Source organism: Arachis ipaensis, chromosome B1 (assembly GCF_059453495.1).
Source record: "Arachis ipaensis isolate K30076 ecotype BB chromosome B1, ASM5945349v1, whole genome shotgun sequence".
In the NCBI taxonomy this organism is placed as follows: Eukaryota; Viridiplantae; Streptophyta; class Magnoliopsida; order Fabales; family Fabaceae; genus Arachis; species Arachis ipaensis.
The window spans coordinates 92,897,381-92,969,469 of record NC_142436.1 but is presented as its reverse complement, the minus strand read 5'-3'; the positions used below and the strand labels follow the sequence as shown (position 1 = coordinate 92,969,469).

The 72,089-nt window shown below is 38.4% G+C and overlaps 1 protein-coding gene, 3 non-coding genes and 1 pseudogene across 5 annotated transcripts; 2 read left to right on the top strand and 3 right to left on the bottom strand.

Annotated features, from left to right (window-relative positions):
• Positions 1–35,413: 35,413 nt before the first annotated feature.
• LOC107631836 (histone deacetylase 6) lies at positions 35,414–39,853 on the bottom strand. 2 transcript variants are annotated; one of them, XM_016335416.3, is made up of 6 exons: positions 38,914–39,853; positions 37,632–38,072; positions 37,394–37,536; positions 36,298–36,388; positions 36,092–36,213; positions 35,414–35,712 (listed from the first exon to the last, which is right to left on the bottom strand). In XM_016335416.3, the coding sequence occupies exons 1-6, from the start codon at positions 39,454–39,456 to the stop codon at positions 35,652–35,654; spliced, it is 1,401 nt and encodes a 466-aa protein (XP_016190902.1). In that variant the 5' UTR covers positions 39,457–39,853; the 3' UTR covers positions 35,414–35,651. The 2 variants fall into 2 exon arrangements, with proteins under 2 accessions (XP_016190902.1, XP_016190895.1); XM_016335409.3 differs by having other exon boundaries at positions 35,414–35,715; positions 38,914–39,777.
• A 1,502-nt stretch (positions 39,854–41,355) lies between these two features.
• Positions 41,356–42,106, top strand: LOC107631852 (vacuolar protein sorting-associated protein 55 homolog; annotated as a pseudogene).
• A 10,618-nt stretch (positions 42,107–52,724) lies between these two features.
• On the bottom strand, positions 52,725–52,832 carry LOC148577488 (small nucleolar RNA R71). Its single transcript, XR_015903277.1, has one exon. It is a non-coding gene; the product is annotated as a small nucleolar RNA R71 (small nucleolar RNA).
• Positions 52,833–64,562: 11,730 nt separating this feature from the next.
• LOC148577487 (small nucleolar RNA R71) lies at positions 64,563–64,670 on the top strand. Its single transcript, XR_015903914.1, has one exon. It is a non-coding gene; the product is annotated as a small nucleolar RNA R71 (small nucleolar RNA).
• Positions 64,671–70,326: 5,656 nt separating this feature from the next.
• On the bottom strand, positions 70,327–70,434 carry LOC148577486 (small nucleolar RNA R71). The gene has a single exon (XR_015904318.1). It is a non-coding gene; the product is annotated as a small nucleolar RNA R71 (small nucleolar RNA).
• Between the last annotated feature and the right edge of the window lie 1,655 nt (positions 70,435–72,089).

The following is a 72,089-nucleotide window of genomic DNA, read 5'->3' as shown; positions in this document are numbered from 1 at the left end:
ATATTTTCCTTTAAATTTTCGAATTTGTGTCCTTTGTTTTTCCTGGATCTTCAAGTTGTTCTTGTTTAATTTTTTTGTTTGATCTTTAGTTTTTCTTGTTCTGTTTCTTTTCTTGTTTTTCTTGTGCTTTTTCAAAATATTAGCTTTCAAAAAAATTTTATTCTTAGTTATCAAAAATACTTCTTCAAAACAAGTGTTACATTTACAGCTCAATTGGCTAGAGCGTTGGTCTATGTACTTGGTAACTGGGTATCTTCTTTTTAAAATCTTTTTCAAAAACAATTTTTCTTTGATTAAATCCAGTGCCAAACCTTAAGTTTGGTGTCTTCTTGTTGATCTTTCTATAATTTTCGAAAATTTTATTGTGATTTTCTAAAAATTTTAAGTTTGGTGTTCTTTCTTCATGTTCTTGTTATTCTTGTGAGTCTTCAAAGTGTTCTTGAGTCCTCCTTGTGTCTTGATCTTCAAATTTTTAAGTTTGGTGTTCCTTGGTGTTTTCCCTCCAAAATTTTCGAAAACAAGGAGCATTGGATCTAAAAAGTTTTAAATCTTGTGCTATTTTATTGTTTTTCTCTTTCCTCTTTAAATTCAAAAATATCTTTTCTCTCTATTTTAAAGCAAATTTTCGAAAATCAATTTTAAAAATCCATATTTTTGTTTCAAAATTTAAAATCTTTTTCAAAAATCATATCCAAAGTTTTTCAAATCTTCTTAATTAAGTAATTATTTTAGTTTTAAATTTTTGTTCTTAATTTTTGAAATTTATATTTAATTTCAAATTATTTTATTTTATTTTATTTCATTTTTCTTATTTATTTAATTATTCGTTCTTTTTATTCAAAAAAAAAATTTAAAAATATATTTTATTTGCAATTCACATCAATTCCCTTTCCTTAATCATGGACCTACGTGGAATTGAACAGTCCAGAAGGACTCTGGGGTCATACGCTAACCCCACTACTGCTTCAGATGGGAGCAGTATCTGTATACCCTCCATTGGAGTCAGTAGCTTTGAGTTGAATCCTCAGCTCATTATCATGGTGCAGCAAAGTTGCCAATATTCCGGTCTTCCACAGGAAGAACCTACAAAGTTTCTGGCATAGTTTTTACAAATTGCTGACACAGTACATGATAAAGAAGTAGATCAGGATGTCTACAGACTATTACTATTTCCATTTGCTGTAAAAGATTAAGCTAAGAGGTGGTTAAATAACCAACCTAAAGCTAGCATAAAGACATGGAAACAGCAGTCAGAAAAATTCCTGAATCAATACTTCCCTCCCACATAGATGACACAGCTAAGGCTGGACATCCAAGGCTTTAAACAAGGAGATAATGGATCTCTTTATGATGCTTGGGAGAGATACAGAGAGATGCTAAGAAAATGCCCCTCTGAAATGTTTTCAGAATGGGTGCAGTTAGACATCTTCTATTATGGGCTTACAGAGAAAGCTCAAACTTCTCTAGACCACTCAGCTGGTGGATCTATACATATGAGAAAGACAATTGAAGAAGCTCAAGAGCTCAATGATACAGTTGCCAGAAATCAGCATCTGTACCTAAGCAGTGAATCTTCCATGATAGAAGAGGCTAAAACAGTAACTGCTGAACTCACTCTTGCAGAACAACTTACTGAATTCAATCAGCAATTAGATTTTCTAACAAAACAGCTGGCCGAATTCAAGGAGATATTACAAGATATAAGAATGGCTAATATAAATATGGAAGTGCAGTTGAAGCAAACAGAACAGCAGTTATCAAAATAAATAACAGAAGAGTGCCAAGCAGTACAATTAAGAAGTGGGAAAACATTAAATACCTCACTTCAAAGCAGCAGAAAGCCAAGAAATGAACAAACTGCTATTCACAATCCCTCTGAGGACAGTAAGAGCCTATTGAGGAATAATTCTGGAGTTCAAACACCAGAAACAAGCAATGATTTGGCATCAAACGCCCAGTGGAAGCTCAGTTCTGGCGTTCAAATGCCAGGAACAAGTAAGGAGTTGGCGCCCAATGCCACTCCAGCTTCTGACTCTGGCAATCAAATGCCAGTGAGGGATTAGACACACACAAATGCTGATAACAATCCCTCTAAAAAGGCTTCTCCAACCACCTCTGTAGGAAGTAAACCTGCAGGAACTAAGGTTGAGGAATACAAAGCCAAGATGCCTTATCCTCAAAAACTCCATAAAGAGGAGTAGGATAAGCAATTTCCTTGCTTTGCAGACTATCTTCGGACTCTTGAAATAAAGATTCCGTTTGCAGAGGCACTTGAGCAAATACCTTCTTATGCCAAGTTCATGAAAGAGATCTTGAGTCATAAGAAGGATTGGAGAGAAACTAAAAGAGTTCTCCTCACTGAAGAATGTAGTGCAGTCATTCTGAAAAGCTTCCCAGAAAAGCTTAAGGATCCCGGGAGCTTTCTGATACCATACACACTAGAGGGTAATTGCACCAAGACAGCTTTATGTGATCTTGGCGCAAGCATCAATCTAATACCTGCATCCACTATCAGAAAGCTTGGTTTAACTGAAGAAGTCAAACCAACCCGGATATGTCTCCAACTTGCTGATGGCTCCATTAAATACCCATCAGGCGTGATTGAAGACATGATTGTCAGGGTTGGGCCATTCGCCTTTCCCACTGACTTTGTGGTGCTGGAAATGGAAGAGCACAAAAGTGCTACTCTCATTCTAGGAAGACCTTTCCTAGCAACTGGACGAACTCTCATTGATGTCCAAAAGGGGGAAGTAACCATGAGGGTCAATGAGGATGAGTTCAAGTTAAATGCTGTCAAAGCCATGCAGCATCCAGACACACCCAAAGACTGCATGAAAGTTGATTTTATTGACTCTTTGGTAGAGGAGATTAACATGGCTGAGAGTCTCGAATCAGAGCTGGAAGACATCTTTAAAGATGTTCAGCCTGATTTGGAGGATTCAGAAGAATTGAAAGAACTTCTGAAACTTCCTCAGGAAAAGGAAACACCTCCTAAACCTGAGCTCAAGCCATTACCACCATCCCTGAAATATGAATTTCTGGGAGAAGGTGATACTTTTACAGTGATCATAAGCTCTGCTTTAAACCCACTGGAAGAGGAAGCACTAATTCAAGTGCTAAGGACACATAAGGCAGCTCTTGGGTGGTCCATAAATGACCTTAAGGGCATAAGCCCAGCTAGATGCATGCACAAAATCCTATTGGAGGATGATACTAAGCCAGTGGTTCAACCACAGAGGCGGCTAAATCCAGCCATGAAGGAAGTGGTGCAGAAGGAGGTCACCAAATTACTGGAGGCTGGGATTATTTATCCTATTTCTGATAGCCCCTAGGTGAGCCCTGTTCAAGTTGTCCCCAAAAAGGGGGGTATGACAGTGGTTCGTAATGAAAAAAATGAATTGGTTCCTACAAGAACAGTTACAGGGTGGCGCATGTGTATTGACTATAGAAGGCTCAATACAGCCACAAGAAAGGATCATTTTCCTTTACCATTCATAGACCAGATGCTAGAGAGACTAGCAGGTCATGAATACTACTGCTTTTTGGATGGCTATTCAGGTTATAACCAAATTGCAGTAGATCCTCAGGACCAAGAGAAAACAGCATTTACATGTCCTTCTGGAGTGTTTGCTTATAGAAGGATGCCTTTTGGTCTGTGTAATGCACCTGCAACCTTTCAGAGGTGCATGCTCTCTATCTTCTCTAATATGGTAGAGAAATTTCTGGAAGTCTTCATGGATGACTTTTCAGTATTTAGAGACTCATTCAACTCCTGCCTTAACCATTTAGCACTTGTTCTGAAAAGATACCAAGAGACCAACCTAGTTTTAAACTGGGAAAAAATGTCACTTTATGGTAACTGAAGGGATTGTCCTCGGACATAAAATTTCAAGCAAGGGAATAGAGCTGGATCAAGCTAAAGTAGAAGTAATTGAAAAATTACCACCACCTGCTAATGTTAAGGCAATCAGAAGCTTTCTGGGAGATGCAGGATTCTACAGGAGGTTTATAAAGGATTTTTCAAAAATTGCAAAATCCCTGAGTAATCTGCTAGCTGCTGACACGCCATTTGTGATTGACACAGAGTGCCTGCAAGCATTTGAGACTCTGAAAGCTAAGCTAGTCACAGCACCAGTTATTTCTGCACCAGACTGGACATTACCATTTGAACTAATGTGTGATGCCAGTGACCACGCCATTGGTGCAGTACTGGGGCAGAGGCATGACAAGCTTCTGCATATCATTTATTATGCTAGCCGTGTTTTAAATGATGCCCAGAAAATTTACACAACCACAGAAAAAGAATTACTTGCAGTGGTTTATGCCATTGACAAGTTTAGATCATACTTGGTAGGATCAAAAGTGGTTGTGTATACTGACCATGCTGCTCTTAAATATCTACTCACAAAACAGGATTCAAAACCCAGGCTTATAAGATGGGTGTTACTTCTGTAAGAGTTTGATATAGAAATAAGAGACAGAAAAGGGACAGAGAACCAAGTGGCTGATCATCTGTCTCGGATAGAGCCAATAGAAGGGCGTCCCTCCCCTCTTTTGAAATCTCTGAAACCTTTCCGGATGAGCATTTATTCGCCAAAATCACCATGGTTTGTAGACATTGCAAACTATAAAGCTGTAAGGTTCATACCCAAGGAGTACAGCAGGCAACAAAAGAAAAAATTAATTACTGATGCAAAGTACTACTTGTGGGATAAACCCTATCTCTTTAAGAGATATGCAGACGGAATAATCCATAGGTGTGTGCCTAGAGAAGAAGCATAGAAGATCTTATGGCATTGCCATGGATCACAATATGGAGGCCATTTCGGAGGTGAGCGAACAGCCACCAATGTCCTCCAATGTGGCTTCTACTGGCCTACCCTATATAGAGATTCTCGAGAGCTTGTACGTAACTGTGACAGCTGCCAAAGAGCTGGTAATCTGCCTCATGGTTACGCCATGCCTCAACAAAGGATCTTGGAGATCGAGTTGTTTGATGTATGGGGAATTGACTTCATGGGACCTTTCCCACCATCATACTCAAACACTTATATTCTGGTGGCAGTCGATTATGTATCAAAATGGGTAGAGGCCATTGCCACACCCACTAATGATACTAAGACAGTGCTGAAGTTCCTCCAGAAACATATCTTCAGCAGGTTTGGTGTCCTTAGAGTACTAATCAGTGATGGGGGCACTCACTTCTGTAACAAACAGCTTTACTCTGCCATGGTCTGGTATGGGATTAGCCACAAGGTGACCACTCCATATCATCCACAGACAAATAGGCAAGCTGAAGTCTCTAATAGAGAACTAAAGAGAATCCTGGAACAGACTGTAAGTGCCCGTAGAAAGGATTGGGCAAGAAACTTGGATGATGCTCTGTGGGCTTACAGAACAGCATTCAAGACTCCTATAGGGACCTCTCCATACCAGCTTATGTATGGTAAGGCCTGTCATCTGCCCGTGGAACTGGAACATAAGGCCTACTGGGCAACCAGATTCCTTAACTTTGATGCCAAATTAGCCGGAGAAAAAAGATTACTCTAGCTAAATGAGCTAGAGGAATTTAGACTCACTGCTTTCAAAAATGCCAAGCTTTATAAGGAAAAATCAAAAAGGTGGCATGACAGAAAGCTGTCATCAAGAATCTTTGAATCAGGACAAAAGGTTCTATTGTTTAACTCTAGGCTCAGGCTATTCCCTGGGAAACTGAAATCCCGGTGGAGGGGACCATATGTGATTGCAAGTGTATCACCATATGGTTATGTGGAGCTTCAAGACATTGATTCTGATAAGAAGTTCATTGTTAATGGACAGAGAATCAAACACTATCTTGAAGGCAATATTGAGCAAGAGTGCTCAAGGCTAAGGCTAGATTAAAAGCTCAGCTAGGTCCAGCTAAAGACAATAAAAAAGCGCTTGCTGAGAGGTAACCCAGCCATTGGGGAAACTTTTTCTGTTATTTTGCCCTATTCTTGATTTTATTTGTTTATATAAAGTTTACTATTAATAAGGTAAAGAGTCAATTGCATAGGTTCACAGGGTTACAGAAGGATTCAGCACACAAAACAGAGAAAAAGAGCTCACTGGCAAGAAAATGCCAGTAAGAGGCACAACTGGGCGTTAAACGCCCAAAAGGAGCATCTACTAGGCGTTTAACGCCAGTAATGATAGCCATCTGGGCGTTAAACGCCAGAAAGAAGCAGCTTCTGGGCGTTTAACGCCAGATTGACAGCATCCTGGGCGTTCAGAAAAACGCCCAGTGACAAAGGGGTTTCTGGTGTTTAACGCCAGCCAGAAGCAACAGCTGGGCGTTAAACGCCTAGACCAAGTAGCAACTGGGCGTTAAACGCCCAAAACATGCAGCAGTTGGGCGTTTAACGCCAGGAATGTGGGAAGTAGGCAATTTTGTTTTCAATTCAAATTTTTTCCAATTTTTATATTTCAATTCATAATTTCTTGCACAAACATGTCACAAACCCTAATTTCTAAAAACCCTAATTTCAAAAAAATTCAAATGTATCTTAATTCATAAGCCCTTTTTCAAATCATTTTCAAAACAAAGCTATCTCTTTTCACTCTAAAATCTTTTCAAACCATCAATATCTTTTTCAAATCTTCACATCATCTTTTTCAAAATTCATATTTATCTTTTTCAAATATCTTTCATATCTTTTCAATTTTAAATCATATCTTTTTCCTATTATACTTATCTTTTACAAATCATATCTTCTATCATATATCCTTCTAAATTTTCGAACCCACCCACCCTTTTTCCCTTTAAATCCTCATTCGGCCTCCTCCTCTCCTCCACAAGTTGCGCTTGGCTCTCCCTCTTTCCCTCTCCTTTCTTTTCTTTTGTTTGAGGACAAGCAAACCTCTAAGTTTGGTGTGTTTATCTGTGATCACTAAGCCAATACCCACTAAGATCATGGCTCCCAAGGGAAAACAAACCGACTCAAGAGGCAAGAAGGAGAATATTCCAAAACCACTTTGGAATCAAGGGAAGTTCATAACCAAAGAACATTCAGACCATTTTTACAAAATAATGAGTCTAAGATCGGTGATCTCAGAAGTTGAATTCGATCTGAAAGAAGATGAATATCCGGAGATCCAAGAGAAAATTCGAAACAGGAGCTGGAAAGTCCTAGCTAATCCTGAAACAAAGGTGGTAAGAAACATGGTTCAGGAATTCTATGCTAATCTATGGCAGACGGACAGGCAGAGAATTGCTGGAACCGTATTCTATGACTATAGAACTCTGGTCAGAGGGAAGGTTGTTCACGCCCACCCTGACAAAATAAGGGAAATCTTCAAGCTGCCTCAACTGCAAGATGACCCAGATTCCTTTAATAGGAGAATGATGAGATCAAACCTGGGATTGGACAAAATCCTAGAGGACATATGCCTCCCTGGAGCCAAGTGGACAACCAACACAAAGGGTGTCCCGAACCAACTCAAGAGAGGAGATCTCAAACCAGTTGCCAGAGGCTGACTGGATTTCATTGGACACTCTATACTGCTAACTAGCAACCGCTCTGAGGTCACCATCAGAAGACCAGTGATGATTCATTGCATTATGCTAGAAAAAGAAGTGGAAGTTCATCAGTTGATTGCTTGTGAGCTCTACAAAATTGCAAACAAGAACTCCAAAGATGCCAAATTGGCTTATCCAAGCTTAGTCTCTCTGTTATGTAAAGATGCTGGAATAAAAATGGGAGTAGATAAGTATATCTCAGTTGAACAACCAATCACCAAAAAGTCTATGGAAGGACTACAAGTGCAGGATGACCCCATCAAGAGAAAAGCAGAGCTCCTCCCGGAAATCCCTCAAATTGAATACTGGGAGCGCCTAGAAGCATTTGTCACCAAGTTGCAAGAAGTTGTGGATCAACTGAAGGAAGAACAGCAAAATCAAAATAGCATGCTATGCAAACTGCTTAAAGAACAAGAAGAGCAGGGGCGTGACATAAAGGAACTAAAGCGCCAGAAGCTGTCTCTTGAAGGGCCAAGCACTCCACAGGCTAAAGAGGCATCTACCTCCCAAAATAAAGGTTGTTGAGTCCTAACTCTGAGATAACCTTTTATCTATGTTAAAATTATATGAGTATTAGAGTTAGAGTCATTTATTTTTATGTCTTTGATTTCCTGTCTTTTATTATTAAGTATCTTCTTTTATGCCTAATTTATATTATTTCTATTAAATAATAAATAAAAATTAGAGTCTACGCCTTAAAGTCTTGAATATCCTATGAATCCATCACCGTTCTTAAATAAAAAAATGTTTTAATTACAAAAGAACAAGAAGTACATGGTTTCAAATTCATCCTTGAAACTAGTTTAATTATTTTGATGTGGTGACAATACTTTTTGTTTTCTAAATGAATGCTTGAACAGTGCATATGTCTTTTGAAGTTGTTGTTTAAGAATGTTAAATATGTTAGCTCTTGAAAGAATGATGAATAGGAGAAATGTTATTTGATAATCTGAAAAATCATAAAAATGATTCTTGAAGCAAGAAAAAGCAGTGAATACAGAAAGCTTGCAAAAAAAAAAGAGAAAAAGCAAGCAGAAAAAGCCAAAAGCTTTTAAAACCAAGAGGCAAGAGCAAAAAGCCAGTAACCCTTAAAACCAAAAGGAAAGGGTAAATAAAAAGGATCCAAGGCTTTGAGCATCAGTGGATAAGAGGGCCTAAAGGAATAAAATCCTGGCCTAAGCGGCTAAACTAAGCTGTCCTTAACCATGTGCTTGTGGCGTGAAGGTGTCAAGTGAAAACTTGAGACTGAGCGGTTAAAGTCAAGGTCCAAAGCAAAAGAAAAATGTGCTTAAGAACCCTGGACACCTCTAATTGGGGACTTTAGCAAAGCTGAGTCACAATCTGAAAGGGTTCACCCAGTTATGTGTCTGTGGCATTTATGTATCTGGTGGTAATATTGGAAAACAAAGTGCTTAGGGCCACGGCCAAGACTCATAAAGTAGCTGTGTTCAAGAATCAACATACTGAACTAGGAGAATCAATAACACTATCTGAATTCTGAGTTCCTATAGATGCCAATCATTCTGAACCTCAATGGAATAAGCGAGATGCCAAAACTATTCAAGGGGCAAAAAGCTACAAGTCCCGCTCATCTGATTGGAGCTAAGTTACATTGATATTTTGGAATTTATAGTATATTCTCTTCTTTTTATCCTATTTGATTTTTAGTTGCTTGGGGACAAGCAACAATTTAAGTTTGGTGTTGTGATGAGCGGATAATTTATACGCTTTTTGGCATTGTTTTTAGGTAGTTTTTAATATGTTTTAGTCACTTTTTATTATATTTTTATTAGTTTTTAATTAAAAATCACATTTCTGAACTTTACTCTGAGTTTGTGTGTTTTTCTGTGATTTCAGGTATTTTCTGGCTGAAATTGAGGGAGCTGAGCAAAAATCTGATTCAGGCTGAAAAAGGACTGCTAATGCTGTTGGATTCTGACCTCCTTGCACTCAAAGTGGATTTTCTGGAGCTACCAAACTCCGAATGGCGCGCTCATAGATGCGTTGAAAAGTACACATCTGGGGCTTTCCAGCAATATATAATAGTCCATACTTTGCTCAAGGATAAACGATGTAAATTGGCGTTCAACGCCAGTTCCATGTTGCAATCTGGCGTCAAACGCCAGAAACAGGTTACAAATGGGAGTTGAACGCCAGAAACAGGTTACAACCTGGCGTTTAACTCCAGAAACAGCCTAGGCATGTGAGAAGCTTAAGTCTCAGCCCCAGCACACACCAAGTGGGCCCCAGAAGTGGATTTCTGCACCATCTATCATAGTTTAGTCATTTTCTGTAAACCTAGGTTACTAGTTTAGTATTTAAACAACTTTTAGAGGTCTATTTCGCACCTCATGATATTTTAGATCTGAACTTTGTACTCTTTGATGGCATGAGTCTCTGAACTCCATTGTTGGGGGTGAGGAGCTCTGCTGTGTTTCGATGAATTAATGCAACTATTTCTGTTTTCTATTCAAACACGCTTGTTTCTATCTAAGATGTTTATTCGCACTTCAATATGATTGATGTGATGATCCGTGACACTCATCATCATCCTCAACCTATGAACGCGTGCCTGACAACCACCTCCGTTCTACCTTCGATTGAATGAATATCTCTTGGATTCCTTAATCAGAATCTTCGTGGTATAAGCTAGAATCCATTGGCAGTATTCTTGAGAATCCGGAAAGTCTAAACCTTGTCTGTGGTATTCCGAGTAGGATTCAGGGATTGAATAACTGTGACGAGCTTCAAACTCACAAGGCTGGGCGTAGTGACAGACGCAAAATGATCAATGGATCCTATTCCAGCATGAGTGGGAACCGACAGATGATTAGTCGTGCGGTGACAGCGCACCTGGACCCTTTTCACTGAGAGGACGGATGGTAGCCATTGACAATGGTGATCCACCAACACACAGCTTGCCATAGGAGGAACCTTGCGTGCGTGAAAAAGAAGGCAGGGAGAAAGCAGAGATTCAGAAGACAAAGCATCTCCAAAACTCCAACATATTCTCCATTACTGCAGAACAAGTATTTAATTAGTGCTCTTTTATTTTTCATAATTCAAACTGATAATCATAATTGACCTCCTGACTAAGATTTACAAGATAACCATAGATTGCTTCAAACCAACAATCTCCGTGGGATTCGACCCTTACTCACGTAAGGTATTACTTGGACGACCCAGTGCACTTGCTGGTTACTGGTGCGGATTGTGAAAAGTGTGATTCACAATTCGTGCACCTAACACTCAAGAACAAATTTGAAAATTTAAAGAAGAGATGAACACATGAAGGGACACTGACGTGCGGAAAATTGCCGATTAAGAATTTATATTGAAAATAGCGTTGCAATTACAGTTCTTAACCGATGAAAATTCCACTTATCAATTTAGAAAGAGTTGTCACAATTCAAGAATAAAATACTGGGAGTAGAATTCCCAGGTCGTCTCCCAACGAGTTGACAAAAGGGTGCAATTTATTGGTCAGGAATTTTCTGAGAATTTTTAAAGTTGGAGAACGGGAAATTAAAATAATTATTAATTAAAGCAATGAAAATTAATGAGAGGTTTTATATATTTAAAAGTAAAAAGCCTTGACTGGGAGAAGATTAATTGGATGTTCTATCCTTGTTGGACTTTCCCGAGTGTAATGGTAAGAGGTTATTGTTTCTACTTAGTTATTCCTTACCAAATAAAGGAAAGTCAAGTAACTGAACCAGCTCCAATTCACAAGTCCTAATCCTCTTCTATGGAAGGATTAGCGTTAGTAACTAGAGAGCCAGCCAATAATTTCCAATTTTCGATTAACACTTGAGTATTCCAACTCAAGGGTATCCTTTTAATCAACCCCCAAGTCAAGTTGGGAGTCTACTCCATTAACATGAATACCATTTTCATAAACAATAAAAGGGAAAGAAAAGAAGGCACAGAAATTCAAATAAAATAATAACAGAAAATTAATTAAAGGTAAAAATAATTATTTGCATTAATAAATTCCAAAATCATAAACATCCATATCTGAACAGGGTTAATGGGTGATTAAAAAAGTAAGAGAATAAGGAAACAAACTAGAATGATCGAAACTTCAACGGAGGTAGTAACTCTTCTCAAGATCCAAAATCAAAAGCATAAAATTCTAAAACTACGAATATGAAGAACCCTAGAGGAAGTAGTATTTTCTCTTTAAGATTCAAAACTAAAAAAACTAAAACTGTGTAAATGTGAATGTGTGTTGAGTCTCTGCTTGTCCCCCAGCTATAGTCTGTGTTTCTGGGCCGAAAACTAGGTCCAAACTCAGCCCAAAATCGCCCCCAGCGTTTTCTGCGATTTCTGCACGTGGCGCATGTTACGCGTACGCGTCAGTCACGCGTACACGTCGATGGTCTTCTTCGTGTGTCACGTGTACGCATCAGGTACGTGCACGCGTCGCCATGCAATTTCGCTTTTCACGCGTACGCGTCAAGTACCCACACGCGTCGCTGTGGAAAGCTCCAAGTCACGCGCACGCATGAGCCATGCGTGCCCGTCGATCCTCGCTGGTCATCTCCTTTGTTTCTTGTGTTCCTTCCATTTTTGAAAACACTTAACACACAGATCACGGGATCAAATGGTATAAAAGGACATTAAAAATACACAATTTAAAGGTGTAGGAAGCAAGTTTTCAATCATAGAAAAAAATTGGGAAGGATTTGTAAAATCATGCAAATTGTATGAATAAGTGTGCAAATACTTGATAAAAACCACTCAATTTAGCACAAGATAAACCATAAAATAGTGGTTTAGCAATCTCCCCACACTTAAACATTAGCATGTCCTCATGCTAAACTCAAGGAGATAAAAGGAATGAATGGGGGAAAGTAAGACTCATGTAATACAACCTATGTATGTGAATGCAACTAAATGCTAAGATGTTTCTATCTACCTGGTCAAAAGTAACCAAGTTCTCCAAGACAAATATAAATTAGATTCCACTAATTCAAATCATACAATAAAAGACAAGTAAACTTGTAAGAAGATAGCTCATGAAAGCAGGGAACATGGAATCAAGCATTGAACCCTCACTAGTAGTGTATATGCACTCTAATCGCTCAAGTGTCTAGGGTTAATCCACTCTACTCTTCTCTAGTCATGCTTTCTAAAACTTTGTTCTTCATCTAACCAATCAACAAATATTTAGTGTACAAATGCAAACATCATAAGGTCTTTTCAAGGTTGTAATAGGGCTAAGGTAAGGGTGAGGATACATGTATGGCCAAGTGAGCTGTAAATTGAATCTTTGACTAACCTAAGTTCTCACCTAACACATACACACACTCTATATAATTCTAAAATCATGCCTAGTTACCCATAATCTCACTTTTGTGTATTTCACATACTCATATATCAAATTTTCTTTAATTTCACCACATATGCATTGATCTTTTATTAAACTTAATATTGGGGTAATTTTGTCCCCTATTTATTTATTTATTTATTTATTTATTTATTTATTTATTTATTTATTTATTTATTTATTTATTTATTTATTTATTTATTTATTTATTTATTTTGTAATTTTTTTTTTAATTGGTAAACATGAAAGCAAACATAACATATTAATGCATATGGTTTTTCTGGTTTCATATGAGTATGCACCCAAATTTCCAATATTTTTGTTAATAGAATATAATACTTTTTTCATCAACCTAAGTTCCCACAATTCCCCACACTTAGTTGACACACAATCTCTATCTTAAGCTAACCAAAGATTTAAATGGGATAATTAATTGTTTTTCTGCTTAAGGCTAGTGATGTGGTAATATAAAGAACAAATAGGGATTAAAAGGCTCAAAGTGGCAGACAAGGGTAATTGAAATGGTAGGCTATTTGGGGTAAGTGAGCTAATAACAATTGATGGCCTCAATCATATGTATGCATGAATATACACTAAACAATGGACATATAGAATGGAACAGACCATAGATTGCAATCATAGAGGAGAAAACACACAAGAATAAAATATTATAGTTAAATAATATAACCATATAATTAAGCTCAAAATCTCACAGGTTGTGTGTTCTTAGCTATAAACAATGTTCCAAATTACAATCTTTAAACAAGTTTAACAAATTTTCAATTTAAATTAGTGAATTACTATAAAATAGGGTCTTTAAAAGAAACTCAACACTTTAACCAAGCAGAACATACATGCAAGCAATTATTATCATGCAATCTATCCTATCAAACAAAAGAAAAATTAAAATGTTGGTGTTAAAAGAGAGAGATTACCTCCGAAAGTCAAGGACTGACCTCCCCACACTTAAGTCTTGGCACGGTCCTCCTTGCCATCAATAAGGAGCAAGGTAGGGCTGGAAGCATCGCCTCCGCTGTCTGGTTCACCATGGCTCCCTGTGCTACTGGATGAGGGAGAGTCCGGGGTGTCCTTCTGTTCCGGAGGTGGGTGGGTACCAAGTAAGAGTTCCTTCAGATAGTTGTATCGGCGCTTGTTGCGGCGCTCCAATTGCTCCATTTGCTGGTCTTGTCGGTCGAACCTCTCAAGGATCTGAAGGAACATCTGATAGGTAGACGGTGCTTGTGGTGTGTATGATGGTGGAGTAGAAGATGGAGGATCAAAAGATGGGCCTGTAGGCTGGCTCGCAGAGGGAACTGGTGGCCTGATGTACTTCCCATTCGGGACATACTGGTCGGCCCTTGGGATCATGGTCTTGGTATCCCCTGCCCGATAGAAAACACATGCTGTAGAGACTAAATCTGAAACCAATGCGGGGAAAGGTAGGTTACCCGCTATCTGCACATGTCCCATGGCCTGCCAGATGTGTCGGGACAGCTTAAGAGGTTGCTCTGTCAGGATGCACCATATGAGAACAGACATGTCCGCTGTCAAGGTGGACTCATGAGTGCTCGGAAAGATATAGTGGGACATAATCTGTACCCACACACGAGCCTCCAAGGTTAGTGATTGGGCGGAGATGCTCTTGGGTTTTGATCGATGCTGCCCATAGATCCAGGTGCTGCCCTGTTGGGCTATAACTCCAAGGACGCTGGCCCAGTCGAACTAATACATCTGGCGCTTAAGAGAGGCCTCTTGATATGCATCCAGCCCCTCTGGGCAAGGTGGAAGCTACAGGGCTCGCTGTATGGCACTCTCGGAGACAGGGACTTGCTTCTGACGAACAAAGACAGACTGTAGAGTAGGCGAGTGGAAGTTGGAGTAGAACTCAACTACCCAAGATAGGTTAGCCTCTCACGGCTGCCTCCTCAAAAATCCCCACTGTCTCCTCTCGATGCGGGTGATAAATCCCATTTTTAAGGTTTATCTTGTGTTGAATTTAGAGGGTTTTGTCAATTTTTCTCCCATTTATCCAATGAAATAGCATGGTTTGTAAATTCTCCTTTAATTGTGCTTAAGAGCAAAAACATGCTTTTTAGGTCTTAAAATAGCTAAATTTAATTCACCTTGATTCTATTAGGCGCCTTGATATGTTTGTTAAGTGATTTTAGATTTAGGAGGCAAGGATTGGATTGAGGGAATGAAGAAAAAGCATGTAGAAATGGAGAACTCATGAAGAAATGAAGGAATCGCAAAGCTGTCAAGCCTAACCTCTTCGCACTTAATCAACCATAACTTGAGCTACAGATGTCCAAATGATGCGGTTCTAGTTATGATGGAAAGTTAACATCCGGGGCTTTAAAATGTTATAAAATTTGCCATAGTTGCATTGCGTTTAGGGATGCGCGCGCACTGTACATGTACGCACCGATGTTGCACGTGACTCACTAAAGTGCAACTCGTGGCCAGCGATTTCTGAAGCATTTTTGGCCAAATCCAACTCATTTCTGATGCTATTTAACCCAATGATTGAAGAAGGATGAGACATCTAGACACTTAGTTTTAGTTTAAGTTTTGGAGGGAAAGTTAGTTTCTAGAGAGAGAAGCTCTCACTTCTCTCTAGGATTAGGATTAGGTTAGATCTATATTCGGAATTCTTAGATCTAGGTTAATTTCATGCTTTGATTCACTTTTCCCTTTGTAATTATTCTTCTTCTACATCTCTTCTCTCTAGTTTAGAATTTAATTCTTGTAATTCTCTACTTTTATGTTGATGCACTTTTGTTCTTCTATCTCTCTTTAATGCAATGCATGTTTTGATTTCCTTTATTGTTCATTTGATTTGTTGTTGTTTAATTCCTTGCAATTGAGTAGTATAGATTTACTTTTCTTGAAATTTTACTATGCTTTCCTTTTATGCCTTCCAAGTGTTTGATAAAATGCTTGGTTGGATTTTAGAGTAGAATTTTATGCTCTTGGCTTGGGAAGGTAACTTAGGAACTATTGAGTTACTAATGTCCAAGTAATTGATGATTGGGAGCCATTAACTCTAGGTCTCACTAATTGAATTGGTGGAGAGCTAGGACTTATGGACTTGGATTGGTATAGCTCACTTGACTTTCCTTTGCTATTAGTTAGGAGATGACTTAGTGGGATTGATCCTTGCCAATTCTCATGTTGTGGTTAGTGATAAGGATAGAGATCCTTAACCACCAAACCTTGCCAAGACCGTTTTATCATTTACATTTCCATTGCCATTTATTTTTCTTGTTTCTTATCCAAAACCCCAAAACATACCTCGTAACCAATAGCAAGACACTTTATCGCAATTCCTAGGGAAAACGACCCGAGGTTTAAATACTTCGGTTTATAATTTTAGGGGTTTGTTTTAGTGACAAACAATCTTTTGTATGAAAGGATTATTTGTTGGTTTAGAAACTATACTTGCAACGAGACTTCAATTGTGAAATTATACACCATCAATCTTCCAATCATCAAAATGGCGCCGTTGCCGGGGATTTGTAATGGTGTCATGTTATTGGTTATTTTATATATGTGAATACTGTGAATAGCTTGATTTTTGGATTTCTTGTTAGTTTTTGCTAGCTTTAGGACTTTGTTTCATTATTTCTTATTAGCTTTTGTTTCTTATTTTCTCTTTTTATTATGAATTCTCACTTTAGCTGAGTTTGGTTCTAACTATGTTGTAGGAAATGAGGGCTACAATGAAGATGTGTATCAAGGATGGGATAATCAAAGGTGGGAGGAGCGATATGCATATGATCAATCTTTATGGCAACAACCTCCACCAATGCACCATGAACAAGAGCCATTCTATGATGCATACCAATCCAATGGCTATGGTGAATCTCCTTGTGACTTTCAAGAACCACCACCATATGCCTATGAGCCATATCCTCAAGATAACCCTCAACCATACTCACAAGCCCCTTTTCACCAACCACCTTCATATGACCCTAATCCATATCCGCCATTCCAATAACCATTTGAGCCATATGAGCCAAATATTAAACCACCACCCTTCCAACCTCAATACCTCCAAGAACCACCCCCTCCATATTATTATCAAGATGAACCACCTCCAATATATGAAAATTTTCAACCACAAGAAGAACTCTCCTTCCCACCACAACCTCCCATGGACAAATACTCATGTCCATTGATCCAAGAGCCATATGGTCCTAATAATATTATCCAAGAAGAACAAGAGTCAAGGGATCAACTCAAGGAAATATTGGATTAACTTCAAGCAACCATGGAGCGTGTTGTGCAACAAGTGGAAAGAGTGGAAAGTATTGAACCACCACAACTCTACCAAGAGGAACCACCTTCCTACTATGAGTCCTTCCTTCAAAATGATGAACCCTTCCATCCACCCCAACCTCCGATGGATGACATCATTGATGTTCTTGTTCAAGGACAAGAGGAGATGAAAAGGGATGTGGAACAATTCACGGCCGCCTTGGACGAGCTGGTAAACCGGTTAGCATCCCAATGCTTGAACACTCAAGGAACTCCCAGCTACATGTGGAGAAACCAATGAAGAGCATAACATGAAAGAGAGATTGGTGGAGAATGAGGGAAGTTTCTTTATATTGGAACAATTGGAGGAAGATATAATTGTTGAAGACAAGGAAGAAGTAGTTGAAGACTTAGGAGATGCGGAGCCTCCATGGAAACATAGAGTTGAGGAAAACCCCTCCAAGAAGATTGACTTTGATGCTAAGGAGGAATGTGCACAACTTCAAAGGCATATTCCATATGAAAAATTGGACAGGATAGAGCAAGAATTGAGTTCCCTTGGAATTGAAGATCATGCATCAATTCTTAGTGGTGAAGAATCCTTTGAGCATGAAGAACCTTTTCCCGATAAGATAGAAGGTAATGTGGAGGTAAATTGCTCTCATCCTCCCATTTATGATTTGAGTAAGGGAAAAGGCTTAGATAAAATTGTTGAACAAAGTATTACATTTGAGAAAACTTGTGAAGAGGTGGAAGTCCCTAGAAATAGAAGGACGGGAGTTGGTTACGCTTTCTCAAGATCTTTGGAAGCCTCTTTGCATAGGTTGCCATCTACTCCCTCATTTGAGTGGGTGAAATTCATTTCTATTAGCTTTATTATCCCATTTGAATATGGTTTGCTTGAAATGGATGGCCAACTTAGGGAACTTTGTGGGATGAAGCGTAAGCGAAAAAGGTTTTGTGGTTGGCGTTGCAAATCAAGGCTCATTATGGTTGATGCATCAAACATGAGATATAAAGGTTGGAATAGTGCTCAACTAGATGGGTCTAGGAGGACTGTTGGTCACTTTATTGAGAATTCATCTTACTTGCCACCCGGATGGATTAATAATTATCAACTTCAAGACGGGTGTGAAAATAAAGTATAGGATCCTGGATCGCCCAAGGAGAATCAATTTTGGGAGCCCATGGTTTGTGAGGAACTCCACCCAAGCTTGGAGTTATTAATTTTGAAGAATGGTGCTTATTGGAGACTCAAGCATTGGTGGATGTTCCAAGATGAGTTTAAGCACAAGCCACCTTGAGAGGAGCTCCCCATAAGTCCAACTTAAGGACAATAAACAAAAGTGCTAGGTGGGAGACACCCCACCATGGTAAATTCTTTTTATTTTTTTTCCTTTTTGTACATATTGGTAAAGTAGGTTTAATCCCATATTTTGATTAATTTGTTGAGATTATTTGGTAGTTTGGTATGTTAAATAAGGTTTCATGGTGTTCTGGTAACTGTTTGGAGGTTTGGAAGGCTTAGTTTGGTGCAAGAACTTGGAAAACTTTTGAAAAACAGAGCACCAACCCACGCGTGCGCGCACTTGGCGCGTACGCATAACCCAAACATTTTCGACCATCCACGCGCACGCGTGCATGGCATGTATGCGTAAATGCAAAAATTCCATCCCCAGCCAAAAACCCGAGAGTTAGGCCTGCATTGTGTGAACATTGAGCTTAAGGCATAAACTAACCCACGCGTGCGCGCACCTGGCGCGTACGCGTCCTTGATTCTAGTTGCGCAATGCACGCGTACGCATGTTGTACGCGCGCGCGTCGATTGCACCACCTGCATGTTGTGTCAATTCTTATTTGATCTTGATGCTCAATATGCTCTTCATGCTTTGACTTTACTCTTGCATCAAGCATAATGATATGCCTTAGCTTACATTATTTTCTCACTCACATGTTGTAACTACCATGTAGTAGAGAAATTTATTCCTATTTGGCATTAGCCCCCGCCTATGTTCTCTTTACTTTGATATCTTTGTTGTAGGCTTAATTTTCTTTCTTTTTTGCTCTTTTTAGGCTGGCCACCAAGAAAGGAGAAAAAGGAAAAGCTTTTAAATGGGGCAACAAACAAGTCATCCGCACAATCTTTTGACGGAACTCATCAGTTGTAACAACCCATCCACCTTGCTTTTCTTTGCATGCACCGAGGACGGTGCAATCTTCAAGTGTGGGGAGGTCATCCGACCGATCTCCATGGGTAACAATTCCTTTCTCAACACCAATTCTTGATCTTCTTCGTTAGTTAGCTATTGCATTGCATGTTAGGTTGCATGCCAGTTAGAATTTGTACATACTTTGCCACTTCTTTTTATGATTAAGACTACTTGGTTAGGGTGATGATTTCTTTTCCAAGAAAATTATTTTAGGGCACCCTACCAATTTGAAAGAAAAAATTTTGATTGAACTTGCTTGAAAGAATTTATTTTGGAACATGGTTTTTGAGCTAAGAACGCAAACTTGTGAGATTTGAGCCTAATGGTGTGGTTACATCTTATAACCACTTATTTTCCTTCTTGTGTGCATTATTCTCCTTCTATGATTGTGATCTTTGATTTGTTTGATTCTTTATGTCCATTATTTTGTGTATTCATGCATTTATATGATTGAGGCCATCATTTCATTTAGCTCATTTACCCAAATAGCCTACCTTTTACCTACCGTTGTTAGCCAACTTCGAGCCTACGATTAACCCACTTTGTTCTTTAATTTAGCACATTACAAGCCTTAAAGCAAAAAACAATAAATGTCCTTAATTTGGATCTTTGATTAGCATAGGCTAGTGTGACTGTGTATCATTCAAGTGCGGGAAACTTGGGACATTGGTTGGGATAAAAGGGTGTATTGTATTGTTGTTGGTAATATTGGGAATTGGGTACATACTCATGTGTCGATTAAATGTAAAACCATATGCATTTATCAAAAGAAAAAGAAAAAAAATAGAAAGAAAAGAAAAAAAAGAAAAGTAATAAAAAGGGGACAAAATGCCCCAAGTGAAGCTCAATAATAATCAATGCATATGTGTTGTGATCAAGGAAAAAAATGCATGAGTATGTGAAAAAGTGAAGAATTGGTAGTTAGGTTTGTTTAGAATTGTATAGGTCGCTATGTAGGTTAGGTGGGATGTTTAAGGTAATCAAAGATTCAAAATTCAAGTCCACTTGACCAAATATGCATCCTTACCTTGACCCTAGCCCCATTACAACCTATGAAAAGTCCTCATGATAGTTGTATGCATGCATTGAATAAATGTTGATTGTTAGATGAAAAACAAATCTTGGAAAGCATGATTAGGGGTGAATTGAGAGAATGGACCCTATACACTTGAGCGAATAGAGTGCAATCACTTCCGGTGAGGGTTCGATGCTCAATTCCGTGATTCCCGGCTTTCATGAGCTTTCTTCTTGCAAGTCTACTTGAACTTCATCTTGATATTTCAATTGGTAGGATTCATGAATCGTTATAGGATCTTGGCCCTACTTGTGCATGTATGTCTTGGAGATTGATTTACTTTTAACCAAGTTGGTAGAATCATTTTGCATTTAGTTGCATTCATATAGATAGATGCATTTAGGTTATTTGCATTGAATAAATGTCCATACCCCTTCTCTTATCCTTCTTAGTTTAGCATGAGGACATGCTATGGTTTAAGTGTGGGGAGGTTGATAAACCCCATTTTTAGGGTTTATCTTGTGTTGGATTTAGAGGGTTTTGTCAATTTTTCTCTCATTTATCCAATGAAATAGCATGGTTTTGTAAATTCTCCTTTAATTGTGCGTAAGAGTGAAAACATGCTTTTTAGGTCTTAAAATAGCTAAATTTAATTCACCTTGACTCCATTAGGTGCCTTGATATGTTTGTTAAGTGATTTCAGATTTAGGAGGCAAGGATTGGATTGAGGGAATGAAGAAAAAGCATGCAGAAATGGAGAACTCATGAAGAAATGAAGGAATCGCAAAGTTGTCAAGCCTGACCTCTTCGCACTTAATTAACCATAACTTGAGCTACAGAGGTCCAAATGATGCGGTTTTAGTTGTGTTGGAAAGCTAACATCCGGCTTTAAAATGATATAAAATTTGCCATAGTTGCATTGAGCTTAGGGATGCGCGCACGCACTGTACGCGTACGTGCCGATGTTGCACATGACTCACTAAAGTGTAACTTGTGGCCAGCGATTTCTGAAGCATTTTGGGCCCAATCCAACTCATTTCTGATGCTATTTAACCCAATGATTGAAGAAGGATGAGACATCTAGACACTTAGTTAGTTTTAGTTTAAGTTTTGGAGGGAAAGTTAGTTTCTAGAGAGAGAAGCTCTCACTTCTCTCAAGGATTATGATTAGGCTAGATCTAGATTAGGAATCCTTAGATCTAGGTTAATTTCATGCTTTGATTCACTTTTCCCTTTGTAATTATTCTTCTTCTACATCTCTTCTCTCTAGTTTAGCATTTAATTCTTGTAATTCTCTCCTTTTATGTTGATGCACTTTTCTTCTTCCATTTCTCTTTAACACAATGCATGTTTTGATTTCCTTTATTGTTCATTTGATTTGTTGTTGTTTAATTCCTTGCAATTGAGTAGTATAGATTTACCTTTCTTGTAATTTTACTATGCTTTCCTTTTATGCCTTCCAAGTGTTTGATAAAATGCTTGGTTGGATTTTAGAGTAGAATTTTATGCTCTTGGCTTGGGAAGGTAACTTAGGAACTCTTGAGTTACTAATGTCCAAGTAATTGATGATTGGGAGCCATTAACTCTAGGTCTCACTAATTGAATTGGTGGAGAGCTAGGACTTATGGACTTGGATTGGTATAGCTCACTTGACTTTCCTTTACTATTAGTTAGGGGATGACTTAGTGGGATTGATCCTTGCCAATTCTCATGTTGTGGTTAGTGATAAGGATAGAGATCCTTAACCACCAAACCTTGCCAAGACCGTTTTATCATTAACATTTCTATTGCCATTTATTTTTCTTGTCTCTTATCCAAAACCCCAAAACATACCTCGTAACCAATAACAAGACACTTCATCGCAATTCCTAGGGAGAATGACCCAAGGTTTAAATACTTCGGTTTATTATTTTAGGGGTTTGTTTTAGTGACAAACAATCTTTTGTATGAAAGGATTTTTTGTTGGTTTAGAAACTATACTTGCAATGAGACTTCAATTGTGAAATTCTACACCATCAATTTTCCAATCATCAGCGGGGCTCCACAAAATCTACAAAATGTGTTGGGACAATGAGTAGATGCTCATTATTGTAGTTCCTCTCAGCTAGGATGGGGAACATCTGCTCGCAGTAACGGTTAGTGAACCGTGTGGAGTCCCGTGCGGGAAAAGCTTTCTCTGCTTCATCAACTTTAATGATCTGCTTCACCCGCTTTGTTGGCAGCCTGACGCTGGTAGATGGTGGTGCCTTAGCCGGTACTCTCTTGGTTCCTCTCCTTGCTGGTGTCTTGTCAGTGGCCTTCTCTTTTCCTTTCTTGGTACCCATGCCTAAGGAAGAAAGAAAGAGGAAGAGTGTTAAATATATATAATCAAAAACCGGAGGGAGAAAATTCCAAGTGATAATGAATGCCAAAGAAAAGATAATAGCTTAAATACATGGTAGCTACAACATGTAGGTAAGACATCAATTAAGATCAAGAAGGCAATTCATAATAATTAGATGCAAGAGGGTAAAGGCATGCAAGTAATAGGCATGAGAAGCATAACTCAAGCATCAATCAATAAATGTGTCAAATCAAGGAGCACTTGTATGATGACAACTGTGAATGATAATTCCAAATACATGTAGATTACAACTGTTGTGAAAAAGAGGCATTAATATGTAAGAGTAAAATAAAATAGGATTGAAAATGCCATAAGAGCGTTTCCACAAACACTTGGTGTGCAATGTGAAAATAGGAATTAAAAATAATCAATCCAAGTGTATATGAGATCCAAAATTAAATGTCAATTGTCAAATAACTCCTCATAATATCCACAAGATCAAAATAATAAAATAGTACCCAAATAAAGCTCCAACACCAACATAAAAATGCATGAAAAAGAAACATAAATAACTAAAGAAAAAGGAAAATTAAGAAGAAAGGAACAAGGTAATTAAATGCAATAAATAAAAGAAGAAGGAAAGAGTAGAAGGGAAGGAAAAAAAGAACCTGAGTGAGAAGATGGAAGAGGGAAGAAGAAAGTAGTAGATAGTAAGAAGGAATAAGGAAGAAAGAAGGAAAAAGAAAGAAGGAAGAAAGAATTAGGAATGAAAAAGAATTAGGATTGGGAGGGAGAATAATTGAATCTGGGCGGCATACTGGTGTAACCACGCGGCACATGCGACGCGTATGCGTAAGACACGCGTACGCGTGGGTCGCGTAAAATTCAAACCACGCGTAAGCGTCTGGCATGCGTGCGCGTGCCTTTGGTTGTGCGAATCGCGCGAAGGCAACCCCGCGCACGCACAACTCTCGGGTTGAAATGCATGAGAGCCAAAAAGACATACGACGCGTGCGCGTCATGTACGCGCACGCGTGGATAGCCACATAGTGAAAATTACACGCACGCGTCAGGGATGCGTACGCGTGATGAAAATTGTGCTTCTAGCACAGTTCCTGCCCCAAACCATCACAACTCTCTGTTCAGCACGCTATTTACGCCGATTTTCAGGGTCACGCGTACGCGTCAGGGATGCTTACGCGTGGGCTTGCTTGTGCGCAAAGCACGCTTCCAGCGCCACTCCTACCTAACTCTCTGTTCAATTCCTATTGTTCTCGCATTCACATATGACGCGTGCCCGTCCTAGACGCTTGTGCGTCGAACATACTTTTTTTTATTCAAAATGCAGATGATTATGCAGAAATTATGAATGAATACTGGGAAAAACAAAATAAAATAAAACTAGGAATGAAAAGAAATGATCATACCATGGTGGGTTGTCTCCCACCTAGGACTTTGCTTTTACGTCCTTAAGTTGGACGGTCCACAAGCTCAGTCTTCTTCTGTTGGTGGATCCTCCAAGAGGAAGATCTCCAGCTCCTTGTTGTGCTTCATCTTTTCATCATGATACAGCTTTAAGCGATGTCCATTGACCTTGATGAATTTGGAACTTGAAGAATGACTCAGGTGGAAGACTCCGTATGGCTCTGCCTTCTCTACTCTATAGGGACCTTCCCATCTTGATCGCAGCTTGCCTGGCATGAGCCTCAATCTGAAGTTGTAAAGGAGAACCAACTCCCCTGGTCTGAACTCTCTTCTCTTGATATGCTTGTCATGCACAGCTTTCACCTTCTCTTTGTATAGTCTGGAGTTGTCATATGCTTCGAGTCAAAGGTTCTCCATTCTGCTAGTTGCAGCTTCCTTTTAGCACTGGCTTTCTCAAATTCCATATTTCATTCTCTTACAGCCCAGAAAGCCTTGTGTTCTACCTCCACTAGAAGGTGACAAGCCTTTTCGTATACTAGGCGGAAGGGACTCATTCCAATGGGTGTCTTGTATGCTGTCCGATAAGCCCAAAGCGCGTCTACAAGCCTGGTGCTCCAGTCCTTCCTATGAGGCTTGACAATCTTCTCTAGAATGCACTTTATCTCCCTGTTAGACACCTCTGCTTGCCCATTGGTCTGGGGATGGTAAGCTGTTGCTACCTTGTGCACAATGCCACGTTTCTTCAGTAGACCTGTCAATCTCCTGTAACAAAAAAGAGTGCCTTGATCACTCACGGTTGCTCGTGGTGATCCAAAGCGACAGATAGTATGATTTCTAACAAAAGAGACAACAACGTTAGCATCATCAGTATGGGTAGGAATTGCTTTCACCCATTTAGAAACATAATCAACAGCTAACAATGTGTATAAGAAACCACTAGAGTTTGGAAATGGACCCATGAAGTCAATGCCCCAAACATCAAAAATTTCACAGAACAACATAAGTTGTTGGGTCATCTCATCCCTCTTGGATATATTTCCAAACCTTTGGCATAGGGAGCAAGATTTACAGAAGGCAGTAACATCCTTAAAAAGAGTGGGCCACCAGAATCCACAGTCTAAAATTTTTCTAGCTGTTCTTTGAGGACCAAAATGTCCACCACTCTCAGAGGAGTGGCAGGGCTCTAAAATTAACTGGAATTCTTATTGAGGCACACACCTTCTAATTATCTGGTCAGTACCATACCTCCATAAATATGGGTCATCCCATATATAGTATTTGGACTCGCTTTTTAGCTTGTCCCTTTGGTGCTTAGTAAAATTAGGAGGGAAGATATGACTAACTAGATAATTAGCTATAGGTGCATACCAAGGAACTACCTCAGATATTTCAAGCAAGCTATCAAATGGAAAATCATCATTGATAGGAGTGGAGTCACTGTTAATGTGCTCTAGGCAACTCAAGTGGTCCGCCACTAAATTCTGGGAACCACTCCTATCTTTGATTTCTAAATCAAATTGTTGCAGTAATAATATCCAATGTATTAACCTTAGTTTGGACTCTTTTTTAACTAACAAATATTTTAGAGCTGCATGGTCTGAGTATACTACCACCTAAGTACCAAGTAAGTAGGCATGGAATTTATCCAGAGAAAAAACAATAGCCAGAAGCTCTTTTTCAGTGGTAGTATAATTAGACTGAGCAGTGTCTAAGGTATTAGAAGCATAAGCAATTATAAAAGGGTCCTTACCTTCGCGTTGAGCCAGCGCCACTCCTTCTGCATGGTTGGAGGCGTCACACATAATCTGAAAAGGCTGGCTCCTGTCTGGTTCTGTCACAATCGGAGCTTGAGTCAAGGCGATCTTCAGCTTATCAAACGCTTCCATGCAGTCCTCACTCGGCTCGAACTCAACATCCTTCTGCAGCAGTCTGGATAAAGGCAATGCTACCTTACTGAAGTCCTTGATAAATCTCCTGTAGAAACATGCATGACCAAGGAATGAATGGACTTCCCTCACGGAGGAGGGGTAAGAAAAACTAGAAATGACATCTACCTTTGCTAGATCTACTGAAATACCAGTATTAGAAATAACAAGTCCTAGAACGATACCTTGTTTTACCATAAAATGACATTTTTCAAAATTTAATACAAAGTTTGAACTAACACACCTGTCTTATACTCTAGCTAAACTATCCAAGCAAAGGTTAAATGAACTACCATACACACTAAAGTCATCCATGAAAACTTCCATACAGTTCTCAAGAAAATCTGAGAAAATGCTCATCATGCATCTTTGAAACGTAGCCGGTGCATTACATAAGCCAAAAGGCATCCTCTTGTATGCATACGTTCCAAAGGGACATGTAAAAGTAGTCTTTTCCTAATCTTCAGGAGCTATATGAATTTGAAAATAGCCAGTGTAACCATCTAGAAAATAGTGGTGTGATTTACCTAACAAGCGATCAAGAGTCTCATCAATGAAGGGTAGGGGGTAGTGATCCTTGCGAGTAGCCTGCTTGAGGCACCTATAATCAATGCGCACACTCTAGGAATTCTGCACTTTAGTTGCCAGGAGCTCTCCATGCTCATTCTTCACTGTTGTTACTCCAGATTTCTTGGGCACCACTTGTACTAGGGTAACCCATTCGCTATCCGAGATTGGATAGATGATATCAGCTTCAAGCAGTCTGGTCACGTCCTTCTTGACAACTTCTAAGATGGTGGGGTTCAACTGCCTCTGAGGTTGATGAATAGACCTTGCTCCCTCTTCTAAAAATATCCGGTGCTCACAAACTTGAGGGCTGATGCCTACTATATCCGCCAAGCTCCACCCAATTACTTTCTTGTGTCTTCTCAGCACACTAAGCAGTTGCTCCTCTTGTTGGGAAGTGAGTTCCCTTGCAATAATAACTGGGAGCTTCTGATTATCCTCAAGGTAAGCATACTTGAAGTGGGGTAGAAGGGGCTTCAACTCCATTTTCTGCTCATGGCTTGGCACTTGATCTTCTGGAGCCATTGGTGATGGCAAGGTATCTTCAGTAAGCTCAGAGGGTTTCCCCACACTTGCACCTTGCTCCATGTGCATCTCTTCTGCTTCTTCTTGGTGAACTGCAGCTACAGTCTCATCAATGATGTCGCACCGGAAGATGGAATGATCTTCCGGGGGGTGCTTCATAGCTTCATCCAGGTTGAAGCTCACTGCTCTGCCATCTATTTCAAAAGAGTAAGTTCCTGAGAAAGCATCTAATTTGAATCTTGAAGTCTTCAGAAAAGGCCTTCCAAGTAGGATGGATGATCGTCTTCCTGAGTCATTAGGGGGCATCTCCAAGATGTAGAAGTTAATAGGGAATATGAGCCCCTATATGCTCACCAGCATGTCCTCAGCAACTCCAACCACAGAGATTATACTTTTATCTGCCAAAACAAAACGTGATGTCGACCTTTTTAAGGGAGGGAGCCTCAAGGCATCATATAAAGATAATGGCATAATACTCACACACGCACCTAAATCACACATGCAGTCAAAAAATTGTACACCCTCAATAGTAATAGTAACCATGCATGGACCCGGATCACTACATTTTTCCGGTACAGCACCCATTAAAGTAGAAATAGAGCTACCTAGGGGGATAGTTTCTAAATCATGTATTTTATCTTTATTCAGGCATAAAACTTTTAGAAACTTAGCATACTTAGTACCTGGCGAATGGCATCAAAAAGGGGAATCGTTACCTCAACCTTTTTGAAGATCTCCACCATCTTGGGGTCTAGATCCATCTGCTTTCTGGATTTTCTAGCAAGGTGTGGAAATGGAATGGGAATGGCTTCTCTTGTAACTTCATCTTCTTTTGGTACTCCATTCCTTGGTTGAGCCTCTTCTTCTTCAACCATGTCTTGTACTTCATCTTCTTCTTCAGCATCCTCTACCTCAACAATGTCTTCAACTTGAATGTCTTCCTTTAAGCTTGGCTCTGCATGATTCCTCTCTTGCAGTGTGGTTCCGGACCTCAAAGTGATGGCATTGATTCCACCTTTGGGGTTGGGTAAAGGTTGAGAAGGAATTGCACTGGAGCTTGAAGGTTGATTGTTGGGGGTAGATAGTGAATCCATCTGGGAGATGAGACCTTGTAAAGTAGCATTCAGACCGTTTATGGTAGAGTTGAGTGTATTCTAAATGTCTTAGTGTCCTTGCGCAAGAGAGCGAAGCATCTCATCATTAGAAGAGGAAGGTGGGTAAGTGATTTGAGGGGCCTGCTGTTAGTTGTTCTGAGGCGCTTGGGATTGACTTTGGTGAGGTGCTCGGTAAGGCTGGTTTTGGTTTTGCTGTTGGTAAGAAGGGTTCTGCTGATATCGGTCCTGCTGGTTGTTGTTGTTGTTCCACCTCTGATTTCCACTATTGTCTCTGCCTCCTCGGTTATAGTTGTCCCTCCATCCTTGGTTGAAATTATCTCTCCACCCCTGGTTGGAATTATCTCTCCAGCCTTGGTTGGAGTTATCTTGCCAAACTTGATTGTAGTTCCCACCTTGGTTATAATTACCGCCTTGTTGATAGTATCCTTGATTCGGTCGATCATAGAAATTATGGGTAGCTGCCAAGGTGTTGTCTTCTTGTTGGAGCTGCGGACACTCATTAGTGTAATGAGTATAGCAGGCACATATTCCGCACACTCTCTGAGGAACCAGCTGTTGACACTATTGTTGTGGGGGAGGCTAAGGTTGTTGTTGATTCAGCTATAGCTGCTTCAGTATGTTGGTCATCTCTCCACCTTGGTTGTTCCTGTGCCTGGCATTCTGGGTAGACTCAGCTAGATCGGCGATCAGCTGCCATGCTTCTATCGCCATCTTGTACTTCTTCAGAGAGCCATTACTCGCAGCATCTAATGTAGTCTTATCCTAAGGATTCATGCCTTGTGTGAAGTAGCTAATCAACACTAACTGGTCAATCTTGTGGTGGGGACATGAGTCTAGGAGACTCCTGAAACGTTCCCAATACTCGTAAAGAGTCTCTGATTTGCCTTGGATAATGCAGGAAATTTCTTTCTTCAGTCTATTTGTAACTTCAGCTGGAAAGTATTCGTCTCCCAACGAGTTGACAAAAGGGTGCAATTTATTGGTCAGGAATTTTCTGAGAATTTTTAGAGTTGGAGAATGGGAAATTAAAATAATTATTAATTAAAGCAATAAAAATTAATGAGAGCTTTTATATATTTAAAAGTAAAAAGCCTTGACTGGAAGAAGATTAATTGGAAGTTCTATCCTTGTTGGACTTTCCCAAGTGTAATAGTAAGAGGTTATTGTTTCTACTTAGTTATCCCTTACCAAATAAAGGAAAGTCAAGTACCTGAACCAGCTCCAATTCACAAGTCCTAATTCTCTCCTATGGAAGGATTAGCATTAATGACTAGAGAGCCAGCCAACAATTTCAAATTTCCGATTAACACTTGAGTATTCCAACTCAATGGTCTCCTTCTAATCAACCCCCAAGTCAAGTTAGGAGTCTACTCCATTAACATGAATGCCATTTTTATAAACGATAAAAGGGAAAGAAAAGAAGGCATAGAAATTTAAATAAAATAATAACAAAAAATTAATTAAAGGTAAAAATAATTCTTTGCATTAATAAATTTCAAAACCATAAACATCGATATCTGAACAGGGTTAAAGGGTGATTAAAAGAGTAAGAGAATAAGGAAACAAACTAGAATGATAGAAACTTCAACGGAGGTAGTAACTTTTCTCAAGATCCAAAATCAAAAGCATAAAATTCTAAAACTACGAATATGAAGGACCCTAGAGGAAGTAGTATTTTCTCTTTAAGATTCAAAACTAGAAAAACTAAAACTGTGTAAATGTGAATGTGTGTTGAGTCTCTGCTTGTCCCCCGGCTCTAGTCTGTGTTTCTGGGCCGAAAATTGGGTCCAACCTCAGCTCAAAATCGCCCCCAGCATTTTCTGTGATTTCTGCACGTGGCGCATGTCACGTGTACGCGTCAGTCACGCGTACGCGTCAGGTACGTGCACGCGTCGCCATGCAATTTCGCTTTTCACGCGTACGCGTCAAGTACGCGCATGCGTCGCTGTGGAAAGCTCCAAGTCACACGCACGCGTGAGCCATGCGTGCACGTTGATCCTCGCTGGTCATCTCCTTTGTTTCTTGTGTTCTTTCCATTTTTGCAAGCTTCCTTTCCACCCTCTAAGCCATTCCTGCCCTATAAAGCCTGAAAACACTTAACACACAGATCACGGCATCGAATGGTATAAAAGGACATTAAAAATATACAATTTAAAGGCGTAGGAAGCAAGTTTTCAATCATAGAACAAAATTGGGAAGAATTTGTAAAATCATGAAAATTTTATGAATAAGTGTGCAAAGACTTGATAAAAACCACTCAATTTAGCATAAGATAAACCATAAAATAGTGGTTTATAAAACACCAAACTTAAAAAATGACACAAGACTCAAACAAAGAAAAAAGATTACTAAAGAAAAGAAAAGGTTTTTGAAAATTTTTTTTTTTGTAAAAGAAACAAGAAACACGTAAGACTCAAAACAAGAAAATCAAAAGAAAATAAATGGTCAAAAATAGATAAAGGTTTTGAAAAATCTTTTTGAAAGAAACAAAAAACACAAACAAGAGAGCAAATAAACCTTAAAAAGTACCTAATCTAAGCAACAAGATAGTCCGATAGTTTGTGAATCTCAGAACAATTCCCGGCAACGGCACCAAAAACTTGGTGTGCGAAATTGAACTCCGCACAACTGAACCAGCAAGTACACCGGGTCGTCCAAGTAATACCTGAGGTGAGTGAGGGTCAAATCCCATGGAGATTTTTGGATTGAGCAAGCAATGGATATCTTGTAAATCTTAGTTAGGCGATTAGAAAAGATGGTTGTTTGTTAAGAAACATAAACGAAATAATAAAGACCTAAGCAATCCACTCCCCTTCGCGATCCTACTCAAAACGCCACAGACAAGGTCGAATCTTCTGGATCAGGAAACGCTGCTTCTCATACTCTAGCCCTAAAGCCACAGAAACCTCAGTAACCCATGGTCAACGGGATTATATGTCACATATCCAAAGTCGCCCAAGCACGCTCTTGGAATCCGTAGTGCATTCTGTAGCTTGTGGTTCAATGCTATCTGGGAAGGACTCACACGGAACCCATGTAGAACAAGGATGATTGTCACGGGTCACCCTCAATTCATGAGATGAAAAACGAAAATGCACAAGAGAATAGAATTAAACGTGTATTAAAATAGAACAAATCCATGAGAATCAGTAGAGCTCTTAACCCTAACTTAGGAGGTTTAGTTGCTCATGCTTTATAGAAAGTAAAATGTAAAAAGGTAAAGATGACGCAGAAGATTCTAAACATGGGTGATCTTCTCCTTTAAATACTAATCTAATAACTAAGAAGTACAAAAAAGTATGACAGACTAGACTAGAGGTGCGAAAATCCATCCTTGGGCCAACTTTGGTTGAGTACTTGGGCTGAGCTTGGCGTCCAACTTTGAGGAATGGTCGTTGAGCGCCCATTAGGGGGTGATTGGCGCTGCCTCGTGTCTTGGTGGGTGTTGAACACCAGGAATGGGGTGGTTCTTGGGCGTTCAACGGTGGCTTGTCTCCTTGGGGAGTTGAACGCCAACCAGGGGGTAGCTCCTTGGCGTTCGAGGCCCATTATGGGCAGGCTCCTTCAAAGAACAGTATAAACCATTATGTATTGCTGGAAAGCTCTTGAAGTTATCTTTCCAACGCCGTTAAGAGCGCATCATTTAGACCTTTTGTAGCTCTAGAAATGCTCATTTGAGTGTACGGAGGTCAAATTTCCTTGCCTCTGAATCAGACTTTGCCAAAGCTCCTTGATTTCAGCCAGAATTTACCTAAAATCACCATAAAATACAACAACTCAAAGTAGAATCCAAAAATATGAATTTAGCACCAAAACCTATGAAAACATAATAAAACTTAAACAAAACATAACTAAAACAGTATGAAAATGATGCTAAAAAGCGTATAAAATATCCGCTCATCAGTCCATTACTACTATTTTTCTTTGTTACTTGAGGTCAAGTAACCATTCTATGTTTAGTATTGGAGGCTATGCTCTACATAGCCTAAAAGGTTATGAAGAGGATGATGAGGAAGATAAGGAAGAGGATGGCAATGATAACTAAGGTCGTTGAAATCTATTTGCCCCCTTCTTTTTTAATTATGTGCATATATGTTATCTGGTTCTATCTTATATAATGCATTTGTGATTCATTGAAAGTATCTATCCTGACTCGTTCATCACAATCCACAATTATAATTGTGCTTGCTTTGCTTCATAAAGCAATCGAGGATCAAGTGCTAAGAAAGAAACAAAATGAAACAAGAAGTTAAATATAGAGAGCATGACAATATGAGTTTAGATGGCCAAACTAATTGAAATGTTCAACATTTACTGAGCCAAATTGCTTGAGGCCTTAATCTAGAGGACTATTATGGGATCCTTATCATTAAAAAATCCTTGGAGAAGCAAAATATAATTAATAATAATTAACAAAAAGGGTGTTGAAAGAGAAGCCAAAGGCTCTGAACACCTCTGACTATGGAAATCGAAAGAAAATAAGCTACAAGAGCCCCCCTAAGTCAAGTACTTGTGGTGCTTATGTATCAAGAAAATGCTTGAAAATAAAGTATTTAGAGTCACAGCTAAGCTCAAAGGTGCAAAGCACCCCCTAAGAAAGAGAAGACAAAGGCTCTGAGTACCACTTATGGGAGAATGTCAAAGAAACATTGTAAGCTCAAAGAGCTCCCCAATCAAGTGGTTGTGGTGTTTCCGTGTCGTGCAAAGCTTGAGCCAAAACATTTAAAGTCATGGCTAGGCTCAAGGCGCAAAGTACCCAAAAAAAAAAGAGAAAATGTGAAAAAAAAAGTAAATAAGCTTGCTTCAAGGTAATGAATCAAGGAAGGGTTCTAAATGTATAGCTTAGTGAAAAAAAATCATAGGCGTAAAAGAAAGGGCACTCTGACTTATCTATTGGGAGAAAATATACCATTTCCTTGGGATCAGCTACAACTATTTCGTAATTTCTCTCATCCTCCCGACTTTCACATAACCTATGGTGCCTACGGAAGGTCTCGGCATACTCACTATCAATAACGGGAACGGGAGTAAGAACAGAAATATCTACCCAGGTCACATGAGAGGGGACTTTGGTAAACATGTTGTGAATAACAGATCGAGACATAAAGCTATACCTACAAATGCAACAAACAAATCGTCATAAAGAAGTCGGACACCAAACAAAAGAAATCGGGTTTTCAACAAATAGTGTGGAATATACGATTTCAAATGGTTTCTTTTTCACAAGCAAAATCAAGAGTTAGAAATGGCACACTTCTGAAATAGCAAAAAGTAACACCATTTGGGAACAACACAATTATGATCCATAGTAACGAAACAGCAACAGTTTTTCAATAAATTTCAGAACACAACAAATATAGACAATGTAAAAAGGAAAAGCAAAAGTCTTCGTCAACATTTCAAAAACACTAACTCAATGTATCATCCAAAACAAGCAAATAGAAGTACTCAGAACAATCGAAAGACAAAAAAACCCAAAAAAAAAGGATAAAAGCACCAACCTTGATGAAATGCTAAAATGAAAAGCCACGTCAAGCAACAAGAAAACTCAGAACATTTCTCTTCAAAGTGCCAAGAAATCTTTAAAAGAATCAAGATGGAGAAATCTTGAAACTGAGAAACGGTTACGAAGCAAGAATAAAGGAAATGAGTTTTTTTAGGAAAGAACTAATGAAATGCAAAGCGTTTCAGAAACGAAAAAGAAGGAAGAGATGAGGCTTTTATAAGAAAGAAGGGACAAAAGGGACATTTCACACTTCTTTAAAGCCATGTGCGGATTCCTAGGAAAATGCCACGAAACGTTTGCCATATCATTAAAGAGGCAACGTTTTAAAATTTTGAAACACGTCGAGTGCCTGACCTCTTGAAGGCAGCGTACCCGATGATAGAAACTGAAGCCACGAATGCTTGGACCTGACCTCATGGAAAGCTCGGATTCAAGCAGGGGCACTGTTCACACACTAACCCACGGCGAAGCTAGGTCCAATAAGGATAAAAGGCCCACCCAAAAAGGATGGCCTCTCCAGCTTACCCAACCTCTTAAGAGGTCAGGTCCAGTTTTACTTATCCAAATAGGTAACGGTCTCCCCGAATCTCTCCTACTATCTCTATCTCCACTAAAAGATAGACTCTAACAAACTCCCAAGATAAAGGGAACGGTTATCCACCGATAAAGGTGAAACTACTCCAAAAGGTGGTTACCTATTCTATTATAAATATACTGACACCCTTTAGGTATATTTACGCCCCAATCTACTAAAAACCTACCTAAAGCCCTTGCTAACTTAAGCATAGGAGTCTCTTGCAGGTACCACCCCCCACCTCCTCACGAGGAACTTAGACGACGGCACCTCAGCACTAGCACAAGTCGGATGCTGCCTCAGAAAGAGTCTAGACCTCACGTTCAAACCCAAATCACTGTTTCAGGTAGCCCTCGAAACACCACCCTACTTGTTCAATGATAAGAAAAATAAATCATTTAGTTGGAAATTACACAATTAAGATATTTCTATGTAACGATTAAGAAATTTCGGTGTCAAAATTAGGAAACTTAATGTCACGGTTAAAAACTTTCGATACTATTTTTTAATAAGTACTGCATAATTCAAAACTCCTACCCATTCTCATCTCCATCATCATCTTCTTTTCTTGTTCATCTTCTCCTTGTTCCACCTTCTCATAATTCTTATTTTAGTAATTTTACCCACTTAATAAAAATAAAAACATAAAAAAGAAAAAATACATAATGCTGAAAATTACGAAGAGAAAAAGAAAAACTAAAATGCAGTAACAGCCTCAAGAATAAAAGAAGTAACAGCCTCAAGAATAAAAGAACGACGATGAGGAAGAAACGCAAAAAACAAAAAAGAATGCAAAGAAGCGCAAGATACAAATTTGGTTTTGTAGGTGCATCTTAAGACGCTCTCGCTAATGAAACTAGTTTTCGTTAAGTTTAAATCAACTTGGTTGGACTTAATTGCCAAAAAAAACTTGAATATATAGCGAAAGTACTCTATATAATTATATATACAATGCTTTTCCACTTGAGCGAAAAAAGTGCATTTAAAATAATCACGAGAAACGTGAGAAATAATGCTACAAGGAAACATTTTCTAAGCATTGTACTCAAAATGACCGGCTACCTCGTTGTAAATATACAAAATTAGAAACAGGGTATTTAAGCAATTATACGGGAACCTCATTTTATGACCCAAAGGGGCCAAAATTACCACCAAGCAGACTAAAGCAAAAAAATATATCTGCACAATGTCATCAATGATAAATACTACTATTCGCTTTATCAAGAGTTGCTATTGCAATCATGTAACTCACAGTAATGGCCTCCACCCCTAATTGCCATCATTCACGTTCATACAATATAAACATGTTGGTACAATAGGCTCTTTTCTATGTATCAGCAGCATCCATGTGGTGGAGGCACCGGTTTCTCCTCTTCCATATCATCTGTAACATCCCTGCTGCAAAGAGTGGCATGTTTGTTTCTTAGTATGTCAGCAAAGAACAAAACAAGTACTAAATTAATTTAGAATGGCTAGAAGAATTTTGCATAAAGCTGTGATTGCATACCCTAAGGATGTAATCACAGATTTTTGTCTCTAAAGATGAGTATGCAACTATATATACTCTAAAGTAAGAAAATTTGTAAAGCAAGTTATGAGTGGTTAACTATCTTTGGATCAATAACTTCAGTCCAACAAACAATTGAAGGATGACATTTTATAAACTTATTGACTTTAGGGATCTAACCTGTCCCAAAACATGCCCATGTAGCAAAAGGGACTAATATACTAAATGGTTTTGTGCTCAAGTTTTAATCAAATACATAACTGATACCTCATATAGTCATTTAAGTTTGAGGACTTTATATTAGCCTTTTCGTCTTCATCATGATCAGAATCATAATCATCACCACTCCATATGCGAGGTTTTGGTCTTCTCTCCATGTCCTCTTCTGCCTGAATCCATAATTAATACGTCAAACAAAAAGTGGAAAATGACAAGGATAAAGGACAATAACTGCAACTTTACAAAGCACAAACCACTTCTGGAACTGGTATGGTTGATGGTGTTGTCTGAAAAGGAACACTGGGAGCATGTGGAAGCCTGGAAATCTGTTCTAGTAGTGTGTTCCTGGAAGATCAAATAGAAGGTAAGAAAATTCGGTCAACATTTACTTCATGGGAATGCAAGCAACTCCAGAAGCAAGGTAAAACCCATGACACGATAATGAAAAGGAAAATCACTCATTTAAAAAATGATCACATACACAAAGTCCATGTTGGACAGATTGAAACGCATTCAAAATACATGAGAGACAGTAGCACATAGAGGATTAGAGGAACAACTTCCATGCTGCCCAAAGTGCACATAAATATTTAAGTCCAGGTAATCTGATATCTCTTCACAACATAAAAAACAACATTCAAGGTGCAAAGCATGTCTATGCAACCAGTCATCATCATTTGAGAAAATTCCGTGATTTGTATGCAGCATATGTAACACATTAAAGTGATTGCATTTAATATTATGTATGGGCTTTTTCTTTAACTCTTTTATTTTGTTTTCTGGAACGATTTATGGCCTTTCTTTTGAACTCCATTTTGCATCATGGGAATTCAAGCAATCAACCTGAGCAGAAAATTAACATGTGCATGAGAACAAAAGGCAAATCTCTCATTCAAACATGAGAACAAAAGGCAAATCTCTCATTCAAACATGACAACAAAGTCACATACATGAAGCTCCATGTTGAAAGAATGAAACAGCATTCTAAGTAGCGAAATGATGGAAGCTTAAACTTTGATATGGTTTGGTCCCTGGCCAGTGTCCTCTAACATATACAGAGGCCACAACTTTGGCTTTGACAAATATATTAAGCAAAAGATAATACAATATGATTTCATATTTGACAAGAATGCAGCAATTATGACAACCACCATAGCATGGCCACGCAACTATTTATAAGATTTTGTGAAACATCGTCATTTATGAAAATGATACGACTTTAGATACAGCAGAAATTAATGCATTAAAGTAATTGAGTTCATAAATATCATGTCCTTTGTTTCAATAATTATGAAAAATAAAATTGAAATCAGAAAAATAAAGCCAAAAACAAATTGATAGTAAACACACCTTATTTTTTCCATATCCTTGGCCGTGTTTAGATTCTCCATGTTGCTTGGATCCACATGAAGAGTATAATCTGGGCCAAAATACTCATAATATTCATTATAAGGTAACTTATTATCAGGCTCCACTCCTACTGCGACTGCTGTCTAAAACAACGAAAGAGCATGTAATAAAATAAGTACATTAAATTAGTGCAAAAGTGCCTTATTCATAATTCTTCCCAAGAAGAGAAAGAAAGAACCTCATAACACCAACAACGAGCAACGTTCCGAATTGTATATCCTCCCCCACCCAACACCATTAGAGGAACATTGAAAGATCTAAGGAAGCGAAGGCAATCTGCATGACCTTTCACAGACAAATTGAAGCAACCCAACCTGTCGCCAGACAAAGAATCAGCTCCACATTGAAGAACGACGGCATCAGGTTGATAAACTTCCATGACTTTTTGAATGATAGGTCGAAACAGAGCCCGGAAACTCTCATCATCCATTCCATCATTTAACGGGACATTGATAGCATAATTCTTTCCTGAGCCAACACCAACGTCTTTAATGTGTCCAGTCCCAGGGAAAAAGTCCCCAAACTTGTGAAAAGACACCGTCATTACCCTATCAGTTGTATAAAAGGCCTCCTCAACACCATCACCATGGTGAACATCAATATCAACATACAATACACGCTGGTAAAAAACATAAAAACAGATGGTGAGAAAATATATTCAGTAAAAAAGAAACACAATAACAAAACAAGCATCTATATTACAACTTTAGAAGACACTGAGTTTCTGTACAAGTAAAAATGTAGTTTGAAATTTAACAAGAAGAAATGCTGCGAATAAGAAAAAGGTATAATGTTGTGTAATTTAAAACCGAATAGGATAAGTAAAAAGGAGCAGAGCAAATCGTAGCTGTAACCACATGTCCAACAAGCATTAAAAGTACAGCCTCCCAATACTGTGGAATGTTTTTCTTTTTAGTAACCACAGTTGATGTGCAGAAGTGATTACTGTGGAATCAAAATCAGAATGGAAATGTACACGGTCTCGTGGAACGGCCACGTTTCCAATGCTTGATTGGATAAGCCAGTCCTAGACCATCAACACTGGCCATAAATGGAGTTCAGAAACACAACATAAATGCGTCTACAATTCATGAGAAGCTTGCTTAGCTCATAATTCAAATGTTTTAAACCGTGAGACATACAATATCAGGGTTCGCCACGGAAAATATTTCACCTGTAACCACCATTTAAAGTTTTAAACCCGAAATTGTACCAACAATTAATCAAAAAAATTGTTGACCAGTGCCCAAAGGAAATGGCCCTAAACCCTTAACGAAATGCCCCAAACGGTAAAAATAAAATAAAATAAAATAACAAGTGTGGAAAATAAGTTTCATTCCTCAAGTAACAGGTGTTGCAAAATCATGGTTAGGTAGTAAATTAAAATTAAAATCCATGTATAATTGTTCAACACAAGCAAAGAAATAAGCATGTGAAGTGAAGAAGAGAGTGTTGGTTACCCTGTGATATTTGAGAAGCTCGAGAATACCGAGGACAATGTCGTTGACGTAACAGAATCCAGAGGCTTCGGACTTCTTAGCATGGTGGAGGCCACCAGCCCAATTGACAGCGATATCAGCGTCCTGGCGGTTGAGCTTGACGGCGGCGCCGATAGAGCCGCCGGCGGAGGCCTGGCAGAAGGGGAACAATCCATCGAAAACAGGACAGTCCTCCCCGACGTTGAAGCGCTTGAGGTGGCGGGAGAAGGCGGGGTCAGCGAGGGTGTCGGGGGAGACGGAGGCGAGGAAGTCGACGTAGTCATCGGAGTGAAAACGCCTGATATCGTCGGGGGCGGCGGGGAAAGGGCGGTTGATCTCCATGCGGCGGTGGAGGGAGTAGTGAACGATGAGGTTGTGAGCCATCCGGATTCGGTGTGGCTTCATTGGGTGACCCTGACCGTAGTAGTAGTCTCCGATGCTGGGTTCGTAGAAGTACGTAACTCTTCTTTTCTTCCCGTCCTGCCCGCCGGGCAGCGACGCCCCACTCTCTTCTTCTATCCCCATCACTCTCCTCTCTTATTCAGATCCAATTCCAATGCCCTTCTCTAATTTATTTATACCTTCGATTGTATAATGTATAATGCTAGGGCCTAGATTTGGAATACCGAGGGCACGCTGATGCTGCTAGCGTTAGGTTTCAGGTTTGGGGTTTTCAACTAAGTTTCAACTCGCCGCTTTGGGTTTTTCTTTGTTTTCTCTGTTTCAAGGGACTCGCCCACTATATACCAGATACACTGACTACACTTATGTATACGTGTCTAGGTTTTGCCTCAAGTGAAGAATCTACCTTGTCATTTTGTTTTTAATGTTAATTAACACAATTTTGAGGAGTGAAGTTTCGATTTGATGTCTAAAATAAGTAGATTTGTCTCCAAAATCTTAACCATCAATGTTGGACCATGGTTTCTATAAATTCAATATCTACTACTAATATATATAGGCAATGGATTCTTTACTCCCACGTATCATTAGTCAACATTAAAATAATTATAAAAAGAACTCCATTTTTTATTTTTGGAAAAACCAATAATTAAATATTAACCCTTTTAATTATTTTTTTACACACTTTTCTTTTTTTTTTTAAATTTCAGATTCAAAGTAGTGGTGAGACATTTGTTCTGTTAGAATTTTCTCCCTCTTTCAATCATCGTTGCTATTTTCTCTTTCTCTCCCTCCGCAGTCTCTCACGTTCGCTTCAGCTGTCGCCGCAACCAGCTTCCCCTGATGCCGCGCAACCCGCTTCCCCGCCGCCGCGCAACTCGCTTCTCCTGCCGTCGCAACCTAATTTTCTATTAGGTATCATTTTCACCATATCTCTTGTATACGATATATTTTATTGTTAATTGCCCCTTTATGTGTTTTAATCTCCTTTAATTGCTTACGTACTCTTTGTTTAATTCAAATGTGCAGTTGTCCTTTAAGCTTTTGATTTTGTTCTTCAAAGTCTCGCTTATTTATTTTTCTGAATATTATACATTAATTTTCAATTCTCTTTGAAGTCATATTGTTATGGCTTACGAATAAACTTGTGTCAATTTTATGTGAGAAATAAAGGATTCGACAGATCTAGCATGCACACACAAGTGGTACTAAAGCTGCAAAATTACTATCTAAATTTTACTAACATTCAATTATATTTTTGTTTCTAAAGCAGTGTCTCTTTTTTGTTTTTGTCATATTAATTATATCACAACAACACTACATAATTCAATTGAAATACTCATTGATGTATATTTCTGGAACATGAACAGGAAATCATTCTCAATTCGTATTACTGTTGATCGCTGGTTTTAGAGTTTCAATAATCTAAAAATAGTCGTGATCTCAAAATGAAAATAAAAATAATACGTGGGATTGTGTTTTTTACTTTTAGGTACTATTATATGTTTAAACCATTTCAGATATGCAAAGGCTTGTTTGTGAAAAGGTGTGGAAATGTCATTCACTTGTTCAATAATAAAGAGAAGTGATATCTTGTATGGCAAATTGTGATTGAAACAATGTAATGTCTATTAGGTGAATTAGGTTTGAAATCATATTGCATTTTAGCTATCTCATAAAAAATATGGCCTTTGTTCTCTTCGTTATGTCATTAATTTACATAGCTGTTGCTGCTGCTGTTTTTGTTGTTTTAATATTGCATTGGACTTACCTGATGCTGATCTCAAATCACTAGATTTTCTTTTTCTGTGTTTATGCAGCAGGCACTGTGATAGAATAAAACCAAACTTTTGAATATCAGTGTGGTTGGTTTACACCTTCATCTTATCTATGACAGCTTTGTTAGAAATTAGAATTGGTTTTGATTTAGTATTTTTTTCTGATTTAATATCTATATAGAATTATGGTAATGAGATTTCTTGCTCCAGCCCTTTTTTCTGTGTAACATGAGGTAAGTTGGAGATGGCAGACTGACCAGGATATTTGCGTTCTTGCCTGAGCACGGGAAAACTTGCCTTTTTGGCAATCTTAGTCTCTGGGGAAATTGTCTTGAAAATTTTGGTCCGTGTTCTTCTCATTGTTAATAAATGCATCACATCTTATTGGTAACAAAGTAATTGTTGCTTACCTAGTTGCATATGTGTTATGTGATAAGCATGTGCTTTGTATAATAATTGGTGGTCGATGCTAAGTGGTGAGATAAAGCATCTCTGTATTTATTTCTTGAAGATTTAAGGGAATGAGATGTTAATGTGACCGAACATTCCTGGTTTGTTATTACATTTGGTGTTTTGATCTCTTGCAGCTATAACATATGTGCTACTCCCAATGCCTCTGCTGTTCTTTGCAGGGTCTAATGGTTGTTCTGTATTTTCTGAATCTGATAGCAGGTAAATTGTTATTATTCAAGCATTAATTGAAAAATAATTTAAGAAGAAAAAAAGATAAGATTGTATACCGAGCCAAGGTTATTAATCATTTAACTTTTTGTTTTGTGGTCTGATGAATTATAGAGCAGCTAGGTGAATTTAGCTAAGTTCTTGACTAGATTCTCAACTATTAGAAACATTGCCATTCCAAGCATTCTAAAACATTCTGGTGTTATTAGTTGGGGAGCCTTTGCAATGGAGCTTTCATCTTTCTTCGTATTTGTATTAGCCATATTGTGTTTCATGGGATAGGTGATGAAGATGACTATTACAGTATGATATGAGATGAAAATATACTAGGCATAATTTCATGTGTAAAAATGAATTTATTCTTTGTGCGCGCTATTGATTTTCTTGCTTTTATAAGCTTTCACCTAGACATTTCCCCCGTTTCAAACCATTGAAATTGAATGCCATTACCATGTTGCTGAAAATGATTTCCAAACCTCAGCAACTGTAGGGGAGCTTTCGGCCAAAACATACGGGAACTTGACGTACTTTGTATATGTATATATGATTTACCCGTTTACCGTCAGTTGGGGAATGAGGCAAGTGTTATTATCATAATTGAGTTATGCTTGTTTAGATAGTAGATCGCCACTTCAATACAATCGTGAATTAAACTCTTAGGAAAGGAATTTAATCAATTTATCGTAATTACGGTGCCCTATGTTTTTTTTTTACAGAATTAAGGCTAATGATATTTTCGTTGAAATTGATTGAGAAATTGGATTGATATTTTAATAATTGTTTATGAAGGAACTTGTTAATGTGGGATGAAGTAAGGATAAAGATTTTTTCATTTGGTGTAAGTAAGGATAAAGATTAAGAATGTGTTTAGAAAGTATAAAATTAGAATTTTCTTGACAATTAAATTCTTTTTCTTGCTTTTAAAACATAAAAATTACATGAATTTAAAACTTTTTGAGAATTTTAATTCTCATCTTCAAGCCCAAAATAAATCATAAATTCAACCTAATAAAATTTGAATTTAAAGTTAAAATATCTAAACTAATTCTAACAAAATTTGATTTTTCAAATATTCCCATTTCTCTTTTCTTTTCTCCCTTCCCTCAGTATGAGGATAACATAATAATATTACATATATTTTAACTATTCCTTTTTCATTTAATTCTTTTTATTTCAAATTTAAGAAGTGGGGTGAAAATTGAATTGCAAATCAATTCTTTCTAAAATTCAATTCAATTTCATCTCATTAAACTATTAAAGTTTCCAAACACACTCTAATTAAATGCAAATTCTGAAACTAAGCAGCATTCGCAATAGCCACCAAAGGGTTCAAGAGGACCGATCATATGAATGTTAGTACGACCAACGAATTCATTTGCCCATGGCAGCAAATCTCTCTTAAGTCTCTAGACTAAGAAAATCACTAACAAAATCTGAATTTTCTGACCGCAACAATCACCTTGGAAAGATCATGCATGAGCAAACAACTCAGAACATATGCTTAATCTTTGCCCTTTTCTCACTTTCTTCTCTATTCCGCATTCTATAAAATATTTCCAAGTAGCATTTAGAAAATGCAGCATAAAAAGAGTAGGACCTCCACAACTCAAACCACCACAGATTAAAGCCTCTGAATGGATGAACAATTCTAATTATTTACATAAAGATTCACATCAATTGTATTCTCCATTTAAAAAAGCACAATAATTTGTTCTTTGCACACAACCACACCACATAACTATTGCACTGCACATTAATTAGGGAAAGATTAACACATAGCACGCCCAAGTCAACTAAGAATCTAAGATATACTGTACAAAGTCAAAAATTGTCTCAGAATCAGAATTTACAGAGTGATAGTGAATAATGCAAAGAATATAGTTCATTCACAGTCACAGTTAAAAGGAACAACAATTAGGAATACTGAAATTCAACATCAAAAGGAGCTAGATTTTGTTTGAAACAGAACCTCTAACACAAAAAATTACATAAATTCTCAATCTTTTTTTGAGCTTATGGTGTCAGAAGACAATGCAAAACTGCGGGGCATTGGATTCAACGGCGGGGAAGAACTCTATCCCTACAGTATTTTCACTACAGTATGATCAGCCAAGGCAAAATTTCTGGGGGTCAACAATCAGGTCGATCCCATCCTACCCAAGAGCTTCCTCCGCAGCATAACCATACAGATTTTTGGCACTCCGATTCCTACAAAATCATTGCAAATCAAATCAAAGAGAGTGAAAGGGAGGAAAAAATTCTAAATGTAGGTCCCTCACTCCCCACCATTCATGCAATCAACAAGACAAGGACAGAACATATCAAAACCAACATGCACATCCATTTTTAGCTAATACGGATTGCGCTGCGAAAATGAGCTGATGGTACGCAAATTGTTTGTTATTAATTAAACGGCGCCAACAACTTGGTGTGTATAACGTGATCTCAACACTTCTTCACAACTCCGCGTAACTAACCAGCAAGTGTACTAGGTCATCCAAGTAATACCTTTACGTGAGTAAGGATCGATCCCACGGAGATTGTCGGTTTGAAACAAGCTATGGTCATCCTTGTAAATCTCAGTCAGGCGGATTTAAATGGTTATGAGGTTTTGATAATTAAAATATAAATAAAATATAAAATAAGATAGAGATACTTATGTAATTGATTGGTGGGAATTTCAGATAAGCGTATGGAGATGCTTTGTTGCTTCTGAACCTCTGTTTTCCTATTGCATTCTTCCAACCATGTGTTACCTCCTTCCATGGCAAGTAGTATGATCCTCTCGGATGAAAACAAATCCATATACGCTGTCATCGCACGGCTAATCATCTGTCGGTTCCCGCTAGCGTCGGAATAGGACCAATGTCCTTTTGCACACTATCACTGCGCCCAACATTCGCAGGTTTGAAGCTCGTCACAGTCATCCCTTCCCAGATCCTATTCGGAATACCACAGACAAGGTTTAGACTTTCCGAATCTCAGGAATGCTGCCAATGGTTCTAGTCTATATCACGAAGGTTCTAATCTCAGATTCAGTTACTCTATTGTCAGGAGAGGCAACGTGAATCATTGATTAAGGACCTAAGAGAATATACTCCGGCTGTCGTCCAATGACTACGTTGAACATCATGTAGATCGCTTTGTGGTTGTCAGGCACGCGATCTTGGCTAAGCGAGTAACGAAGATTGGGTGATTGTTATGGGTTACCCCTTCATTCTGACTTCACTAAATTAAGAACAAGAGTATAGCTTGGAGAAGAAGTAGGTGTGAATTGAATAGAAAATAGTAGTAATTGCATTAATTCATGAAGAACAGCAGAGCTCCACACCTTAATCTATGGGGTGTAGAAACTCCATCGTCGAAAATACATAAGTGAAAAAGGTCTAGGCATGGCCATGAGGCCAGCCCCCAAACGTGAACATACAAGTTCCAAAGATGGTCAAAGAGAACAAAAAGTAAATCTCTAAAAGTAGTTTTTATACTAAACTAGTAACTAGGGTTTACAGAAAATGAGTAACTAAGTGCAGATGGTACAGAAATCCACTTTCGGGGCCCACTTGGTGCGTGCTTGGGCTGAGCATTGAAGCTTTTTTGTGCTTAGGCTGTTCCTGGTGTTAAACGCCAGCTTTAGTGCCAGTTTGGGCATTTAACTCTAATTCTGGTGCCAGTTTGGGCATTTTACGCCAAGATATTTTATGTTGACTTTGAACGCCAGTTTGGGGCATCAAATCTCGAGCAAAGTATGGACTATTATATATTTCTGGAAAGCCCAGGATGTCTACTTTCTAACGCAATTGAGAGCGCACCAATTGGGCTTCTGTAGCTCCAGAAAATCCACTTCGAATGCAGGGAGCTCAGAATCCAACAGCATCTGCATTTCTTTTTCAGCCTCTGAATCAGATTTTTGCTCAGGTCCCTCAATTTCAACCAGAAAATACCTGAAATCACAGAAAAACACACAAACTCATAGTAAAGTCCAGAAATATAATTTTTGAATAAAAACTAATAAAGATATAATAAAAATTAACTAAAATATACTAAAAACTATGTAAAAACAATGCCAAAAGGGTATAAATTATCCGTTCATCAGCAGACGAGAGAAACGACAGAGGGAGAGGAAGAGAAAAGGCATCCATGAATTGAAAAGACATAATCATTAACTAACCTCCAAGCATTGAGGCAACGTCTTGCGCGGAGGCGGCGGAAGCAGGTTGCGCGGCTGCAGCAGCAGGTTGCGGCGGCGGCGGAGGCGTGTTGTGGCGGCGAGGATATGCGAACGAGATTTGCAGCAGAGGAAGAGGATGAGAATGTCAGGGATTGAAATTGGATGAAAAACCTAGCTGCTTCTCTTCTCTGGATGCTTTTGAATCTGAAATAAAAAAGAAAAGGGAAAAAATTAAAAAACAAAAAATTTGTGGGATCAAAATCTAATTAGTAAGTTTTTCAAAAAAAAATGGAGTATATTTTGTAATTATTTTAATGTTGGCTAATGATACTCCCACATAACTAATTTTTTATATGCATGTGCACTAAGATCCTTCCTCCTACCAATCTCTCTCAAACATAGAAGGGCAAGGTGCTGCTTAGCCTTTAAAATGGAAAATGAAAATATGATTAATACACAAGGAAGTGCTGAAACAATCTAAAAGAGTAAGTCATGAGGATGTATAATGGAAATTGTTGGACAAATTCATTCCACAATATATTGAAAAGATATCCTGAAGTTATGGTATCTATTAAATTCCAGGGATAGCGTAAAATACTACAAATTTTAAGGACATCATATCAGACTAGCCACGAAAAATTTTAAATAAATAAAATACCAAAACAGCAATAAAGATTCAGCAGTTCATCATACATATTTTAAACAAGATTTAATTGGGGAAGGCTGCAAAAGTAAGGTGACAGGGAAACAGATTATTAGCAAAATATTTCTATGTAGCCGAAAAACTAGAGAACATACAGAGTTAGAATTGCTATCATCCTTGAGAATGTCTGTCAGTATTTTCACTGTGAACGAACACTTCTGATCCCCAGCAGCAAGGCATATAACAGCCACACAATGAGCTATTGAGTGCAACGCTTGTTTGGGAATGCCACCTGACTGTGGTGAAGGCTTGGCGCTGGCAAGTAGTGACTCCAGTAGAGAATCAAAGCTAGTGTTTACAGAATAGACTAAAGCAGCAAAATAATTCTGTAAAGCCTGGAGCATTAAGAACAAGAAAACATAAGCATGCATAGATTTTATGATATTCAAAATGGGTAAAATGGTGCATGGAGGGAAACGTCATTGTTCTGCTTTATGTACCTCTGCATCAGTAAGAAAATTAAAATTCTATTGAACCAGAACCAAAATTAACAATCAAGTAGTGGCACAATCACAAGATTAACAATCGCAGGGAGTGGACCAAAATCAGAATTCGATGGAACCAAAAACCAATTGTATCCTTCTAATTCCTTGATTTGTATGGTGTATATATCTTTGAAATAGTAGCTGCAATAGCAGTAAAAACAATAATTTCATCAGTTATCACATACAAAAAGTTTTTTTTAGTTGTTTTTATTAACATGACTCATCATGTTCTGAGAATTGGATCACCCATGAGGATTAACCTGCTTGTTTAGCTTTAGATACATAGTAAGTGCTAAAACTGAGTGGCGGGACAGTAGCAAAAAATGTAAGCCAGTATTTAGGTTTTTTAAGGACAGAGGGAGAGGAAGAAAAGGGATCCATGAATTGAAAAGGCATAATGATTAACTAACCTCCAAGCGTTGAGGCAACGACGGAGGCGGAAGCATCTTGCGCGACGGGGGAAGCGTCTTGCACAGTGGGGGAGCGTCTTTCGCAGCGGGGGCAGCGTCTTCCGTGGCGGCGTCGTCTTGCGCGGTGGCGGCAGGTTGTGCGGTGGCGGCAGGTTGCAGCGGCGAGGATATGCTAATGAGATTTGTAGTAGAGGAAGAGGAAGAGAGAAATACAGGAATTGAAATTGGATGAAAAACCTAGTAGACCTTCTCTTCTCTGAATGCCTCTAATGTGAGAATGAAAGGAAAAGGAAAAAAGTTAAAAAACCAATAATTTGAGGGATCAAAATCCAATTAGTGATTTTTTTTTAAAAAAAGGGGTCTATATTGTAATTATTTTAATGATGGTTAATGATACACCTATAAAAATGTAGGAGTAAGGAATCCATGGCCATATATATAGGACTTACAAAAATACATAAGTGAAAAAGGTTTAGGCATGGCCGTGAGGCTAGCCCCCAAACGTGAACATACAAGTTCCAAAGATGGTCAAAAAGAACAAAAAGTAAATCTCTAAAAGTAATTTTTATACTAAACTAGTAACTAGGGTTTACAGAAAATGAGTAACTAAGTGCAGATAGTGCAGAAATCCACTTCCGGGGCCCACTTGGTGTGTGCTTGGACTGAGCATTGAAGCTTTTTCATGCTTAGGTTGTTCCTGGAGTTAAACGCCAGCTTTAGTGCCAGTTTGGGCATTCAACTCCAATTCTGGTGCTAGTTTGGTCGTTTTACGCCAAGATATTTTAGGCTGATTTTGAACGCCAGTTTGGGCCATCAAATCTCGAGTAAAGTATGGACTATTATATGTTGCTGGAAAGCCCAGGATGTCTACTTTCCAACGCAATTAAGGGCGCGCCAATTGAACTTCTGTAGCTCCAGAAAATTCACTTCGAATACAGGTAGGTCAGAATCCAACAGCATCTGCATTCCTTTTTCTGCCTCTGAATCAGATTTTTGCTCAGGTCCCTGATGAGCGGATAATTTATACGCTTTTTGACATTGTTTTTAGTAGGATCTAGTTACTTTTAGGGATGTTTTCATTAGTTTTCATGTTAAATTTACATTTCTGGACTTTACTATGAGTTTGTGTGTTTTTCTGTGATTTCAGGTATTTTCTAACTGAAATTGAGGGACTTGAGCAGAAATCAGATTCAGAGGTTGAAGAAGGACTGCTGATGCTATTGGATTCTGTCCTCCCTGCACTCAAAGTGGATTTTCTGGAGCTACAGAACTCGAAATGGCGCGCTTTCAATTGCGTTGGAAAGTAGACATCCAGGGCTTTCCAGAAATATATAATAGTCTATACTTTGGCCAAGAATAGATGACGCAAACTGGTGTTCAACGCCAGCTCTTTGCCCAAATCTGGTGTCCAGCGCCAGAAAAGGAGCCAAAACCAGAGTTGAACGCCCAAACTGGCACAAAAGCTGGCGTTCAACTCCAAGAAGGACCTCTACACGTGCAACACTCAAGCTCAGCCCAAACACACACCAAGTGGGCCCCGGAAGTGGATTTATGCATCAATTACTTACTCATGTAAACCCTAGTAGCTAGTTTACTATAAATAGGACCTTTTACTATTGTATTTGGCATCCTAGATTGTATTTTGATCCTGTGATCACATTTTGGGGCTGGCCACCTCGGCCATGCCTGGACCTTCACTTATGTATTTTCATACGGTAGAGTTTCTACACTCCATAGATTAAGGTGTGGAGCTCTGCTGTTCCTCAAAGATTAATGCAAAGTACTTCTATTTTCAATTCAATTCATCTTATTTCGTTTCTAAGATATCCATTCGCACCCAAGAACGTGATGAAGGTGATGATTATGTGTGACGCTCATCACCATTCTCCCCTATGAACACGTGCCTGACAAACACTTCCGTTCTACATGAAATAAGCTAGAATGAATATCTCTTAGATCTCCTAACCAGAATCTTCGTGGCGTAAGCTAGAATGATGGCGGCATTCAAGAGAATCCGGAAAGTCTAAACCTTGTCTGTGGTATTCCGAGTAGGATTCAATGATTGAATGACTGTGACGAGCTTCAAACTCGCTATTGTTGGGCGTTAGTGACAGACGCAAAAGGAGGGTGAATCCTATTCCAGCATGATCGAGAACCGACAGATGATTAGCCGTGCTGTGACAGAGCATGTGAGCATATTTTTCACTGAGAGGAGGGGATGTAGCCACTGACAACGGTGATGCCCTTGCATAAAGCCAGCCATGGAAAGGAGTAAGACTGATTGGATGAAGATAGCAGGAAAGCAGAGGTTCAGAGGAACAAAAGCATCTCCATTCGCTTATCTGAAACTCTCACCAATGAATTACATAAGTATTTTTATCCCTATTCTATTATTTAGTATTCGAAAACATCATTATCAATTTATATCTGCCTAACTGAGATTTGCAAGGTGACCATAGCTTGCTTCATACCAACAATCTCCGTGGGATTCGACCCTTACTCACGTAAGGTATTACTTGGACGACCCAGTGCACTTGCTGGTTAGTTGTATCGAAGTTGTGAACCATGGTATTGGCACCATGTTCTTGGCGCCATTGCCAGGGAAAGAAAGAGCCATGAATTTTACATAATTAAAGTGTAATCACGATTACGTGTACCAAGTTGCTCACGTTGCCAGGGATTGTTCAAGCCTGGACATCACAATTTCGTGCACCAAGTTTTTGGCGCTGTTGCCGGGGATTGTTCGAGTATGGACAACTGACGGTTCATCTTGTTGCTCAGATTAGGTAATTCTCTTTTTTTTTTTCTTTTTAAAAAAAAAATTTTCAAAATTATTTCAAAATTTTCTCCTTTGTTTTCGAAAAAAAAAATATAAAATAAAAATGTTTTAAAAAAAAAATTTTATTCAAAATTTTTAAGAATGAATTCTAGTGTTTCATGAAGCATGTAAAGCTTGGCTGGCTGTAAAGCCATGTCTAAATTTATTTGGACTGAGGCTTGCAATTTGTTATCAAAAGCAATATACTCTGGTGTTAAATGATGAAGCTTGGCTGGCCATTGGCCATGTCTAGTGTTTTGGACTGGAGCTTTCATTGAAAGCTTGGCTGGCTAGTGAGCCATGTCTAATTCCTGGACTGAAGCTTTAGACTAACATGGCAAGATTCTTGGAATTCATATTAAAAATTTTGGAATCCTTATTTTCCTTTTTCAAATTAATTTTCGAAAAAAAAATACAAAAAAATTAGAAAATTATAAAAATCAAAAATATTTTTCTGTTTCTTGTTTGAGTCTTGAGTCATGTTATAAGTTTGGTGTCAATTGCATATGCATCTTGCATTTTTTCGAAAAATTCATGCATTCATAGTGTTCTTCATGATCTTCAAGTTGTTCTTGGTAGGTCTTCTTGTTTGATCTTGATGATTTTTTGTTTTGTGTTGTATGGTGTTTTTCATATGCATTCTTGAATTCTTAGTGTCTAAGCATTAAAGAATTCTAAGTTTGGTGTCTTGCATGTTTTCTTTGCATTAAAAATTTTTCAAAAATGTGTTCTTGATGTTCATCATGATCTTCAAAGTATTCTTGGTGTTCATCTTGACATTCATAGCATTCTTGCATGCATTCATTGTTTTGATCCAAAATCTTCATGCATTGCATCTCTTTAGTGTTTTTCTCTCTCATCATAAAAATTTCAAAAAATCAAAAAAATATCTTTCCCATTTTCTCACATCAAATTCGAAAATTTGGATTGACTTTTTCAAAAATTTTTAAAATCAAATTGTTTCTCATGAGTCAAATCAAATTTTCAATTTGAAAATCTTATCTTTTTCAAAATCTTTTTCAAAAATCAAATCTTTTTCAAAATTCTTAGTTATTTTCGAAAATTCCAAAAATATTTTTCAAAAATATTTTTCTTATTTTTATATCAAATTTTCGAAAATAACACAATCAATTAATGTTTTGATTCAAAAAATTGAAGTTTGTTACTTGCTTGTTAAGAAAGATTCAAACTTTAAGTTCTAGAATCATATCTTGTGATTTCTTATGAATCAAGTCATTAATTGAGATTTTAAAAATCAAATCTTTTTCAAAACTAATTTCTAAAATATCTTCTCATCTTATCTTTTTCAAAAAAAAAAATCTAATTTCAAAATATCTTTTCTAACCTCCTAACTTCTTATCTTTTCAAAATTTGTTTCAACTAACTAACTAACTTTTTGGTTGTTTCTTAACTTTTTCAAAACTACCTAACTAAATCTCTCTCTCTAATTTTCGAAAATATCTCCCCCCTTTTTCAAAAATTTCTTTTTAATTAACTAATTATTTTTATTTTTTTTTATTTTAAAAAATTTTCAAAAATACTAACATTTTTCAAAAAAACCATTTCCGAAAATCACTCACCCTTTTTCAAAAATATTTTTCGAAAATTCTCCCTCTCCCATCTTATTCTATTTATTTATTCATCTACTAACATCTCATCTCACATCTCAAACCTCCTCACAGTTGTGTTTCTTCCATTATATTACATTCTTTGTCTCCCCCTCTTCTTCTACTCACACAGGGATCCCTATACTGTGGCATAAAGGATCCATATTATTATTATTATTATTTTTTCTGTGCCCTCTTCTTTGTCATATGAGCAGGAGCAAGGACAAGAATATTCTTGTTGAAGCAGATCCAGAACCTGAAAGAACTCTGAAGAGAAAATTAAGAGAAGCTAAATTACAACAATCTAGAGATAACCTTTCAGAAATTTTCGAACAGGAAAAGGAGATGGCAGCCGAAAATAATAATAATGTAAGGAAGATGCTTGGTGACTTTACTGCACCTAATTCCAATTTACATGGAAGAAGCATCTCCATTCCTGCCATTGGAGCAAACAACTTTGAGCTGAAACCTCAGTTAGTTTCTCTGATGCAGCAGAACTGCAAGTTTCATGGACTTCCATCTGAAGATCCTTTTCAGTTCTTAACTGAATCCTTGCAGATATGTGATACTGTTAAGACTAATGGAGTAGATCCTGAAGTCTACAGGCTCATGCTTTTCCCTTTTGCTGTAAGAGACAGAGCTAGATTATGGTTGGATTCTCAACCCAAAGACAGCCTGAACTCTTGGGATAAGCTGGTCACAGCTTTCTTAGCCAAGTACTTTCCTCCTCAAAAGCTGAGCAAGCTTAGAGCTGATGTTCAAACCTTCAGACAGAAAGAAGGTGAATCCCTCTATGAAGCTTGGGAAAGATACAAACAGTTGACCAAAAAGTGTCCTTCTGACATGCTTTCAGAATGGACCATCCTGGATATATTCTATGATGGTTTATCTGAGCTATCAAAGATGTCACTGGACACTTCTGCAGGTGGATCCATTCACCTAAAGAAAACACTTGCAGAAGCTCAAGAACTCATTGACATGGTTGCTAATAACCAGTTCATGTAGACTTCTGAAAGGAATCCTATGAATAATGGGACGCCTATGAAGAAGGAAATTCTTGAAGTTGATACTCTGAATGCCATATTGGCTCAGAATAAAATATTGACTCAGCAAGTCAATATGATTTCTCAGAGTCTGAATGGAATGCAAGCTGCATCCAACAGTACTCAAGAGGCTTCTTATGCAGAAGAAGCTTATGATCCTGAGAACCCTGCAATAGCAGAGGTAAATTATTTAGGTGAACCTTATGGAAACATCTATAACTCATCATGGAGAAATCATCCAAATTTCTCATGGAAGGATCAAAAGCCTCAACAAGGCTTTAATAATGGTGGAAGAAACAGGTTTAGCAATGCCAAGCCTTTTCCATCATCCACTCAGCAACAGATAGAGAATTCTGAGCAGAACCCATCTAGCTTAGCAAACTTAGTCTCTGATCTATCCAACGCCACTGTGAGTTTCATGAATGAAACAAGGTCTTCCATTAGAAATTTGGAAGCACAAGTGGGCCAGCTGAGTAAAAGGATCACTGAAATCCCTCCCAGTACTCTCCCAAGCAATACAGAAGAGAATCCAAAAGGAGAGTGCAAGGCCATTGACATAAGCAAAATGGCCGAACCCAATGAGGGAGAGGAGGACGTGAATCCCAAGGAGGAAGACCTCCTGGGACATCCGGTGACCAATAAGGAGCTTCCCTCTGAGGAACCAAAGGAATCTGAGACTCATCTAGAGACCATAGAGATTTCATTGAACCTCCTTATGCCCTTCATGAGCTCTGATGAGTATTCCTCTTCTGAAGAGAATGAGGATGTTACTGAAGAGCAAACTGCCAAGTTTCTTGTTGCAATCATGAAGCTAAATGCCAAATTATTTGGCATTGATACTTGGGAAGTTGAACCTCCCTTGTACATCAATGAACTAAGTGATATGGATCAACTGACATTGCCTCAGAAGAGACTAGATCCTGGGAAGTTCATAATACCCTGTACCATAGGCACCATGATGTTTAAGGCTCTGTGTGACCTTGGTTCAGGAATAAACCTCATGCCCCTCTCTGTAATAGAGAAACTGGGAATCTATGGGGTGCAAGCTGCTAAAATCTCATTAGAGATGGCAGACAGTTCAAGAAAATAGGCTTATGGACAAGTAGAGGACGTGTTAGTAAAGGTTGAAGGCCTTTACATCCCTGCTGATTTCATAGTCCTGGATACTGGAAAGGAAGAGGATGAATCCATCATCCTAGGAAGACCTTTCCTGGCCACAGCAAGAGCTGTGATTGATGTTGACAGAGGTGAAATAGTCCTTCAATGGAATGAGGACTCCCTTGTGTTTAAAACTCAAGGATCTCCCTCTGCAACCATAGAGAGGAAGCATGAAAAGTTTCTCTCAAAGCAGAGTCAACCCAAGCCCCCACAGTCAAACTCTAAGTTTGGTGTTGGGAGGCCAAAACCAAACTCTAAGTTTGGTGTTGAACTCCCATATCCAAACTCTAAGTTTGGTGTTGGAGAGTTTCAACAATGCTCTGAACATCTGTAAGGCTCCATGAGAGCCCACTGTCAAGCTATTGACATTAAAGAAGCGCTTGTTGGGAGGCAACCCAATTTTTATTTATCTAACTATATTTTTCTTAATTATATGTCTTTATAGGTTCATGATCATGTGGAGTCACAAAATAACTATAAAAATTGAAAACGGAATCAAAAACAGCAGAAGAAAAATCACACCCTGGAGGAGCATCTGTCTGGCGTTCAGCGCCAGAACAGAGCATGGTTCTGGCGCTGAACGCCCAAAATGGGCAGCTTCTGGGCGCTGAACGCCAGAACAGGCATGGTTCTGGCGTTCAACGCTAGAAATGGCACACAAATGGGCGTTGAACGCCCAAAATGGCCACCAACCTGGCGCTGAACGCCCAGAGTTGGGTGCAAAGGCATTTTTACATGCCTAATGGGTGCAGGGATGTAAATCCTTGAACACCTCAGGATCTGTGGACCCCACAGGATCCACTCAAGATCTGTGGACCCCACAGGATCCCCACCTACCTCCACTCACTTCTTCTCACCACTCTCTTTCACACAACCCCACAAACACTCTTCCCCAAAAACCCTTCACCAATCACCTCAAACTCTCTTCCCCATCACCTCTTCACCACTCACATCCATCCACTCTTCCCCATAAACCTACCTCATAAACTCCACCTACCTTCAAAATTCAAAACCAATTTCCCACCCAAACCCACCCATATGGCCGAAACTTTTCCCCCCTCCCTTCCCTATATAAAGCCCTCCAATCTTCATCAAATTCACACAACACACCCCTCTACACCCTTCTTGGCCGAACCACATCACCCTCTCCCTCTTCTCCATTTCTTCTTCTTCTTCATATATTCTTTCTTTTATTGCTCGAGGGCGAGCAAAATTCTAAGTTTGGTGTGGTAAAAGAATAAGCTTTTTGTTTTCCCATTACCATTGATGGCACCTAAGACCGGAGAATCCTCTAGAAAGGGGAAAGGGAAGACAAAAGCTTCCACATCCGAGTCATGGGAGATAGAAAGGTTCATCTCCAAAGCCCATCAAGACCACTTCTATGATGTTGTGGCCAAGAAGAAGGTGATCCCTGAGGTCCCTTTCAAACTCAAAAGAAATGAGTATCCGGAGATCCGACATGAAATTCAAAGAAGAGGTTGGGAAGTTCTAACAAATCCCATCCAACAAGTCGGCATCCTAATAGTTCAAGAGCTCTATGCCAATGCATGGATCACCAAGAACCATTATCAAAGTAAGAACCCGGATCCAAAGAACTATGTTACAATGGTTCGGGGGAAATACTTAGATTTTAGTCCGGAAAATGTGAGGTTGGTGTTCAACTTGCCAAACATGGAAGAGAACGCACGCCCCTACACAAGGAGAGTCAACTTTGATCAAAGGTTGGACTAAGTCCTTATGGACATATGTGTAGAAGGAGCTCAATGGAAGATTGACTCCAAAGGCAAGCCGGTTCAACTAAGAAGATTGGACCTCAAGCCTATAGCTAGAGGATGGTTGGAGTTTATTCAATGCTCAATCATTCCCACTAGCAACCGGTCTGAAGTTACTATAGACCGGGCCATCATGATCCATAGCATCATGATTGGAGAAGAGGTGGAAGTTCATGAGATTATACCTCAAGAACTCTACAAGGTGGCTGACAAGTCCTCCACCAAGGCAAGGTTAACCTTTCCTCACCTCATTTGCCACCTATGCAATTCGGCTGGGATTGACATAGAGGGAGATATCCTCATTAAAGAGGACAAGCCCATCACTAAGAAAAAGATGGAGCAAGCAAGAGAGCCCATTCATGGAGCTCAAGAGGCGTATGAAGCTCATCACCATGAGATCCCGGAAATGCCTCAAATGCATTTTCCTCCACAAAACTATTGGGAGCAAATCAACACCTCCCTAGGAGAATTGAGTTCCAATATGGGACAACTAAGGGTGGAACATCAAGAGCACTCCATCATGCTCCATGAAATAAGAGAAGATCAAAAAGCAATGAGGGAGGAGCAACAAAGACAAGGAAGAGACATAGAAGAGCTCAAGGACATCATTGGTTCCTCAAGAAGGAAACGCCACCATCACTAAGGTGGATTCATTCCTTGTTCTTATTTCTTCTGTTTTTCGTTTTCTATGTTATGTGCTTATCTATGTTTGTGTCTTCATTACATGATCATTAGTAGTAGTAACTATGTCTTAAAGTTATGAATGTCCTATGAATCCATCACCTCTCTTAAATGAAAAATGTTTTAAATCAAAAGAACAAGAAGTACATGAGTTTCGAATTTATCCTTGAACTTAGTTTAATTATATTGATGTGGTGACAATGCTTCTTATTTTCTGAATGTATGCTTGAACAGTGCATATGTCTTTTGAAGTTGTTGTTTAAGAATGTTAAATATGTTGGCTCTTGAAAGAATGATGACTAGGAGACATGTTATTTGATAATCTAAAAAATCATAAAAAAATGATTCTTGAAGCAAGAAAAAGCAGCAAAGAACAAAGCTTACAGAAAAAAAAAAAGAAAAAATAGGCGAAAAAAAATAGAAAAAAAATAGAAAGAAAAAGCAAGCAGAAAAAGCCAAAAGCTCTTAAAACCAAGAGGCAAGAGCAAAAAGCCAATAACCCTTAAAACCAAAAGGCAAGGGCAAATAAAAAGGATCCCCTAGGCTTTGAGCATCAGTGGATAGGAGGGCCTAAAGGAATAAAATTCTGGTCTAAGCGGCTAAACCAAGCTGTCCCTAACCATGTGCTTGTGGCGTGTAGGTGTCAAGTGAAAACTTGAGACTGAGCGGTTAAAGTCAAGGTCCAAAGCAAAAACAAAGAGTGTGCTTAAGAACCCTGGACACCTCTAATTGGGGACTTTAGCAAAGCTGAGTCACAATCTGAAAAGGTTCACCCAATTATGTGTCTGTGGCATTTATGTATCCGGTGGTAATACTGGAAAACAAAGTGCTTAGGGCCACGGCCAAGACTCATAAAAAAGCTGTGTTCAAGAATCATCATACTGAACTAGGAGAGTCAATAACACTATTCGAAATCTGAAGTTCCTATAGATGCCAATCATTCTGAACCTCAATGGATAAAGTGAGATGCCAAAACTATTCAAGAGGCAAAAAGCTATAAGTCCCGCTCATATGATTGAAGCTCTGTTTCATTGATAGTTTGGAATTTATAGTATATTCTCTTCTTTTTATCCTATTTGATTTTCAGTTGCTTGGGGACAAGCAACAATTTAAGTTTGGTGTTGTGATGAGCGGATAATTTATACGCTTTTTGACATTGTTTTTAGTATGTTTTTAGTAGGATCTAGTTACTTTTAGGGATGTTTTCATTAGTTTTCATGTTAAATTCACATTTCTGGACTTTACTATGAGTTTGTGTGTTTTTCTGTGATTTCAGGTATTTTCTGACTGAAATTGAGGGACTTGAGCAGAAATCAGATTCAGAGGTTGAAGAAGGACTGCTGATGCTGTTGGATTCTGACCTCCCTACACTCAAAGTGGAAGTTCTGGAGCTACAGAACTCCAAATGGCGCGATTCCAATTGTGTTGGAAAGTAGACATCCAGGGCTTTTCAGAAATATATAATAGTCCATACTTTGGCCAAGAATAGACGACGCAAACCGGCGTTCAACACCAGCTCTTTGCCCAAATCTGGCATCCAGCGCCAGAAAAGGAGCCAAAACCAGAGTTGAACGCCCAAACTGGCACAAAAGCTGGCGTTCAACTCCAAAAAGGACCTCTACACGTGCAACACTCAAGCTCAGCCCAAACACACACCAAGTGGGCCCCGGAAGTGGATTTATGCATCAATTACTTACTCATGTAAACCCTAGTAGCTAGTTTACTATAAATAGGACCTTTTACTATTGTATTTGGCATCCTGGATTGTATTCTGATCCTGTGATCACGTTTTGGGGGCTGGCCACCTCGGCCATGCCTGGACCTTCACTTATGTATTTTCATACGGTAGAGTTTCTACACTCCATAGATTAAGGTGTGGAGCTCTGCTGTTCCTCAAAGATTAATGCAAAGTACTTCTGTTTTCTATTCAATTCATCTTATTTCGTTTCTAAGATATCCATTCGCACCCAAGAACGTGATGAAGGTGATGATTATGTGTGACGCTCATCACTATTCTCCCCTATGAACACGTGCCTGACAAACACTTCCGTTCTACATGAAATAAGCTAGAATGAATATCTCTTAGATCTCCTAACCAGAATCTTCGTGGCGTAAGCTAGAATGATGGCGGCATTCAAGAGAATCCGGAAAGTCTAAACCTTGTCTGTGGTATTCCGAGTAGGATTCAATGATTGAATGACTGTGACGAGCTTCAAACTCGCGATTGTTGGGAGTTAGTGACAGACGCAAAAGGAGGGTGAATCCTATTCCAGCATGATCGAGAACCGACAGATGATTAGCCGTGCTGTGACAGAGCATGTGAGCATATTTTTCACTGAGAGGAGGGGATGTAGCCACTGACAACGGTGATGCCCTTGCATAAAGCCAGCCATGGAAAGGAGTAAGACTGATTGGATGAAGATAGCAGGAAAGCAGAGGTTCAGAGGAACAAAAGCATCTCCATTCGCTTATCTGAAACTCTCACCAATGAATTACATAAGTATTTCTATCCCTATTCTATTATTTAGTATTCGAAAACATCATTATCAATTTATATCTGCCTAACTGAGATTTGCAAGGTGACCATAGCTTGCTTCATACCAACAATCTCCGTGGGATTCGACCCTTACTCACGTAAGGTATTACTTGGACGACCCAGTGCACTTGCTGGTTAGTTGTATCGAAGTTGTGAACCATGGTATTGGCACCATGTTCTTGGCGCCATTGCCAGGGAAAGAAAGAGCCATGAATTTTACATAATTAAAGTGTAATCACGATTACGCGTACCAAGTTGCTCACGTTGCCAGGGATTGTTCGAGCCTGGACATCACAATTTCGTGCACTAGTCCCTCAATTTCAGCCAGAAAATACCTGAAATCACAGAAAAACACACAAACTCATAGTAAAGTCTAGAAATATGATTTTTGAATAAAAACTAATAAAAATATAATAAAAATTAACTAAAACATCCTAAAAACTATGTAAAAACAATGCCAAAAAGGGTATAAATTATCCGCTCATCACAACACCAAACTTAAATTGTTGCTTGTCCCCAAGCAACTAAAAACAAAATAAGATAAAAAAGAAGAGAATATACATTGAATTCTAAACTTATCAATGAACTTAGTTCCAATTAGATGAGCGGGACTTGTAGCCTTTTTGATTCTAAACAGTTTTGGCATCTCACTTTATCCTTTGAAGTTCAGAATGATTGGCATCTATAGGAACTCAGAATTCAGATTGTGTTATTGATTCTCCTATTTCAGTATGTTGATTCTTGAACACAGCTACTTTATGAGTCTTGGCCGTGACCCTAAGCATTTTGTTTTCCAGTATTACCACCGGATACATAAATGCCACAGACACATAACTGGGGGAACCTTTTCAGATTGTGACTCAGCTTTGCTAAAGTCCCCAATTAGAGGTGTCCAGAGCTCTTAAGCACAGTCTTTTTGCTTTGGACCATGACTTTAACCGCTCAGTCTCAGGCTTTTCACTTGACACCTTCACGCCACAAGCACATGGTTAGGGACAGCCTGGTTTAGCCGCTTAGGCCAGAATTTTATTTCTTTGGGCCCTCCTATCCACTGATGCTCAAAGCCTTGGATCCTTTTTATTTACCCTTGCCTTTTGGTTTTAAGGGCTACTGGCTTTTTCTGCTTGCTTGTTCTTTTTCTCTTTTTTTTTCACTATTTTTTTTTCTGCGAGCTTTGTATTCACTGTTTTTCTTACTTCAAGAATCATTTTTATGATTTTTCAGATTATCAAATAAGATGTCTCCTTGTCATCATTCTTTCAAGAGCCAACATATTTAACATTCTTAAACAACAACTTCAAAAGACATATGCACTGTTCAAGCATTCATTCAGAAAACAAAAAGTATTGTCACCACATTAAAATAATCAAACTAGTTTCAAGGATGAATTCGAAACCATGTACTTCTTGTTCTTTTGTAATTAAAACATTTTTCATTTAAGAAAGGTGATGGATTCATAGAACATTCATAACTTTAAGGCATAGACACTTAAATACTAGTGATCATGAAGACAAAAACATAAACAGACATAAAGCATAAAAATCAAAAAACAGGAAAATAAATAAACAAGGAGATTAAGGAATGAGTCCACCTTAGTGAGGGTGGCGTCTTCCTCTTCTTAAAGGACCAATGGTGCTTTTGAGCTCCTCTATGTCTCTTCCTTGTCTTTCTTGCTCCTCCCTCATAGCTCTTTGATCTTCTCTAATTTCGTGGAGGATGATGGAGTGCTCTTGATGTTCCACCCTTAATTGTCTCATGTTGGAACTTAATTCACCTAGGGAAGTGTTGATTTGTTCCCAATAGTTTTGTGGAGGAAAGTGCATCCCTTGAGGCATCTCAGGAATTTCATGGTGAGGAATTTCCTCATGCTCATGTTGAGGTCCATGCTCTCTTGTTTGCTCCATCCTTTTCTTAGTGATGGGCTTGTCCTCTTCAATGAGGATGTCTCCCTCTATGTCAATCCCAGCCGAATTGCAGAGGTGGCAAATGAGGTGAGGAAAGGCTAACCTTGCCAAGTTAGAGGACTTGTCAGCCACCTTGTAGAGTTCTTGAGGTATAATCTCATGAACTTCCACTTCCTCCCCAATCATGATACTATGGATCATGATGGCCCGGTCTATAGTAACTTCAGACCGGTTGCTAGTAGGAATGATTGAGCGTTGAATGAACTCCAACCATCCTCTAGCCACTGGTTTGAGGTCAAGCCTTCTTAGTTGAACCAGCTTACCTTTAGAGTCAATTTTCCATTGAGCTCCTTCCACACATATGTCCATGAGGACTTGGTCCAACCTTTGATCAAAGTTGACTCTTCTAGTGTAGGGGCGTGCGTTCTCTTCCATCATTGGTAGGTTGAACGCCAACCTTACATTTTCCAGACTGAAATCTAAGTATTTCCCCCGAACCATGGTGAGCTAATTCTTTGGGTTCAGGTTCACACTTTAATCATGGTTGCTAGTGACCCATGCGTTTGCATAGAACTCTTGAACCATTAAGATCCCGACTTGTTGAATGGGGTTGGTGAGGACTTCCCAACCTCTTCTTTGGATTTCAAGTTGGATCTCCGGATACTCATTCTTTTTGAGTTTGAAAGGAACCTCAGGGATCACTTTCTTCTTGGCCACAACTTCATAGAAGTGGTCTTGATGGACCTTAGAGATGAATCTCTCCATTTCCCATTACTCAGAGGTGGAAGCAATTTCCTTCCCTTTCCTCTTTCTAGAGGTTTCTCTGGCCTTTGGTGCCATAAATGGTTATGGAAAAACAAAAAGCAATGCTTTTTTAACCACACCAAACTTAAAATGTTTGCTCGTCCCCGAGCAAAAGAAGAGAGAAAGAAGTAGAAGAAGAAGAGAATAGGGGAGATGGAGGGAGAAGTGGTTTCGGCCAAGGGGTGAAGAGAGGGTTGTGTTGGGTAAAAATAAAGAAGGAATGAGGGCTTTATATAGGAGTGGGGAGGGGTTTGGGTTCGACCATTTAGGGTTGGGTTTGGGAGGGAAATTATTTTGAATTTAAAGGTAGGTGGGGTTTTTGGGGAAGAGAGGATGGATGTGAGTGGTGAAGAGGTGATGGGAAAGAGTGATTGAGTTGATTGGTGAGGGGTATTTGGGGAAGAGTGTTATGAAAAGGTGTGAAGGGGAGAGAAGAAGTAGGTGGGGATCCTGTGGGGTCCACAGATCCTGAGGAGATCCTATAGGATCCACAGATCCAGTGGGACCAAGGATTTTTAATCATCCCAGCTTCAATTAGGCGTGTAAACGCCCTCTGTAGGCAATCCTGGTGTTTAATGCCAGACTGCAGCATGTTTCTGGCGTTAAATGCCACTTCCATGCTTGTTTTGGGCATTCAACGCCAGTCTATAGCATGTTTTTGGCGTTGAACGCCAGCTTTCCTCTGGATGCAATCCTGGCGTTTAAACGCCAGACTGCTGCTTGTTTCTGGCGTTTAACACCAGTTTCATGCTCTGTTCTGGCGTTAAACGCCAGCCAGATGCTCCTTACTGGCGTTTAAACGCCAGTAAGCCCTTCCTCCAGGGTGTTCTGTTTTCAGTGCTATTTTTCATTCTGTTTTTGATTTTTCAGTAGTTTTTGTGACTCCACATGATCATCAACCTAATAAAAAATGAAATAACAAAGAGAAAATAAAATAAAAATGATTAAATAACATTGGGTTGCCTCTCAACAAGCACTTTTTTTTTAATGTCAATAGCTTGACAGTGGGCTCTCATGGAGCCACACAGGTGATCAGGTCAATTTTATAGACTCCCAACACTAAACTTAGAGTTTGGATATGGGAGTTCAACACCAAACTTAGAGTTTGACTGTGGGGGCTTTGGTTGACTCTGCAATGAGAGAAGTTTTTCATGCTTCCTCTCCATGGTTACAGAAGGAGGACCTTGAGTTTTAAACACAAGGTAGTCCTCATTCAGTTGAAGGACCAACTCTCCTCTGTCCACATCAATCACAGCTCTTGCTGTGGCTAGGAAGGGTCTTCCAAGGATGATGGATTCATCCTCTTCCTTCCCAGTGTCTAGGATTATGAAATCAGCAGGGATGTAAAGGTCTTCAACCTTTACTAACATGTCCTCTACTAGTCCATAAGCCTGCTTTCTTGAGTTGTCTGCCATCTCTAGTGAGATTTGGGCAGCTTGTACCTCAAAAATTCCTAGTTTCTCCATTACAGAGAGGGGCATGAGGTTTATCACTGACCCAAGGTCACATAGAGCCTTCTCAAAGGTCATGGTGCCTATGGTACAAGGTATTAAGAACTTTCCAGGATCCTGTTTCTTTTGAGGCAATCTCAGTTGATCCAGATCACTCAGTTCATTGATGAGCAAGGGAGGTTCATCTTCCCAAGTCTCATTACCAAATAAATTGGCATTCAGCTTCATGATAGCACCAAGGTACTTGGCAACTTGCTCTTCAGTAACATCTTCATTCTCTTCAGAAGAAGAATACTTATCAGAGCTCATGAATGGCATAAGGAGGTTCAATGGAATCTCTATGGTCTCTAGATGAGTCTCAGATTCCTTTGGTTCCTCAGAGGAAAACTCCTTATTTATCATTGGACGTCCCATGAGGTTTTTCTCACTGGGATTCACGTTCTCCTCCTCTCTTGTGGGTTCGGCCATGATGGTCAATTCAATGGCCTTACACTCTCCTTTTAGATTTTCTTCTGTATTGCTTGTGAGAGTACAAGGAGGGATTTCAGTGATCCTTTTACTCAGCTGGCCCACTTGTGCTTCCAAATTTCTAATGGAGGACCTTGTTTCATTCATGAAACTTAGAGTGGCCTTAGATAGATCAGAGACTATATTTGCCAAGCTAGATGGATTCTGCTCAGAACTCTCTGTCTTTTGCTGAGTGGATGATGGAAAAGGCTTGCTATTACTAAACCTATTTCTTCCACCATTATTGAAGCCTTGTTGAGGCTTTTGTTGATCCTTCCATGAGAGATTTGGGTGATTTCTCCATGAGGGATTATAAGTGTTTCCATAGGGTTCACCCATGTAATTCACCTCTGCTATTGCAGGGTTCACATGATCATAAGCTTCTTCTTCCGAAGATGTCTCTTGAGTACTGTTGGATGCAGCTTGAATTCCATTCAGACTCTGAGAAATCATATTGAATTGCTGAGTCAATATTTTATTCTGGGCCAATATGGCATTCAGAGTATCAATTTCAAGAACTTCCTTCTTGTGAGGCGTCCCATTACTCACAGGATTCCTCTCAGAAATGTACATGAACTGGTTATTAGCAACCATGTCAATGAGTTCTTGAGCTTCTGCAGGTGTTTTCTTTAGGTGAATGGATCCACCTGCAGAAGTATCCAATGACATCTTAGCTAATTCAGACAGACCATCATAGAATATATCCAGGATGGTCCATTCTGAAAGCATGTCAGAAGGACACTTTTTGGTCAGTTGCTTATATCTCTCCCAAGCTTCATAGAGGGATTCACCTTCTTTTTGTCTGAAGGTTTGAACATCCACTCTAAGCTTACTCAGCTTTTGAGGAGGAAAGAACTTGGCTAAGAAAGCCATGACCAGCTTATCCCAAGAGTTCAGGCTATCTTTAGGTTGAGAGTCCAACCATACTCTAGCTCTGTCTCTAACAGCAAACGGGAAAAGCATAAGCCTGTAGACCTTGGGATCAACCCCATTGGTCTTAACAGTATCACAGATCTGCAAGAGTTTAGTTAAGAACTAAAAAGGATCTTCAGATGGAAGTCCATGAAACTTGCAATTCTGTTGCATTAGAGAAACTAATTGAGGTTTAAGCTGAAAATTGTTTGCTCCAATGGTAGGGATGGAGATGCTTCTTCCATGTAAATTGGAATTAGGTGCAGTAAAGTCACCAAGCATCCTCCTTGCATTATTATTATTTTCGGCTGCCATCTCCTCTTCCTGTTTGAAAATTCCTGTAAGGTTGTCTCTGGATTGTTGTATTTTAGCTTCTCTTAGTTTCCTTTTCAGAGTCCTTTCAGATTCAGGATCTGCTTCAACAAGAATGTTCTTGTCCTTGCTCCTACTCATATGACAAAGAAAATATGGAATCCTCTATGTCACAGTATAGAGATTCCTTTGTGTGAGTAGAAGAAGAAAATAATGTAATGTAAAGAAGAGAAGAGGAAAAGCTCGAACACAGAGAGGGAGGTGGTGTTCGAATTTTCGGATGGGAGAAAAGTGTTAGTAGCTGAGTAAAGAAATAGAAGGAAATGAGAGAGAGAATTTCGAAATTTAATTAAAATAAAAATTAAAATTGAAAGTTAGATTTCGAAAATTAAAGTTGAAATTAAATTAAAATTAAAACAATTAGTTAATTAAAAAGGAATTTTGAAAAGGAAGAGAGGGAATTTTCGAAAATAAGAGAGAGGGGATTAGTTAGGTAGTTTTGAAAAAGATATGATTGAAACAAAAAGATAAGATTTGAAAATCAATTTTTAAAAAGATAAGAAGTTAGAAAAGATTTTGAAATTGAATTTGAAAAAGATATGATTGGAATTTTAACTTGAAAAAGATTTGAAAATAAAATTAAAAAATTTGATTTTGAAAACTAAAGTTGATTACTTGACTAACAAGAAACTAAAAAGATATTTTTCTAGAGTTTAAAGATTGAATCTTTCTTAATAAGCAAGTAATGAATTGAAATTTTTCAATCAATCATATTAAATGTTAGTAAAGATTTTGAAAATTAAAAAATAAAATAAGAAAAAGATTTTGAAAATCAAATTTAAAAAGTTTTCGAAAATATGAAGGTAAAATGAAAAAGATTTGATATTGGAAAAAGATTTTGAAAAGATAAGATTTTTAAATTGAAAATTTGATTTGATTCATAAGAAACAATTAAACTTAAAAACTTTTTGACTAAATCAAATCACATTTTCGAAAATTTTGAGTAAAATAAGGAAAAGATATTTTTTTTATTTTTGAATTTTAATGATGAGAGAGAAAAACATAAAAAAGACTCAATGCATGAAAATTTTGGATCAAAACATGTGATGCATGCAAGAATACTTTGAATGTCAAGATGAACACCAAGAACACTTTGAAGATCAAGATGAACATTGATGAGCGGATAATTTATACGCTTTTTGGCATTGTTTTTAGTATGTTTTTAGTATGATCTAGTTACTTTTAGGGATGTTTTTATTAGTTTTTATGTTAAATTCATATTTCTGGACTTTACTATGAGTTTGTGTGTTTTTCTGTGATTTTAGGTATTTTCTGGCTGAAATTGAGGGACTTGAGCAAAAATCAGATTCAGAAGTTAAAGAAGGACTGCAGATGCTGTTGGATTCTGACCTACCTGCACTCAAAGTGGATTTTCTGGAGCTACAGAACTCCAAATGGCGCGCTCTCAACGGCGTTGGAAAGTAGACATCCAGGGCTTTCTAGTAATATATAATAGTCCATACTTTGCCCGAGTTTAGATGACGCAAAAGGGTGTTGAACGCCAGTTCTACGCTGCAGTCTGAGTTAAACGCCAGAAACACGTCACGAAGCAGAGTTGAACGCCAAAAACACGTTACAACTTGGCGTTCAAGTCTAGAAGAAGCCTCTGCACGTGTAAACTTCAAGCTTAGCCCAAGCAGACACCAAGTGGGCCCCGGAAGTGGATTTATGCATCAATTACTTATTTCTGTAAACCCTAGTAGCTAGTTTAGTATAAATAGGACCTTTTACTATTGTATTAGGCATCTTGGGACGTTTAGTTCTTAGATCATGGGAGCTGGCCATTCGGCCATGCCTGGACCTTATCACTTATGTATTTTCAACGGTAGAGTTTCTACACACCATAGATTAAGGTGTGGAGCTCTGCTGTTCCTCATAATTTAATGCAAAGTACTACTATTTTATATTCAATTCAACTTATTCCGCTTCTAAGATATTCATTCGCACTTCAACATGAATGTGATGAACGTGACGATCATCATCATTCCCTATGAACACGTGCCTGACAACCACTTCCGTTCTACCTTCGATTGAATGGATATCTCTTGGATATCTAATACAAGGGACCGAGTCCGAGTTATTAAGTGTCTTCGTGGTATAAGTTAGAACCCATGGATGACCATTCTTGAGATCCGGAAAGTCTAAACCTTGTCTGTGGTATTCCGAGTAGGATCTAGGAAGGGATGGCTGTGACGAACTTCAAACTCGCGAGTGCTGGGCATAGTGACAGACGCAAAAGGATAGTAAATCCTATTCCAGTATGATCGAGAACCTCCAGATGATTAGCCATGCAGTGACAGCGCAGCGGACCATTTTCACAGAGAGGATGGGATGTAGCCATTGACAACGGTGATGCCCTTACATAAAGCTTGCCATGGAAAGGAGTAAGACTGATTGGATGAAGACAGCAGGAAAGCAGAGATCAGAGGAACGAAAGCATCTCTATACGCTTATCTGAAATTCTCACCAATGATATACATAAATATCTTTATCTTTATTTTCTGTTTATTTATTATTTAATTTCAAAAACTCCATAATCAATTATTATCTGCCTGACTGAGATTTACAAGGTGACCATAGCTTGCTTCATACCAACAATCTCCGTGGGATCGACCCTTACTCACGTAAGGTTTTATTACTTAGACGACCCAGTGCACTTGCTGGTTAGTTGTGCGAAGTTGTGAAGTTATGTCTGGACCATGGTATTGTGCACCAGTTGTTGGCACCATTGCCAGGGAGAGAACGAACAACAAATTTTACAACCTCAGAGTAACAATTTCGCATACCAAGTTTTTGGTGCCTTTGCCGGGGATTGTTCGAGTTTGGACAACTGACGGTTCATCTTGTTGCTCAGATTAGGTAATTTTCTTTTTGTTTTATTTTCAAAAAAAAATTTTTCAAAAATCTTTCAAAAATTTTTCCCTTTGTTTTCGAAAATTATTTCAGAATTTTTAAGAGTGAATTCTAGTGTTTCATGAAGCATGTTGGAGCCTGGCTGGCTGTAAAGCCATGTCTAAATTCTTTTGGACTTAGTCTTCCAAACCATCATCACAAGAGCAAGCTAGCTATTCCTAATCCACCTGCTGTTGTATGACTGATTTGTATCTTTTAAAGCTTGGCTGGCTATTAAGCCATGTCTAACCCTCAGATTGGAGCTTTAGACTAAGAGTACAAGATTCCTGGAATTCATATTAAAAATTTTGAAATCCTTATTTCCTTTTTCAAATAATTTTCGAAAAATCCAAAAAAAAAATCATAAAATCATAAAAATAAAAAATATGTTGTGTTTCTTGTTTGAGTCTTGAGTCAATTTTTAAGTTTGGTGTCAATTGCATTTTTTTCTAAAAATTTTATGCATTTTTCGAAAATTCATGCATTTATAGTGTTCTTCATGATCTTCAAGTTGTTCTTGGCCAGTCTTCTTGTTTGATCTTCATATTTTCTTGTTTTGTGTCTTTTCTTATTTTTCATATGCATTATTGCATTCATAGTGTCTATACATGAAAAATTTCTAAGTTTGGTGTCTTGCATGTTTTCTTTTCTTGAAAATTTTTCAAAAATAAGTCTTGATGTTCATCTTGATCTTCAAAGTGTTCTTGGTGTTCATCTTGACATTCATAGTGTTCTTGCATGCATTTATTGTTTTGATCTAAAAATTCTCATGCATTGAGTCTTTTTCATGTTTTTTTCTTTCATCATTAAAAAATCAAAAAATCAAAAAAATATCTTTCCCTTTTTATCTCTTAAAATTTCGAAAATTTGGATTGACTTTTTCAAAACGTTTTAAAATTTAGTTGTTTCTTATGAGTCAAATCAAATTTTCAATTTAAAAATCTTATCTTTTTCAAATCTTTTTCAAAAATCATATCTTTTCCATTTTTTTTTATTTATTTTTGAAAATTTCAAAAATCTTTTTCAAAATATTTTCAAAATCTTTTTCTTATTTTTATATCATATTTTCGAAAATCACATCATCAATTAATGTTTTGATTCAAAAATTTTGAGTTTGTTGCTTACTTGTTAAGAAAGATTCAAACTTTAAGTTCTAGAATCATATCTTATGATTTCTTGTGAACCAAGTCATTAATTGTGATTTTAAAAATCAAATCTTTTTCAAAACTAATTCTAATCATATCTTTCTATCATATCCTTTTTTTTTAAATCTTATCTTTTTCAAAAATTTGATTTTCAAATATCTTTTCTAACTTCTTATATTCTTATCTTTTCAAAATTGATTTTCAAATCTTTTTCAACTAACTAATTGACTTTTTGTTTGTTTCTTACCTTTTTCAAAACTACCTAACTAACTCTCTCTCTCTAATTTTCGAAAATCTCTTCCCTCTTTTTCAAAAATTCTTTTTAATTAACTAGTTGTTTCAATTTTTAATTTTAATTTGATTTCATTTCTAATTTTCGAAAATCACTAACCCCTTTTCAAAATTTTATTTTTGAAAATCCTCCTTCTTTCTCATCTCCTTCTATTTATTTATTCATCTACTAACACTTCATCTCACCCAAATTCGAACCCCCTCTTCCATCTGTGTTCGAATTTTCTCTTCTTCCCTTCTTTACATTACATTCTTTTCTTCTTCTACTCACATAGGGGAACCTCTATACCTGGGTAAAAAGGATCCTTATTATTATTATTTTTCTGTTCCCTATTTTTCATATGAGTAGGAGCAAGGACAAGAACATTCTTGTTAAAGCAGACCCTGAACCTGAAAGGACTCTAAAGAGAAAACTAAGAGAAGCTAAAATACAACAATCCAGAGAAAACCTTACAGAAATTTTCGAATAGGAAGAGGAGATGGCAGCCGAAAATAATAATAATGCAAGGAGGATGCTTGGTGACTTTACTGCACCTAATTCCAATTTACATGGAAGAAGCATTTCCATCCCTACCATTGGAGCAAACAATTTTCAGCTTAAACCTCAATTAGTTCCTCTAATGCAACAAAATTGCAAGTTTCATGGACTTCCATCTGAAGATCCTTTTCAGTTCTTAACTGAATTCTTACAGATCTGTGATACTGTTAAGACTAATGGAGTAGATCCTGAAGTCTACAGGCTCATGCTTTTCCCGTTTGCTGTAAGAGACAGAGCTAGAGTGTGGTTGGACTCTCAACCCAAAGATAGCTTGAACTCTTGGGATAAGCTGGTCACGACTTTCTTAGCCAAGTTCTTTCCTCCTCAAAAGCTGAGTAAGCTTAGAGTGGATGTTCAAACCTTCAGACAGAAGGAAGGTGAATCCCTCTATAAAGCTTGGGAGAGATACAAGCAACTGATCAAAAAGTGTCCTTCTGACATGCTTTCAGAATGGACCATCCTAGATATATTCTATGATGGTCTGTCTGAATTAGCTAAGATGTCATTGGATACTTCTGCAGGTGGATCCATTCACCTAAAGAAAATGCCTGCAGAAGCTCAAGAACTCATTGACATGGTTGCTAATAACCAGTTTATGTACACTTCTGAGAGGAATCCTGTGAGTAATGGAACGCCTCAGAAGAAGGGAGTTCTTGAAATTGATACTATGAATGCCATATTGGCTCAGAATAAAATATTGACTCAACAAGTCAATATGATTTCTCAAAGTCTGAATGAAATGCAAGCTGCATCCAACAGTACTCAAGAGGCATCTGCTGAAGAAGAAGCTTATGATCCTGAGAACCCTGCAATAGCAGAGGTAAATTACATGGGTGAACCCTATGGTAACACCTATAATCCCTCATGGAAAAATCACCCAAATCTCTCATGGAAGGATTAACAAATGCCTCAACAAGGCTTTAATAATGGTGGAAGAAACAGGTTTAGCAATAGCAAGCCTTTTCCATCATCCACTCAGCAACAGACAGAGAATTCTGAACAAAATACCTCTAATTTAGCAAACTTAGTCTCTGATCTATCTAAGGCCACTGTGAGTTTCATGAATGAAACAAGGTCCTCCATTAGAAATTTGGAAGCACAAGTAGGCCAGCTGAGTAAAAGAATCACTGAAATCCCTCCTAGTACTCTCCCAAGCAATACAGAAGAAAATCCAAAAGGAGAGTGCAAGGCCATTGAAATAACCATCATGGCCGAATCCAAGGAGGAAGGAGAGGACGTGAATCCCAAGGAGGAAGACCTCCTGGGATGTCCAGTGATCAATAAGGAGTTTCCCTCTAAGGAACCAAAGGAATCTGAGACTCATCCAGAGACCATAGAGATTCCATTGAACCTCCTTATGCCATTCATGAGTTCTGATGAGTATTCTTCTTCTGAAGAGAATGAGGATGTCACTGACGAACAAGTTGCCAAGTTCCTTGGTGCAATCATGAAGCTGAATGCCAATTTATTTGGTAATGAGACCTTGGGGAGATGAACCTCCCCTGTTCACCAATGAACTAAATGCATTGGATCAACTGAGATTGCCTCAGAAGAAACAGGATCCTGGAAAGTTCCTGATACCTTGTACCATAGGCACCATGACCTTTGAGAAGGCTCTATGTGACCTGGGGTCAGGAATAAACCTCATGCCACTCTCTGTAATAGAGAAACTGGGAATCTTTGAGGTACAAGCTGCTAAAATCTCATTAGAGATGGCAGACAATTCCAGAAAATAGGCTTATGGACAAGTAGAGGACATATTAGTAAAGGTTGAAGGCCTTTACATCCCTGCTGATTTCATAATCCTAGATACTGGGAAGGATGAGGATGAATCCATCATCCTTGGAAGACCCTTCCTAGCCACAGTAAGAGCTATGATTGATGTTAACAGAGGTGAACTAGTCCTTCAATTGAATAAGGACTCCCTTGAGTTTAAAACTCAAGGACATCCTTCTGTAAACATGGAAAAGAGGCACAATAAGATTCTCTCAAAACAGAGTCAACCAGAGCCCCATAGTCAAACTCTAAGTTTGGTGTTGGGAGGCCACAACCAAACTCTAAGTTTGGTGTTGAACTCCCATATCGAAACTCTAAGTTTGG

Coding starts and splice junctions, on each gene's coding strand:
- LOC107631836 (XM_016335409.3), bottom strand. CDS start 39,456: ATGGGGATAGAAGAAGAGAGTGGGGCGTCGCTGCCCGGCGGGCAGGAC. Junction 38,073..38,913: donor AGCTTCTCAAATATCACAGG/GTAACCAACACT, acceptor GTTTTTTACCAG/CGTGTATTGTATGTTGATAT. Junction 36,389..37,393: donor AAGGATATGGAAAAAATAAG/GTGTGTTTACTA, acceptor TTGATCTTCCAG/GAACACACTACTAGAACAGA.